The sequence below is a fragment of the Oncorhynchus keta genome, chromosome 1 (genome assembly GCF_023373465.1).
Source record: "Oncorhynchus keta strain PuntledgeMale-10-30-2019 chromosome 1, Oket_V2, whole genome shotgun sequence".
In the NCBI taxonomy this organism is placed as follows: domain Eukaryota; kingdom Metazoa; phylum Chordata; class Actinopteri; order Salmoniformes; family Salmonidae; genus Oncorhynchus; species Oncorhynchus keta.
Window position 1 is genome coordinate 24,126,122 of NC_068421.1, and position 72,089 is coordinate 24,198,210.

A 72,089-nucleotide genomic window follows, 5' to 3' on the forward strand; every position below is an offset into this window, starting at 1 on the left:
AAGGTTTCTGGTTATTTCACAGACGCTTCATATCAGTGACCCAAAGGATGATGAAGCGAATGACAAGAAGAGAGGCACAGCAACGTTTGATAGACTGTGCAAAATAAAACCTCTCTACTACAACATTGTTGAGGCCTGCAAAACCTACTTTCAGCCAGCCCAGAATGTGTCAATAGATGAGAGGATGGTAGCCTCAAAGGCCAGAATTGGCCTCAAACAGTACATGAGAAACAAACCAACCAAGTGGGGTTACAAGCTGTTTGTGTTGGCTGATTCTGTGTGTGCCTACACATGCAATTTTTTTGTCTATGAGGGGAAGAACAGTTTTGCTACCGGTAAGGCACTTAGCTATGACTCTGTAATGGAGTTATTGGATTTTCAACTGCTAGGGAAGGGCTACAAACTGTTTGTGGATAACTTCTACACAAGCCCTACCCTGTTTGGAGACCTTAGGAAGCTGGATGTGTGGGCGTGTGGCACCATTCGTACCAACAGGGTAGGCTTTCCGAAGACGAAGGTGAACGACATGCCTAAGCGGGCTGAGCGGGGGACCATGCGATGGATCCGTGAAGATGGCCTGCTTTTTGTAAAGTGGATGGATACCAGAGAGGTGGTGATGTGCACAACAATCCAGAAGTCCTTCAGTGGGGATCATGTTGTCAGACGTGTGAAGGACGGTGCCGGGGCATGGACCACCAAAAATGTCCCCATTCCAACTGCAGTAAAGGACTACAACAAGAGCATGGGAGATGTCAACCTATCAAATGTGCTAATAGGCTATTACAATGTTCTACATAAGACAATGAAATGGTACAAGATGTTCTTCTATCATTTCATCAACATTACTGTGGTGAATGCATTCATCCTACACAAGGAAATGGCTAAGAGCTATGGAAAGCCCTTCCTCTCATAGAAAGCCTTCAGAGAGCTGCTCATCAAGGAGCTTGCTGGCTGCAGCACCACTGCACCATGTTCTACCTACTCTACCTCTGTCCCTTCTGCTCCTGCCACAAGTGCTCATCTGCCCAAATTTATTTCTGCAGGTATGGATGTGCCTAAGGGCCAAAAGGGCACAGCATGGAGGTGTCGCTGTGTTGTTTGCAAGAGGAAGTCCCCGATCACTTGCACCACATTCTTGGTGACCCTCTGCTTTACAGCAGAAAGAGACTGCTATGGCACCTGGCATCAGCAGCACAATATTGTGTGGAGCTTTGGCAAAGTGGGTGGGGTTATATCCTTCCTGTTTGGCCCTGTCCGGGGGTCTCATCGGATGGGGCCACAGTGTCTCCTGACCCCTCCTGTCTCAGCCTCCAGTATTTATGCTGCAGTAGTTTATGTGTCGGGGGCTAGGGTCAGTTTGTTATATCTGGAGTACTTTTCCTGTCTTATCCGATGTGTTGTGTGAATTTAACAGGCTGGTAATAGGGGTTGCAACAATGGCGGTGGATAGTTTGAGAAAGAGAGGGTCCAGATTGTCTAGCCCAGCTGATTTGTACGTGTCCAGGTTTTGGGTGAAGGAGAAGCTGGGGAGGCTTGGGCGAGTAGCTGCGGAGGGGGCGGAGCTGTTGGCTGGGGTTGGAGTTGCCAGGAGGAAGGCATGGCCAGCCGTTGAGAAATGATTATTGAAATGTTAGATTATCATGGATTTATCAGTGGTGACCGTGTTACCTAGCCTCAATGCAGTGCGCTGCTGGGAGGAGGTGCTCTTGTTCTCCATGGACTTTACAGTGTCCCAAAACATTTTGGAGTTAGAGCTACAGGATGCGAATTTCTGCTTGAAAAAGCTAGCCTTTACTTTCCTGACTGACAGCGTGTATTGGTTCCTGACTTCCCTGAACAGTTGCATATCGTGGGGACTATTCGATGCCATTGCAGTCCACCACAGGATGTGTTTGCGCTGGTCAAGGGCAGTCAGGTCTGGATTGAACCAAGGGCTATATCTGTTCTTAGTTTGTTCTTTGACGACATGTTAAGCAGGGGTATGGCCTCTGAACTTGGTAGCGTAATCTACTACCACTAGGATGTACTCGTGTCCTCTGGCGGATTTTGGGAGGAGTCCCACGAGGTCCATAGCTATGCATTCAAGGGGGTCTCTATGATGGGGAGAGGAATCAAAGGGTTATGTAGGTGTGGCAGTGAGGCTGTACGCTGACATTGATCACACGTCCTACAATACCTGGCCACATCCCGGGTGACAGAAGGGGCCAATAGAATCACTGCATGATTCTGTCGATAGTCACGGGACAAGACTATCGACCCAGGTGTCCTCCTAGGATGTGGGAATGGGCTAACTGTAGGACTGTATCCCTGTATGGTCTAGGCACCATTAGTAATTCCTGGTTTTCCCCCTTCGTTGCACGGCCCAATATAAGAGACCCCGCCTGATTGCATAGTAAGGAAGAGAGGGCTCACCTGATCCGTCAACCTTCCTCCCGTCGATCACCTTCACCTTCCTCATGGCCTCCCTTAGGTCTGAGTCTCTATGCTGCGATGTGTTGAACTGTCCCTTTAATTCTTGAGGCAGGTCAACCTCGGTAGAGCGGTGTGGAGGTTGTTCCCATTCCCCTCCAGGGGTGACCGAGGACAATCCCTTCCAGGTACTCTCCTCGGATGGGGCTTCAAATATATCCATTAGCGCCTGGGTGCTCCTTCCTTCCTGCGTTGTGTATCACCCTTCGCAGGTGTCTTCATCTGTGGTTTCCTGGAATATCTGTCGTAAACGTTGGGTGGCTATTTCTTCCTCTGCTCCAGAGGACGAGGACGAGGCTACGTTTCCTTGTAGGACTACTACCTCGGGCTTGGATTTGTCCCCCTTCTTCCTGTGCACAACGTCATCTTCCGAAGCTCTTTGTATAGGGGACAGTCTCTGCCGATCAATAATGGCACCTTCAGCTGGGGTACTTTCCCTGCCCTGACTGTACCCCTTCCTTTCGGAGTGAAAATAGACAGGTTCACTGTGGGTAATAGTGGGTGTCTCCATGGATACAGGACACGGCTACTTTGTCTGAAAGAAGTCTTGCGGAGGTCACCATCCGCTCCTCTACTAACGTAACCATACTTCCCGAGTCGAGAATGGCTACCACATCTTGTCCTTCTACTCGAACCGGAATCTCTGCGGCTGGGGATATTTCTGCTAACCAACAGTGTTGATCCTGCCCTCTCGAACCGGGATGCGTGGGGATGGGTAGCGATGACTCCGTGACCATGGACTCGTCCTTGCTAGGACATTGTGGGGCATAATGGTCTGGAGACGGACATTTATAACACCGACCCTCCTGTGTGGGGATGACTTCTCCCACCTCCGGAGGGGGTTTGGACGTTTTGGTGGCGGACGCGCTGGGGTGAGTCATGGTACGGGATTTGAAGAATCCTTCCATTTCTCCTTGTCAACTTTAAACATCTCCCCTGTAGATCGGTATGTTTCCACAGCCTGGGCTATGTCGTCTGCTGACAACGGGTTGGCTTGCCCCATGACCCTTTTTAAGTCCCTGGGTAATTCCCTCAATATCTTGTCCACTACGAGGGTCTCTATTACATGTCCTACTCCCTTTCCGGGTTCCAGCCACTGTTTCGTCAGTCATATTAGTGCGAAGTTCTGGGCACGGACGAGTTGGTCAGCCGTATAGGTCCATTGATGGAACATCAAGTGTATCTCACTCTGCTCTGGCCGTCTGTGAACCCTGAGGATGTATAGAACCCTGCATGTCCCGATGCAGAGTCCAGGAAGTGTGGTTATGTAATTGGTGTGTTCAGTACATAGTGTTGTATCAGCATTATACATATTTTTCATGGTATGATTTCAATCCATGTGAAATATAAGAGCAGAGAGAAATGACATATTACACCCACCCTACCATCACAGAAGTCTCAATTTTTTTCTCCCAATAAGCCTGCATAACATTTCTCAATTGGTGTAGACATAAACTACATTTGTTAGTGAATTGTTGTACTTGTTGCCTAGGGTTGTGGATTTCATATACAAGCCTGGTTGATTTTTTTGTTTGTTGAATAATCAGTCCATTACAAGAACGTGTCTCTAAGGCATATTGTGTTTCCTCAAAACAAACATTTTTTCTCAAGGCAATAATTTTTCCATCCTGCTTTGACAAAAAGTAAATGTTTAAAACATATGGCAAACAATGGAAAGATCTAGCTACACAGTTGACAAAATCAGAGTAAAATGTGTTGTTTGAAAAAGGATTTGGTTTATAAACCTTCCTTTTACAGTGCATTTACTAACATCGCACTAATGTTTAATGCCACTCCCAAAGGTTGAAATAACAAACATTTAACAGACATGGATATGAACATTAACAGTAATGGCTCCAGAGTGGCGCAAGGCACTACATCTCAATGCCAACCAGAAGCCATGGATTACAGGCAACATTCTCACTGAGCTAAAGGGTAGAGCTGCCACTTTCAAGGTTCGGGACTCTAACCCGGAAGCTTACAAGAAAATCTGCTATGCCCTGCGACGAACCATCAAACAGGCAAAGCGTCAATACAGGGCTAAGATTGAATCATACTACACATGCTCCGACGCTCGCCTTATGTGGCAGGGCTTGAAGCCTCGCTACTGTATATAGCCTGTATTTTTACTGTTGTTACCTACCTATTGTTCACCTAATACCTTTTTTGCACTATTAGTTAGAGCCTGTAAGTAAGCATTTCACTGTAAGGTTGTCGAATTCGGCGCACATTTTAATTTTTTTTTTTTTTTACCTTTATTTAACCAGGCAAGTCAGTTAAGAACAAATTCTTATTTTCAATGGCGGCCTAGGAACAGTGGGTTAACTGCCTGTTCAGGGGCAGAACGACAGATTTGTACCTTGTCAGCTCGGGGGTTTGAACTTGCAACCTTCCGGCTACTAGTCCAACGCTCTAACCACTAGGCTACCCTGCCGCCCACATGACAAATAAACCTTGATTTGACAGACCTGGTTCGATTCCAGGCTGTATCACAACCGGCCGTGATTGGGAGTACCATAGGGCGGCTCACAATTGGCCTAGCATCGTTAGGGCTTAGCCGGGGTTCTTAACTGACTTGCCTATTTAAATAAAGGCTAAACGCTTACACATGACAAAATAATTCAGATTGTGTTAACAAGTTACTCTATTGATCAGTAGCTACGAACCGACTACTGTGTGCTCAATTAACATGCAGAGAGAGTGGTTTCCTCACACATTACTTAACTGTTGTTTCATCTTAACATATGTTTACCTATTTCCTTTATTAGAATCAGCATAAACATTGCACTAATAAATGCTCATGAATCCCTAGGGATGAGGGGGTTATATGCAGTGGAAATTGGATCGAACAATATACATTCTTTATATGCACCAGAGAAAGAGTATTTGTGTTTTATACCCAGAGCCCAAACAAGACATATATACCTGTAAATGATCCAAAAAATAAGGCAGTGCTCACAGGAACAGTAATGCATAGGTAAACTTCTGAAAAAACATGCTAAGCTACATGGTCATTTATTTTGTACTAGAGTGGGCATGTGTGCTATTTATTCTTTGAATTTTTATGTCTGGTGTGAAACACCTCATCTCTTTTAGGCATATTTTGTTTTGTTCCACGTTACGTGGTTTTCAAAGTTGTTTTGCGACACATTCGGTTTTAGAAGCGATGTCTGCAATATGACAATGTTTATTTCTGCCACCTCTCCAAATCAAGAAATAGTAAGCCCAGCACTCTGACATACTTTATATTTTTATGAGGTGGCTACTCTGATTCGTGACAAAGCTCTAAGATTAGAGGTTTATTGTATTAGTTGGTGACTCAGTATTTCGAGAATGCGCTGAGGATGTTTGGGTAAAATGTTAATTTTAGCCATGTTCATTGCTCTTTTTATGTTATTTTTTTATGCTCTTTTTAAGTCCACAGCTGACACACCAATATGACAACACATTTTAGTTTGTTAATCAAAACATGCATTTACAAACTGAATGCAGATGTCAATGTGAGTCAAGGCAAACAGGCATAAACGTCATACAATTTCATTCTAGAATTTATTTCCTTTCACACCATACGGGTGATGATGAATGAAAATCATGCACGCTCTTGATGGGAACTGCATTGTTCATGGACAATCAACTTCCACAGAAATGTGCAGTCAAAGTCTGGGGCAATGATGTGTTAACGCACCCTCCTGAGATGAGTCACACTGATGACTTATGACAGGTTTCATTTCAATGGTGAGTGAGGCAGAGGCTAACCAGGAGTGCAGCTCTGCCAAAACACATGCTGCGGGCCAGCCTCCATCTGGCTCCAATGAGATGAGAGTACGGGAGGTAAAAATAACGAGCTGGGTAGGTACTGTAACTGTACAGTATGGGAGATGTGACTGGCCGGGATTAAAAAAGTGGGCGCTAGGTGCTGGTAAATCAGGGATGAACTGTAGAAGACATTGGTGGTAAACATGCAGTCTCTTTTGTTGTGGTTTAGTTTAGTTTTATTCCTATGTTGTTTAATAAGTTTATAGCAGCACAATGCCATTTGTAAAGCTTATTTATAAAAAAAAATAGTTGCACACTCAGAGCTGTCTGCTTATCCATCAGTTAATCCCTGTTCAAAAAAATATGTAGTGGTAAATGTTATTTTCAGACTATGCGAGGGATATATTGTGTTGTACATATACATTGCCTTCGGAAACTATTCAGACCCGTTGACTTTTTATAAATTTTGTTAGGTTACAGCCTAATTCTAAAATGGATTAAATTGTTTTTCTCTTTCATCAATCTACACACAATATCCCATAGTAAGGAAGCAAAAACAGGTTTTTAGACATTTTTGATAATTAAATATATCAATAAAATGGAAATATTACATTTCATAAGTATTCAGACCCTTTACTCAGTACTTTGTTGAAGCACCTTTGGCAATGATTACAGCCTTGAGTCTTCTAGGGTGTGACGCTACAAGCTTGGTACACCTGTATTTGGAGATTGCACAGTCTGGCCGGGTTGCCAGCTCTAGGTGGTGGTTGCAAACGTCTTCCATTTAAGAATGATGGAGGGCACTGTGTTCTTGGGGACCTTCAATGCTGCAGAATTGTTTTTGGTACTCTTCCCCAGAAGGATCACAGTCAACCTCTTCATCATGTAAGTCTACATTACTAAAGAAATATGGCTTTTATTCATTTGGTAAACTGCCATATCAAATAGATAATAAACTAAATAGGTATGTTCAAATCTTGTTGGTATAAGGGGAAATACCTAGCAACAATGTACTGGACTCTCTTGCACAGTCGTAGTACACTCACTGGACTCTAACCACACACTCACACATACTACACTGACACACGAACACACACACACACACACACACACACACACACACACACACACACACACACACAAACATTCCTTCACACTCTTCACATACGCTGCTGCTACTCTGTTTATTATCTATGCATATTCACTTTACCCCCACCTACATGTACATTGCCTCAATTACCTCAACTAACCCGTACCTCTGCACATTGACTTGGTACTGGTAACCCTTGTATATAGCCTCGTTGTTGTTATGTTATTGTGTTACTATTTTTCCCTTAAATTAATTTAGCAAATTTTAAAACTCTGAGTTGTTGGTCAAGGGCTTGTAAGTAAGCATTTCCCAGTAAGGCCTACCTTTTGAGTAATACCTGTTGTATTCGGCGCATGTAGATTTTGATTGTGTTTATTCAGAGTATCATAGACAACCCCACAGTCAAAATAACATATCCAAATTGATTAAGGAATTTGATGTTGACATCATTGCATAACATCCCTCCAATAGCATTGTTGGTGTAGTTTCGAACGTGTAAAAACATCATTCTGTAAAAGTGAGGTATTTGCCTACAAACAGATTTAACAGAGAGTGTGGGAGAGATGGGATAGTCCCCCACACGGCTCTACTGTTTAAAGTCCTGCTTTTAGAGGAAGAGGTACAATTAAGATTCTGAACTCACAAAAAAAAACTTTATGAAGAGCAGAAATGTGTTAATCATTGCCCATACACGTTGAGGGATTTGGTGAACTATAAATACACTACTGTTGGTTTCCTAGTTTAAAGGGTTAGTGTGAGAAGCACCTTTTCTATCTCTTTCCACTTCCTTCAAACTGTACGCAAAGACATACAAATGGTATGCGTTGTGGAAAGAGATCTATCCATTCCCTGTAATATGTTCATGGTTCAGTTCAGTTCAGACTTAGCAGCATCGCCCAAGGCCCCACATTACCCCCTCGCTGCTCCCTCCCTCAGCCTCGACCTCCTCTGGCCATCTTGCCCAGATTGGGATCTTTGTCTGTGGATGGAAGTGAGACTTGGATTGGAGAGAGAGGAGGGGTAGAGGGGTGGCTGGGGATGAACTGACAGGTTATTACTGGCTTTGTGGGGGATTAGTCCATAAAAGCCCTCTCAGCCCCAAGGCCAGCGTGGCCAGAACCAGGCAAATAAGATAAAATAATCTCTGTAAAAATGGTCTGGAGAGAAAGAGTGAGAGAGAGATGAGGGAAAAAACACCATCCAAAATAAAATCAGTGCTTGGAAAAAATGCATCCTATCTTCACTCTTGTCCTAATTTCTGTTGTTTCGTTTTTATCTGAAAACCCCTGCCTGGGGATATGTCAATTGGAATGAGATTAAACTCCCACAATATAGAGATGAAAAAACGGACTGAAACACATCTAAAATGCTCAGAGCCTCCCTTTAGAAAGTTATGTTCTTCCCTCTGGTTCAATAGATGAGCATCTGAGTCATATGCGTTGTTGCATAAGCAGGAACAGACATCAGGCACTGCTTCGATTTGAGATCCCTTATGGCTGTAGCGAGAGTTAGATCTGTCAGTTCACCCATCATGTTCTGGAGAAATTACAACATTTTTTTGTGTAACACTTTATCATGTTCTCTTCAAAACCTACTATTTGTATGATCAACGGGTGCCTCGGCCTTTGTAGGCTCCCACAGCTGGAAACATATCCACACTCAGATGTGGATTAAATATACACTGAGCAAAAATATAAATGCAACAATTTCTAAAATCTTACAGTTACAGTTCCTATAAGGAGAACTTTACATGTTGCGTTGTATATTTTTTGCTCAGTATATTTTGTGTTGGCATTTCTCCTGGGTTGAGGAGAAAAGGTATGTCAGGTTGTTATTAAGTCATATCATGTAGCACTACAAACCGTTTCCTGTTTTAGAGGGTTTACATTTAGAGGTCAAGAAATGTAAGCTGAAAAACAAAATACTCCAAACTAGATAAATTGGTAATTTGCACTTCAAAGCAAATGCATGTGATGCATATTAGGGACTGTACAGCAGGGAAACTATAAAAACAGAAATTAAACAGCCAAAAAGAAGAAAGGATGACATATTTCCATTTGAAAGAGTGCAGGTGCCCCCCCACCCCTGAGGCAAAAACAATAGCATGAAGGTAAAGCAGATGTCATACACAACAGATTTCTATGAGGAGGGTCTGATTTGATGAAACCCCTCCAAAGTCAACATTCTGGAGGATTTTAATAGCATTGGAATTGACACAAATCCATGAACATTTGAAGATGACAAAAAAAACATTATGTTCTGTTTGTCTTGAACATTTTCAAATATAGAGAAAAATAGTTTGCTTCTCTACTGTACTTATTTCAAGATACATATGTTCCTTAAAGAAATCTGCACCATATTAGAATGCATTTGTTGTCATACAAACATCTGATATGGAAAATCCTGTCAAAACCCTAAAGTAGACCCCTCGACCCCTAGTTCAAAATACCATCCAGGTAAATTGTGTGAAAATATGCTTGATATTGGTTAAAATAGTCTCCACATGCTACACTAATAACAATAACAAACCCTAATCTCCAATTTACCTGGAGGAGAGGAAAATAATGTATATTGCACTTTTCTCTCCATCAGAGCATACAGTTCAGCTGAGTGGACAATTTTGATATAAGCTTTTGGAAAAAATGTGATATTCAAGAATCAACTTCATAAATTTGTAAACCAATTTCTCAAAGCATGGAAAACAGGATAATAAATTAAAGTTAAAGGCTTAAGTGACAATACATTGAAAACAGTGAAGCAATTTTCCCTTGAGCGAGCTATGAATGGGGGGAAAATGAACACATAATCTGATAGCGTGAAAGGTGGAATGTAAAGTTGCAGAGGTTACAGATGATATTATGAGACATAAAGTAATGCAACATTCACTTTTTCATGACTTATTATCTGATCCTTATGAAATGAAAGTAGATTCATTGTAACTCACAGAAAATGCATAGAATTGCTGAAATAAGCTCATTCTTATAGTCATTTTTTAGGCAGTGGAAAATACAATAGGTCATATTCATATTGACTCCTAGACCAGTGGAGGCTGGTGGGATGAGCTATAGGAGGACGAGCTCACTGTAATGGACGGTATGGAACTAATGGAACGTATCAAACAGATCAAAAATCTTTATATAGCTCCTCCCACCAGTCTCCACTACCCTAGACCTTATACACCCACACCAGTGTATGTATGATAAAACAATGTCCACATGGACTTTATCAACACTCTCTCAATGTACTACAGAACCATTGGGCCACTCTCCCTGAAACTGGCAATTATCCTTGAATGCCCATTACAAAAGTAACCACATCTATTATTGATGTTGCAATTACTACAGTATCTTCATCACAGCTGAAAATAATTTAGGAGCATTTTAGTTCCTGTTTTCCTAACTTTAAAGAAGGGATAAAATCTACTTTCTAAATGGCAAGAGAAAACCTCTTTCACCTTCCATCTAACACTGATTACTGCTAGCCTATTGTAATCTCCAGGTTTCTCCATCAAGTCAAGAGCTGTGTCTGAAATAGCACCCTAATCACTATGCAACATGCGTTACCATGAAAGCAAATAATGATCTCAAAACAATTGGCCTGGGGCCTAAACTTAAGATAACACCTGTGGTGTGGGTTAGACACGCCTCCAACCACACCTATACCTGCAGCCTTAAATGCCTACTGCAATAGAGTCAATTAACAAAACAATACAGTTTACGGTCCTTACTGAGTACATTTTTTTTTAAATTAATTAATTAAAGCTAGGTAATAATATTGACATGGACAACACTGATACAATCTGGTAACAAAGGCCCCATTGCCTCCCAATAGTATTTTCATTGAGCAAAGCATCTTAGGTCTCATTTGCATACCTGTCTTTCATTTTCATAAACTGATATCGCTACACCAATTGAATGCTAACTTGTTATTACAGCTTTCAATCAGGCAGCTCATTTTCAAACGGCCCCTAGTATATATTGCTACCTATACAGTTTGTAGCACAAAATTCCATTACACTTTCATTAGTCTAGTAATTGATCTCAATATAGTACAAGTAAAACCCTGTCCGTTCCTTGTAAATTGATAATTGAGATTTCAAAAGTTTGACAAAATATACAATAGGCTTATTTAGAACTATTAAGGTTAGAAAGTTATAACTTGCTTAACTGCTCAATTAAACTTGATCAAAGAAAGAAAATAAATGAAAAAGATGAGGTGAAAAGAAAAAGCATTGTAGCTCATGTTACATATTGTCTCAAATGCTGAAGACTCATGAATAATATTTATTTCATTAATATGCCAATGAAAGTTCATGTTAATCAAGTGGGTCATTCACATTAACTCAGTGTATAAAATGAAGATTAATGCTAATTCAATTAGTATTTACAACACGTGTATTACCATTCAAACATATTTTCCCAAGTCTGAATATATTATGTGACAAGTCCGTGATGAATAAGCCTTTGCATGTTTCCTAGCAATTAAAAAACGATGACAACTTTGTAAAAAAAGGTGAGACATGATTAAAGATCGTGGAAGTAAACGGAGCTTCACAGGTACCCATCATGAATACAACTCATTAATTTAGATCCATAAAGGTTGCGATAAGACCATTTTATTAATTAGTGAAAAAGTAATTATGTCGCCTAATTTCTGTGAGACTGTACTCAAACTGTCAGCACAGGGGCTTACTTGATGACCTGGTTACAACGCTGACTTATTCAGTCTACTGTAACCAAACATGATTGGCACCAGGGAAAGTGAGTGTAGACAAACGCACTTCAGCACAGCTAAAACAGAAATGGAATCACTTGACTGCGGGACTTGAAAAACAGGACACTTCAAAGGGCGACTAACCATTCAAATAAAGACAAAAAAAGTACTGTTTCTGCGTAGATTTGATCATTTATTGGTGGGACATACAAACAGGTTTACGATTGGCACCAGGCTCTGCATTCCAACACATCCTTTAGCCTGACTAATATTACTACATTATGCAAGCTCACCTCAGTAAGTAGTCTCTAACCTATGGACTTGCCTGTCAGTTGTTCAACATGTCATGCACTCATATTTCTCCTCATCACACTCCTGGACATAAAGTCATGATGGCTATAAATTGCACACACACTCCATAAGACATTAATGAAAGGTATACACAGGTTCATGCACCTGTAGAATAAAAATGAACATATCCATCTAAGATATTCAGTACAAAGATAAGTGTTTTCATTTGCATTATGTTTAAGCAATAAGGCCTGATGGGGTGTGGCGTATGGCCAATATAACACAGCTAAGGGCTGATCTTATGCACAACGCAACGCGAAGTGTCTGGATACAGCTCTTAGTTGTGGTATATTGACCATTCACCACAAACCCCCAAAGTGCTTTATAACTATTATAAACTGGTTACCAACATAATTAGAACAGTAAAAACACATGTTTTGTCATACCCCTGGTATAAGGTCTCATTTTCCATGGCATTCAGACAGTCCTCATTCTGGTCTCTAACCACCCAGTTTATAATTAGAGATAGATAACAAGTAATTGAAAATAAATTAAATGATAAAATGATCATAATGAAACATTAATTTGTTGTTTATATCCCATCCGTTTGTCAGTTGACTTAATGGGGCCTCTGTGGGAGTTAATGGCCTTGTCAGAATGTTCTAACAGCGCTGATGCAATACTGTTTTTTTTCTCAGCAAGACTGGGTTGCATATCCTGTTCTATGTTCTCTGGAGAATCTGGAGTATAATTTGCCAAGGTTATTATTTAATTCAGTGACCATTACCAATCCATCTGCCCTGTACTGCCATAAACCTAAAAGCTATTTCCAGCAATTTTAATAACGATAATCAAATTATAAATAGACACATGTTGACTAATCCAACCTGCCATATGACACACAGTACAGTTCCTCCCTTTAGATAAACAAAGCTAAATTCAGAATACCTTTAGTACAGATATTAACTCGAGGTCAGGTCAGTCTGTCTGCTGTCTCTTGAGATAATGAATACAATGTTAATTTCTCCTTTGAAACAAGACGTTGTTTCCACAGACCCTTTCTCCCGCAAACCCTTTGTCCCGTGTAACCCCAGAGGGAAAGGTGTATGAAATACAGTGCGTTCGGAAAGTATTCAGACCCCTTCCCTTTTTTCACATTTTGTTACGTTACAGCCTTATTCTAATATATATATATATTTAAATTGTTCCTCATCAATCTACACACAATAACCAATAATGACAAAGCAAAAACAGTTTTTTAGTAAAGTAAAAAACAGAAATACCTTATTTACACAAGTATTCAGACCATTTGCTATGAGACACGAAATTGAACTCCGTTGCATCCTGTTTCACTTTATCATCCTTGAGATGTTAGTGCAACTTGATTGGAGTCCAGCTGTGGTAAATTCCATTGATTGGACATGATTTGGAAAGGCACACACCTGCCTATATAAGGTCCCACAGTTGACACTGAATGTCAGGTCAAAAACCAAGACATGAGGTTAAAGGAATTGTCCATAGAGCTCCGAGACAGGATTGTGTTGAGGCAAGGATATGGGGAAGGGTGGCAAAACATTTCTGCAGCATTGAAGGAACCCAGTCGCGTCCATCGTTCTTAAATGGAAGAAGTTTGGAACAACCAAGATTCTTCCTAGAACTGACTGCCCGGCCAAACTGAGCAATTAGAGGAGAAGGGCCTTGGTCAGGGAGGTAACCAATAACCCGATGATCACTCTGACAGAGCTCCAGAGTTCCTCTGTGGAGATGGGAGAAACTTACAGAAAGACAACCATCTCTGCAGCACCCCACCAATCAGGCCTTTAAGGTAGAGTGTCCAGACAGAAGCCACTCCTCAGTAAAAGTCACATGACAGCCCGCTTGGAGTTTGCCAAAAGGCACCTAAAGGACACTCAGACCATGAGAAACAAGATTCTCTGGTCTGATGAAACCAAGATTGAACTCTTTGGCCCTAAAGGACTCTCAGATCATAAGAAACAAGATTCTCGCGTCTGATGAAACCAAGATTGAACTCTTTGGCCTGAATGCCACGTTTCACGTCTGCAGGAAACCTGGCACCATCCCTACGGTGAAGCATGGTGGTGGCAGCATCATTCTGTGGGGATGTTTTTCAGCGGCCGGGACTGGGAGACTAGTCAGGATCGAGGGAAAGATGAACGAAGTAAAGTACAGAGATATTTTGATGGAAACCTGCTCCATAGCTATCAGGACCTCAGACTGGGGCGAAGGTTCACCTTCCAACAAGACAACCACCCAAAGCACACAGCCAAGTCAACGCAGGAGAAAGTCTCTGAATATCCTTGAGTGACCCCGCGAGAGTCCGGAATTGAACCCGATCGAACATCTCTGGAGAGACCTGAAAATAGCTGTGCAGCAATGCTCCCCATCCAACTTGACAGAACTTGAGATTATCTTTGGAGAAGAATGAGAGAAACTCCCCAATTCAAATCAAGTTGTATTTGGCACGTGTGGCACCTTACAGTGCTTACTTACGATCCCTTAACAACCAATTACGTTTTTAAGAAAAATAAGTATTAAGGAAATGTTTACTTTAAATAAACTGAATTAAAAATAAATAAATAATAAAATAGAAAAATAGAACATTTTAAAATGAAACAATAAAATAACAGTAACCGGTACAGAGCCAATGTGGGGGCACAGGTTAGTCGACACCTCCTGGTATAGAGGTCCTGGACTACCCTTTGTAGTGCTTTGCGGTCGGAGGCCGAGCAGTTGCATACCACGCTCTCGATGGTGCAACTGTACAACTTTTTAAGGATCTTCGGACCCATGCCAAATATTTTCAGTCTCCCGAGGGGGATTAGGTGTTGTTGTGCCCACTTCACAACTGTCTTAGTGTGTTTGGACCATGATAGTTCGATGGTGATGTGGACACCAATGAACTTGATGCTCTCAACCTACTCCACAACAGCCCCATCGTAATCCAATCATCTCCTTTGTCTTGATCAAGGCTGCAGGCCCAGACGGCATCCCCAGCCGCGCCCTCAGAGCATGCGCAGACCAGCTGGCCGGTGTGTTTACGGACATATTCAATCAATCCCTATACCAGTCTGCTGTTCCCACATGCTTCAAGAGGGCCACCATTGTTCCTGTTCCCAAGAAAGTTAAGGTAACTGAGCTTAACGTCTACCGCCCCGTAGCACTCACTTCCGTCATCATGAAGTGCTTTGAGAGACTAGTCAAGGACCATATCACCTCCACCCTACCTGACACCCTAGACCCACTCCAATTTGCTTACTGCCCTAACTGCCCTAATAGGTCCACAGTCGATGCAATCTCAACCACACTGCACACTGCCCTAACCCATCTGGACAAGAGGAATACCTATGTGAGAATGCTGTTCATCGACTACAGCTCGGCATTCAACACCATAGTACCTTCCAAGCTCGTCATCAAGCTCGAGACCCTGGGTCTCGACCCCGCCCTGTGCAACTGGGTACTGGACTTCCTGACGGGCCGCCCCCAGGTGGTGAGGGTAGGCAACAACATCTCCACCCCGCTGATCCTCAACACTGGGGCCCTACAAGGGTGCGTTCTGAGCCCTCTCCTGTACTCCCTGTTCACACACGACTGCGTGGCCACGCACGCCTCCAAATCAATCATCAAGTTTGCAGACGACACAACAGTGGTAGGCTTGATTACCAACAACGACGAGACGGCCTACAGGGAGGAGGTGAGGGCCCTCGGAGTGTGGTGTCAGGAAAATAACCTCACACTCAACGTCAACAAAACTAAGGAGATGATTGTGGACTTCAGGAAACAGCAGAGGTAACACTCCCCTATCCACATCGATGGAACAGTAGTGGAGAGGGTAGTAAGTTTTAAGTTCCTCGGCATACACATCACAGACAAACTGAATTGGTCCACTCACACAGACAGCATTGTGAAGAAGGCGCAGCAGCGCCTCTTCAACATCACGGAGGCTGAAGAAATTCGGCTTGTCACCAAAAGCACTCACAAACTTCTACAGATGCACAATCGAGAGCATACTGGCGGGCTGTATCACCGCCTTGTACGGCAACTGCTCTGCCCACAACCGTAAGGCTCTCCAGAGGGTAGTGAGGTCTGCACAACGCATCACCGGGGGCAAACTACCTGCCCTCCAGGACACCTACACCACCCGATGTTACAGGAAGGCCATAAAGATCATCAAGGACAACAACCACCCGAGCCACTGCCTGTTCACTCCGCTATCATCCAGAAGGCGAGGTCAGTACAGGTGCATCAAAGCTGGGACCGAGAGACTGAAAAACAGCTTCTATCTCAAGGCCATCAGACTGTTAAACAGCCAACACTAACATTGAGTGGCTGCTGCCAACACACTGACACTGACTCAACTCCAGCCACTTTAATAATGGGAATTGATGGGAAATTATGTAAAATATACCACTAGCCACTTTAAACAATGCTACCTAATATAATGTTTACATACCCTACATTATTCATCTCATATGCATACGTATATACTGTACTCTATATCATCTACTGCATCCTTGTGTAATACATGTATCACTAGCCACTTTGTTTACATACTCATCTCATATGTATATACTGTACCCGATACCATCTACTGTAGAGCCTATGCTGCTCTGTACCATCACTCATTCATATATCTTTATGTACATATTCTTTATCCCTTTACACTGTGTATAAGACAGTCATTTTGGAATTGTTAGTTAGATTACTTGTTGGTTATTACTGCATTGTCGGAACTAGAAGCACAAGCATTTCGCTACACTATTAACATTAACATCTGCTAACCATGTGTATGTGACAAATAACATTTGATTTGATTTGATGTTGATGGAGAGGTTGTTGTCCTGGCACCACACTGCCAGGTCTCTGGCCAGGTCTCCTCCCTATAGTCTGTCTCGTTGTTGTTGTTGTGTCATTGGCAAACTTAATGATGGTGTTGGAGTCATGCCTGGCCATGCAGTCATGAGTGAACAGGGAGTACGGGGGGGCTGAGCATGCACCCCTGAGGGACCCCTGTGTTGAGGATCAGTGTGGCAGAGGTGTTGTTACATTTACATTTACATTTACCTACCCTTACCAGCTGGGTACAGCTTGTCAGGAAGTCCAGGTTCCAGTTGCAGAGGGAGGTGTTTAGTCCCAGGGTCCTTAGCTTAGTGATGAGCTTTGAGGGCACTATGGTGTTTGTCCAGGTGGGAAAGGGCAGTGTGGAGTGCAATAGAGACTGCGTCATCTGTGGATCTGTTGGGGTGGTATTCAAATTAGAGTGGGTATAGGGTTCCTGGGATAATGGTGTTGATTTGAACCATGACCAGCCTTTCAAAGCACTTATGCTGGTGGTTCAACAAAGTACTGAGTAAAGGGTCTGAATACTTATGTTAGTGATATTTCAGTTTATTTATTTTTTTACAATTTCAAAAATGTCTATGGGGTATTGTGTGGAGATTGATGAGGGAAAAACGATTTAATCTATTTTCGAATAAGGCTGTAAAATAACAAAATGTGAAAAAAGTACTGGAGTGTCGTGTCTGACTATGGTTAAATTATATGACATGCTATTTTATCATATCGATTACCTAGCGTTTAATTGATTACGTGATTGAATTAAACCGTGCAACATTTAAACCATTAGTTACCTGGGGCACAATGGAAACATACATTTTTATAGAGCGGTTATCTGCTAACCCGATATGACAGCTGGTTACACAAAGGAAGGGGTTTGGGTTTGAATGAAAGAGCGGGAAGACTGAAGGATAAAGGAGTTGAATCTCTATCGGACCTTGAGAAGCTATGCTACACCAAATACAGAATCTTATGCATTCTAATAACAGCCAATTTGGAAGAGGAAAATGCAAGACATATATATTTACTCTGCGCTGTGCTTCGATGGATGGGTCGAAGATGGAAGACTGGTTTAACCAGCAGAGATCACCATTGACCTTTGAAGAATCTTTCTGGTCGTAGTGTTGTCAGCAGATACGTTAAAGTACCCTGTCGTTTTCCTGAGATTGTCTGTCCTTTCCTAAGCCACGTACATTTACAGCTGCAGCTGATAGCTCGACGTCTAGGAGGTATCAATTCTTCCTTCCGTGAATAGTCGTTCAAAGTTCATACCAAGTTTCCACAATCAGCTTGCGCGGTTTTATGGCTGGTCTAGTCGAAATTCACCATTCCAGCGTGGTGATTGTCACCTCCACGTTGAAATTCGCCATTTAAAATGTTAGTACAGCAGTCCTAACATTTCTGGAAGTAAATGTTAATTTGGTTAGGTTGTAATTGAAATGATCCCTTTTAAACATGTGGACACCAGTCCTCACATCATCGGGAACTAAAGTTGACTTTCGTCAACGGTCTTTTGTACTGGGAGAGAGAAGGCGTGTTTCATAGTTCTCAACCAATGTCTGTTCACTTGGGCATGGACACTGAGTGAGCATTAGCTTACTTATTAAAACATTTCTCTCATTTAGAAGTGAAAATTACATTTCTTCTTTTCACAAATAGTTTAATATTTAAATATTTAAATTGCAATTCCATGTGAATCTGATAACTAGAATGTGTAGACTTTCCAAGATTCAATTTATGCCATCCTATCGTCAGATACAGTGCGACCTTTTGCCACATTTCAGGCTTCAAACATAAAGATATAAAACTGTATTTTTTTGTGAAGAATCAACAACAAGTGGGACACAATCATGAAGTGGAACGACATTTATTGGATATTTCAAACTTTTTTAACAAATCAAAAACTGAAAAATTGGCCGTGCAAAATTATTCAGCCCCTTTAATTTCAGTGCAGCAAACTCTCTCCAGAAGTTCAGTGAGGATCTCTGAATGATCCAATGTTGACCTAAATGACTAATGATGATAAATACAATCCACCTGTGTGTAATCAAGTCTCCGTATAAATGCACCTGCACTTTGATAGACTCAGAGGTCCGTTAAAAGCGCTGAGAGCATCATGAAGAACAAGGAACACACCAGGCAGGTCCGAGATACTATTGTGAAGAAGTTTAAAGCCGGATTTGGATACAAAAAGATTTCCCAAGCTTTAAACATCCCAAGGAGGACTGTGCAAGCGATAATATTGAAATGGAAGGAGTATCAGACCACTGCAATCTACCAAGACCTGGCCGTCCCTCTAAACTTTCAGCTCATACAAGGAGAAGACTGATCAGAGATGCAGCCAAGAGGCCCATGATCACTCTGGATGAACTGCAGAGATCTACAGCTGAGGTGGGAGACTCTGTCCATAGGACAACAAACCTGGCCTTTATGGAAGAGTGGCAAGAAGAAAGCCATTTCTTAAAGATATCCATAAAAAGTGTCGTTTAAAGTTTGCCACAAGCCACCTGGGAGACACACCAAACATGTGGAAGAAGGTGCTCTGGTCAGATGAAACCAAAATTGAACTTTTTGGCAACAATGCAAAACGTTATGTTTGACATAAAAGCAACACAGCTCATCACCCTGAACACACCATCCCCACTGTCAAACATGGTGGTGGCTGCATCATGGTTTGGGCCTGCTTTTCTTCAGCAGGGACAGGGAAGATGGTTAAAATTGATGGGAAGATGGATGGAGCCAAATACAGGACCATTCTGGAAGAAAACCTGATAGAGTCTGCAAAAGACCTGAGACTGGGACAGAGATTTGTCTTCCAACAAGACAATGATCCAAAACATAAAGCAAAATCTACAATGAAATGGTTAAAAAATAAACATATCCAGGTGTTAGAATGGCCAAGTCAAAGTCCAGACCTGAATCCAATCGAGAATCTGTGGAAAGAACTGAAAACTGCTGTTCACAAATGCTCTCCATCCAACCTCACTGAGCTCGAGCTGTTTTGCAAGGAGGAATGGGAAAAAATGTCAGTCTCTCGATGTGCAAAACTGATAGAGACATACCCCAAGCGACTTACAGCTGTAATCGCAGCAAAAGGTGGCGCGACAAAGTATTAACTTAAGGGGGCTGAATAATTTTGCACGCCCAATTTTTCAGTTTTTGATTTGTTAAAAAAGTTTGAAATATCCAATAAATGTTGTTCCACTTCATGATTGTGTCCCACTTGTTGTTGATTCTTCACAAAAAATACAGTTTTATATCTTTGTTTGAAGCCTGAAATGTGGCAAAAGGTCGCAAAGTTCAAGGGGGCCGAATACTTTCGCAAGGCACTGTATAATGTCCCAGACATCAACTGATCTGACATCATATTCTTTAAGTACCAAGGGACACTTTCGACTGGTTGAGAAAGGGAAATATTGTTCCATTCCCCAACCTTTTTTTATTGTTCCATACTTTTTTAACAAAGGGCATTCCAAGAGTCCATACTGTAGAGTGGAGAGAAAAGGGGGAATGGTATTTATGGGGGGGGATCATGAACCTCACCCAACAAGGCAACTTCATGACAGGGGTCTGAATACTTCCCGAACGCACTGTACGTCTTACTGTCTGACTGAGTTATCAAAGAAACAGAAAATAGCAAAGCAGCCGCTGGGAGAAATGGTGTGATGGCTTATTGAATGCTTTGGCGAGCCTTGATGTCCGTGACGGGTTGGAAATAGCGCCAGGCCAATGTCCACGTTTTTGATTCGAGACACAAACCTGAAAAACAGGTGACATTTTCAAGCAATTTCCTATTCACCGGCAAAGTTCAAGTGACAATGTAAAAAACGGAAAGGCAGCCTTCGGATAATGGCCTCCCCTCCTGGCCATGGAAATAATGTCTTCTACCAACATTTAAGAGAAAAGTAGCTCAGTCCTCAGCTGAAACATTCCCCCCTTCTACTGTAGGAAGTGGGTTGCAGTAAAGCCCCACTGGGCACAGACATCAATTCAATGTCTATTCCACATTGGTTCAACATAATTTTATTGAAATTGGAATAACGTTGATTCAACCAGTGTGTGTCCAGTGGGGCATTGTATTAAATACAATTGTTTCCTATTTCCCGGAGGGCGGGTTGTTTATTGATTTGCACATTTTATTGAAATGGAGGTTGAAAATTGAAAAGTAACAGGTGTATATTTAACCTAATTGAAATTGGTTGGGGACTGAAGTCCACCAGACAGTGCTGCTGGTATGAACTGGTGAACAGGTTACTATGACTGGCAGCTGAGTGAATCTGGACAAGCATGTGGGTGTAGGCCTGCTGCACAGTCATTTGGAAAGCACTTTCAAAGCAAACAAATACAGCTCAAACTTTTGCACACTGGGATAGCAGAACGAACAGCTCCTGAAATAAAAAAATGAATGCTGCACATATGAAGGGAGCATTTGGTTCGATGTACGAGCTTTTTGTCTGTTCACCTATTTGAATTCAGAAGAAATATAAAACAGTGCAACTGTGGTATATGAAAAAGCAAGAGTGTAGATGTTAGTGATTTGTATTTCGCTATATTTGTGTGTTGTTGTGAGTTTACATGCAGATGCATATGAGACTTCAGAACAAGCACATGTTTAGCTCACGAATGGACAGTTAGCTCCCAGTATAGAGAGAGTGGGCTATAAGTAGCTCTGTTAATGTCTCCCAGTGAATCACAGTCATTATCTCCTGATTAAGGTGTGCACTTGCATGCGCTCATTGACACCACTGGATGCTAACCATTATCTTTTAATTAGAGCAGAGAATTAACACCCAGAATCACACTGTCTGCTGGTTACTGAGGTGTGGATTAGTCAGTGCGATGGATGCCAGACAGGATTGCAATGCAAACTAAAGACTCTCGTTAACTTAATTTACTTGACAGTAAAACGGAGGGATAATGTGACGAATGTGCATTAAAACAAGTCTGAATTAGCCGTCTATTTTATCTTGGCTCGCCCTGCTGCAATTCAGAGAATATTTTAAATGTGCCTCTCTCCCCTGTACCACATTACACAGCTTTGAATGTCAGGGTGAATGTCTATTGGATGTAATTATTGTTAACAATCTTATTTTCTCCTATTTTTCATTGTTATCCCCTCTCATCCTGAACCTTTTAGTTTTACTATCTTTCTGTCTTTCTATTCCTGTTCTATAAGTAGAGATGTAACATAACCAAGTTGTGGATGGAGCTCTCTTTGCGGCAATTGGTCTTCAGGATCGGTGTCCCTTCAACAAGACAGTTGAGCTAACGTAGGCTAATGCGATTAGCATGAGGTTGTAAGTAATAAGAACATTTCCCAGGACATAGACATATCTGATATTGGCAGAAAGCTTAAATTCTTGTTATTCTAACTGCACTGTCCAATTTACAGTAGCTATTGCAGTGAAATAATACCATGCTAATGTTTGAGGAGAGTGCACAATTTTGAACATAAAATGTTATTAATAAAAAAAATATATGCATATCTGGGCAGTCTTGATACAAAATTCTGAACAGAAATGCAATGGTTCATTGCATTTCACTTTGCACATACACTGCTGCCATATAGTGGCCAAAATGTATTTTGCACCTGGGCTGGAATAATACATTATGGCCTTTCTCCTGTGTTTCAAAGATGATGGTACAAAAAAAAGAATATTTTACCAGATATATTGTGTTATATTGTCCTACATTCCTTTCACATTTTGACAAATTTATTTCCATTCAAATGGTGCCAAGAATATGCATATCCTTGCTTCAGGACCTGAGCTACAGGCAGTTAGATTTGAGTATGTCATTTCAGGTGAAAATTTTAAAGAAATGGGTGGATCCTTAAGTTAGTATTTTGAGTAATTGAGATTAATTTATTTTAGCTTGCACTCTTACCAATTACTCCAGCGTGGGCTACCATGTGAATACAATTGGCTGGTTGTCCCATGGCTAGGGGTCCCAGTGGGGTGCAGATTGATCACATTGGGCCCATACACAGTTTTTTAGCAAAAATTGAGAGGAAGAAAATAATTACTTTTATCAACAACAATTGCAGTAATGTTTTGTGAGAAATTACTAACTTTTTGTAGATGCACAGATGTGTTTTCTCCCAAGCATGTCAGACTAAAGGGTCAGTACATTAGTTTATTGTGAGAATCAAAGGGGTCACGGTGTCATCATACAGTCAGTGAGGCAATATCACACTGTAAATGTGTGTTGTTTGGTAAGATCAACCTGAGGCATGAAGATGTTTGCATATTATGAAATATCGGGACATTTTAGTCATTTAGCAGAGCAAGTTACAAGAGCAATTAGGGTTAAGTGCCTTGTTCAAGGGCATATACTTTTCACATAGTCTACACAGGTGTTCAAACCAGCAACGTTTCAGTTACTGGCCAAACGCTTTTAACCGCTAGGCTACCTGCCACCATCTTCCAAGCATCTTAGAAAGCTATGGTACAGGTTTTATGTAAACATACAAGGTACATTCTCGAGTAATGTCAAAGTGAAAATTTTAAAATGACAATTTATAGGGGTAAAGTCAAGACCTTTAAAATGTGAAATTGGAAATGTCTGATGAAACTAGGAAAAGGTTACTGGTAAATGGACTCTAGAATCCTAGTCCATTCCATTTAAACCCTTCAGGATATTCTTCAGGTTAAATGATTATCTACATTTGGACATGTACAGTAGCTCATGACCTGAGGCGTCTAGCACAGCTAATGCTCTCTGGACTGACCCAGCTCCATTTCTTCCAATCATCAAATCATCACCAATCTGAATGGTTCTCCTCAGCCTCCCTTGCACCTGGGTTTAGAGAGCAACCTTGAGCCCCTGAGCCCCCAAGCGTCCCACAGAGAAACACAGCACTTGACTCAACATGGATTCTGATGGGGAGAGATGTATAATTCAGGGGCTGGAATCAACCTTTCCATTTTCTGATAAAACTCTACCAAGCTCTCCATTCCTGGCTGACCCCACTTCAACTCCCCCTGCATCTCAATCACCACCAGGAGGGACAGCTCTGGGGAGCTTATCTGAGTCCCCACAGTGCCTGTAATTCCCTCCTATTTAAAATGGACACCCCCTGATTCATGAAATGTGTAAAAAACAGTAACTCGATATGTCCACAGACTAAATATAGTACGATACAGAAAAGGCTGTACTTCACAAATGACAGTGAGTTTAATCATACATTTGGCATATTTGGGCTTGGAACCATTCAAATAACACTAAATATATAGCTAATGTTACGTGTCTTATATGTGTGGTAATATTATTTGTATCTCAGAGCCATTTGCAATGCTAGTTATAGCCTAATGTTAGCTAGCTAGCTAACATTGGACCTAGTTGGTTAGTTTTAGCTACCAGCAGATTCATGCATGCATTATGAGTTGAGATTGTGGTTGAATGATTAGCTAGCCAGCTACATGTTGAAACAAAAGACCACTATGCAAGTAACCATTGCACTGTACCGTTTATACCTTCTGGACCCTGTGCATGTGACAAATAAACGTTGATTTAATTTTATGTAGTGTGTGTTTAAAAGATACGGTAATGTGAAGAACAATTTGAACTGCAGCCAAAATGAAATTAGGATACAATGTTAGGCCAATGAGACAGTGTCCAATTCTAAAATCCTCCGGTAGAATGCCCTGCTTTTATTTCGTAACACAAGCTACTTTCTGTAATTAGCTCACCAATTAACTTGTAAATAAGATTATGTTGTGAGTTTGTTTTCCAGTAATAGTCAATACACATTAGCTGAAGTTAAGATGATACAGATACAGTGCATTCAGAAAGTATTCAGACCCCTTGAATTTTTGTTACATTACAGCCTTATTCTAAAATGTGTTAAATAGTATTTTCACCTGAAATGACATACTCAATCTATGCACAATACCCCACAGGTTTTTGGAAATGTTGGCAAATTTATTACAAATAAAAAACGGAAATAGTTTCTCCCATTCTTCTCTGCAGATCGGCTCAAGCTCTGTTAGGTTGAATTGGGAGAGTCACTGCACAGCTATTTTCAGGTCTTTCCAGAGATGTTCAATAAGGTTGAAGTCCGGGCTCTGGCTGGGCCACTCATGGACATTCAAAGACTTGTCCCGAAGCAACTTCTGCATGGTCTTGGCTGTGTGCATAGGGTTGCTGTCCTGTTAGAAGATTAACCTTTGCCCGATCTGAGGTCCTGAGTGCTCTGGAGAAGGTTTAATTCTAGGATCTCTCTGTACTTTGCTCCGTTCATCTTTCCCTCAATTCTGACTAGTCTTCCAATCCCTGATGCTGAAAAACATCCCACAGCATGATGCTGCCATCACTATGCTTCACCATAGGGATGGTACCAGGTTTCCTCCAGACATGACACTTGGCATTAAGGCCAAAGAGTTCAATCTTGGTTTCATCAGAACATAAAATATTGTTTCTCATGGTCTGAGAGTCTTTAGGTGCCTCCAAGCGGGCTGTCATGTGCCTTCTACAAAGGAGTGTCTTCCATCTAGCCACTCTACCATAAAGGCCTGATTGGTGTAGTGCTGCAGAGATGGTTGTCCTTCTGGAAGGTACCCTTCCTCAGATCTGTGCCTCAACACAATCCTGTCTCTGAGCTCTACAGACAATTCCCTCGACCTCATGGCTTAGTTTATGCTCTGACATGCAATGTGTGCCTTTCCAAATCATGTCCAATCAATTTAAATTTACCACATTTAGACTCCAATCAAGTTGTAGATACATCTCAAGGATGATCAATGGAAACAGGATGCACCTGAGCTCAAGTTCTGGTCTCATTCTGGTCTCTTTGTACTCATTGTTCTTCACATTACCGTCTCTTTTAAACACACACTATATCAAATTAAATCTAAGTTTATTTGTCACATGCACAGGGTACAGAAGGTGTAAATGGTAAATGTAAAATTATTTTTAATACATTTGCCAAATTTTCAAAAATCCTAAAAACAAAATGTGGAAAAAGTCAAGGGGTCTGAATACTTTCCGAATGTACTGTATACAACATGGTCATTATTTTAATAGGCTAGCCAGATAACTTAACGTTAGCTAGCTAGGGGGCTAAGGCTAAGAGGGTGTGAACGATGCTAAAAACCCATTCACCCATTTAGACAAAGAAGGGCTCTCCAGTAGGTGTACCAAAACATTGAAGGGCCATTTTCCCAAAAGTTACAAGTTTATCAACTTTCAAGCATAATTACTTTCCCATTATTCCTCAGTTATAGTGTATGATATTCCATTGTCTAGCTCGGAGTCTCTACTTTAATCCAATGTAAAAAACACACATTTTGCTACATTAGTCCGAATTGAGTCGGTCGGTCACATTTTATGTGGTTTTGCACTGTTACCATAAATGTGAAAAAGAGATTATCTTCATCACCCTGATTAAACTTTCCATGAGGCAATATCTCTAGGAAACACTTAAACAGAATATACTGCATTGCCTAAGATCTAGTGCAAAAAGTTTGTTCAAGAACACTAAACAAAAACTAAATCCAGTTGAAAGCTGGGGTTTAACCGTACAAATGAGTCACTAAAATAGCACAATCATCAATTTTAAGCAACCCTGAGCATGTGCTTCCCATACGTTTGTATTTCAAATCCTTTACCTGTGAGAGAGAGAAGCAAAGTCCAATCTGCTTTTTACCTTCACCCCATGAACTTGGATATAAAGCAATAGTCAACCTTTTCTCACACCTCCTGCTAAACTTATCCTTCCAAGAGATCTAACGATATCTGACTCTGCAAATTAGTTGTCGTTAATTTAAGTCACCAGTCAGCGATTTTGACTGACCTTGCGCTGCGTAGCCTACTTGGTAGACATGTTTATTTTTATTAGAGAGGAGAAAGAAAACAGAATACAGTTTGGCGCCAAGGCTATTCACGTCAACTTCAACATAGTAATACACATTATATATACAGCATTTCATACATAACCCAATTCCAATTAATCATAGGAGACAAAGAAGGCAGAGAAGGTAGACATGAATAATCAATTTGTGTTTGGAGATTTGTGAAAAGATATAGACTTAACCTTGATGCCTCCACATGTGATTTTTGCACATGGGATTGATAGAATCTAGTCCACTGAGGGCAGAAAGAGGGAAGAAGCTAAATAAATAAATAAATCTGCCTGTTTAATTAAAGTGGCGATTTAGAATAATTGTGGAATTCCAAAGACAGGGATGGATTAAATGAGGGTGCAGAGCCAAGAGGAGGGAAGGGGAGAGCCATGCCCAGTCAGATGTGTCTCTTTGTTAATCCTCTGCTCAGACTTTTCCCACATTGGGGCTGCGTTCTATTAATTAAAGAATACTCTACATAGTAGAAAAGGGGTTCTAATCTCTAGATCTGTTTTCTGAAATTGTTCCTTTAATTTCACTTTAGTGTTTTATATGCAGAGTCAGAGGTTGATAAGCCTCCCTTTGCCAGCATATTCCTCTCCTGCTTTCTCTCTATAGATCTCTATACTTCCTCCCCATCACTCACTCACTCACTCACTCACTCACTCACTCACTCACTCACTCACTCACTCACTCACTCACTCACTCACTCACTCACTCACTCACTCTATGTTACAATGTTGCTCTCTTTGACTTTTTTGCTTCTATTTGCTGCCTGGCTTTCTCAATGACAGTTTAATGAGCATTTTCCTATTTCGGGGACCCTTATCATGTCCTTAGAAAAAGCCTAATGAATAAGACATCTGAAGGTGAGACATCCAAGGCAACATCACACAAGGGTTCTGCTGGAGAGACAACGGGAAGAGACAAGGTGCTTTTGTTTTACAGGACTGCTTTTCCAACTAATTAACGGATCCTGGCTGCTCTTACATATATTTCAGAGGACAACCAACAGAAAGTGAGGAAAATGGAGTAAAAGGCACGTATAAAGCACATTTACACTTAGCTATTGTTTTCCGTCCTCAAAAGGGGGCCTTTTCTGGAGCTGCGTGGTGTCACTTCACACCCGAGTGTCGTTGGTGAGTGGGCTAAAGCGAGCGTGAGCCTCGCTTTGCTCCCTGTGGCTCCTGCGGCTCCCACACCCTGCCAGCTTCCCTCCCTGCCCAGGAGTTTCAGCTCCATCAGCTCAATTGGCCCGCTTCCCATCGTCGAGATGCCCCATCCTAATTGGCTCCCTTTTAGCCACCCAGCCAATCCCATTGTATGGGTACACAGTGTGTCACCATGGACACACCGATCACACCCACATGAATTTCAGGATAAAGGCGGATGGGCCGTTTCTCAAACAGCATCCTGAGTTGGAGATATATTCCTGCCAATGTGCCGACGACACCCACCAACACCCAACCAATACCCATTTCAAACCAGGACCGCATGCCAACAGCTGTGAAATCCCCACTATGTGGTGTGTTTAAGCTCATCCTGTGTGATGTTTACAATGGAAGATCACATAGAGTGACACTGAATGCCAGTCAGAGTACAGAGAGCTGTTCTGGTCCCACCACATAGACGCTAGCTCCACCTGGTTCTTTCTGAGTATTGGCAGTAATGTAACCCTGGCAGACTCCATGGCTTGGCCCGGTCCTCTCCCCTGCCAGTCTGTAATGAGGCCTGGTGACTGTGTGCTCCCTGCTCCCCTGTGCCCCGGTCTGTCTCTCCTAATGAGACTCTGAATACATCACCAACAACCACCTCCCCCACCCCACACCTCCTCCCCAATCCCCTCACCCCCCTCCTGACTGTCCAGCGTTGTCACCCTATCCTGTAATGAGCCCCGAGAACACCTCACATCTCCTCCCAGAGATCTACCGTTCCCTGTTCCCCATCCGTGCCATCCACACCATCCGCTGTCTCCTAATTGTGTATGTTTGTTTGCCACGGCGTCTGCCTTTCTTATGGCTGTAGCATACAAATCTCCTGATGTGTCGCTGGCGCCTGGAGCAGTTCCTGAGTCTCTGTGTCGATAGAAGACTGACGGGAAGCTGCTCGACCGTTTTCTTCTCTCACAAGGTGCACTCAGTGCTTGAAGGAGAACAAATAAAATGAGTGTTGCTCCCACACAGCCTATTAGTCCTGTCTTCATTTGGTTTTCATTTAGTATGTGGGGGTGGGAATCTGTATTTGAGAAGATAGGCAGCTTGCAAGAGAGATGAGAAGAACAGGAGAGAACGGATGTCTGACTGTACTACCCAGCTCCCCTCTGGCCATGCCCTTAACAAAAACTTCTCTAACAGAAGGCTTTTGAGTGGTCAACCATTTTAGCATGGTTGTTTCCCCAGGTGTTAAGTAAGACACCACCAGGGGCAGCTAACTCTGGCCACTAAATGCATTACATGTATGTGATGTCAGATGTCAAAGGTCTACACAGAAAACTATTCAAGGGGAATATTTAGTAATCATGATTTCTCAACACATGGTCTTACCATGACATGGTAAGTTGTGTTCATGACAATTGTACATTTGGAGAATTTAAATGTAGTAGAAATGTAATACATCGTAGATATAACATTCACATGTTACCATGTGATTCTATGTCCTGACAAATCATATCTGTGCCCGCTGCTTTCCTCTCCAATGGCACTGCCCCAGAACCAGTGTTGCTGTGATGCAAAGTCCCAACATTATTTTGCCTTCACCTCAACATGTTATTTTCTCTGCAGAATGCCTACCACAGCAAACCTATCAGTCAGGCTGGGAGAATCAATCAGGGGTGACACCATTCCGACCTGAGCATTGTTTGTGAATCTGTTGTCTGCAGCGCCTGAAAATCTCTGCCTTTGATTGGAAGAACCTTGAGGTGTTGGTTTTGGAGTTATTTTTCCTTTTGTGCTGATCTCTCTGTCTCTCTCACTTTGGTTCTCCCCCGGTTTCTTGCTCTGGCCTCCCTCTCCCTATAAACTGTGCAGCATTGATGTGGCGAGTGCCAGCTTTGTTTTGGGGGATGGTAACAAATAAGCCTGCTGCTGGAATACAAAGGAGCTATAGGAAAGATGAGGGTGGAAAAACGCTGGGAATCAAAGCTTGGTCTAAGCAAAGAGAAACACCATCCAATCCAACAGCTTTCTCCCTCCTTCATCTGATTCATGTGGTGTCATTTTTTCCTTTTAAAGTTCTCTCTTTGCAGTTTGGCAAGATGATTCACCACTCTACGCCGCTCCCTGCTATCTTTCCCTCCTGGGGAGGAACCAGAGCCATTTTACATCTGCCTTTGATTAGAGGCACCTCTCCCAAGTCATTGCTCATTTACAGAAGGACAACAATAGAAATCATGGACTTTGACTTGAAACGTCAGTAATAAACAAGTCTAGAGTCTTTTTTCCCTAGAATCGGTTGGCGTTTGTTTTTGTTAGTGAATGGTTTACTGTTGCTCATGGACTCCCATCAGCCTTGCTGCTGGAATGATATAAAGATATAAACTGCATTCAATTGTCACAATCGTTTAGAGATGGATTGGACCAAGGTGCAGCATGGTAGGCGTATATTTTACTTTTATTAAATGACACCGAAAAAACAGCAAAATACAAAAAACGAGCGTAAAGCTACATGCAGTGCAGAAAGCAACTACACACATTGTAACAGCGTTCGTTTGTCGAAAGAGAGTCGGATCAAAATGTAGCGTGGTGGTTACTCATGTACTTTAATGAAAAAATAGTGATACATGAAATAACTAAATAAATACAAAACAACAAACGGAACGTGATAACCAATATAGCCTATCTTGTGAATACAAACACAGAGACAGGAACAATCACCCACGAAATACACAGTGAAACCCCGGCTACCTAAATATGGTTCCCAATCAGAGACAACGAGAATCACCTGACTCTGATTGAGAACCGCCTCAGGCAGCCAAACCTATGCTACACCCCTACTCAGCCGCAATCCCAATGCCTACAAAACCCCAAAACGAAATACAACAAAATAAACCCATGTCACACCCTGGCCTGACCAAATATATAACGAAAACACAAAATACTATGACCAAGGCGTGACAGAATCCCCCCCCCTAAGGTGCGGACTCCCGGACGCACCTCAAAACCATAGGGAGGGTCCGGGTGGGCGTCTGTCCATGGTGGCGGCTCCGGCTCGGGACATGGACCCCACTCCATTAATGTCATAGTTCCTCCCCTTCGCGTCCTGGGATAATCCACCCTCGCCGCCGACCATGGCCTAATAGTCCTCACCCAGAACCCCACAGAACTGAGGGGCAGCTCGTGACTGAGGGGCAGCTCGGGACTGAGGCAGCTCGGGACTGAGGGGAAGCTCGGGACTGAGGGGAAGCTCGAGACTGAGGGGAAGCTCGAGACTGAGGGGAAGCTCGGGACTGAGGGGAAGCCCGGGACTGAGGGGAAGCCCAGTACTGAGAGGAAGCCCAGTACTGAGATGAAGCTCAGGCAGGTAGTTGGCTCCGGTAGATCCTGGCTGGCTGGCGGATCTGGAAGATTCTGGTTGACTGGCAGATCTGGAAGAGTCTGGTTGACTGGCAGATCTGGAAGATCATGGCTGACTGTCCGATCTAGCTGCTCTGGCTGCTCCATGCAGACTGACAGCTCTGGCTGCTCCATGCAGACTGACAGATATATAAAATATATAACGAAATATATAACGAAAACACAAAATACTATGACCAAGGCGTGACACACATACAAGGTCCCACAAACTAAAGATGGAAAAAAGGCTGCCTAAGTATGATCCCCAATCAGAGACAACGATAGACACCTGCCTCTGATTGGAAATCATGCCCGGCCAACAAAGAAATAGAAAAACTAGAATGCCCTCCCAAATCACACCCCGACCTAACCAAATAGAGAAATAAAAAGGCTCTCTAAGGTCAGGGCATGATAGTATCCCCCCAAAGGTTTGGACTCTGGCCGCAAAACCTGACTCCATGGGGGATGGGGTCCGGGTGGGCATCTAGCCTCGGTGGCGGCTCCGGTTTGGGACGTAGACACCGCTCCGCTCGCTGATCCCTCCGCTTCCGTGGAACCGGACCGTGGATCGTCGCCGGAGGATCCGGTCCATGGATCGTCGCCGGATGCTCCGGACTGTGAATCATCGCTGGGGACTCCGGACCGTAGATCGTCGTCGGGGAATCCAGACCGTAGATCGTCGCCGGAGGCTCCAGACTGGGAACCCTTGCAGTAGCCTCCGGACTGGGAACCCTAGCAGGAGGCTCCGGACTGGGAACCCCCGCTGGAGGCTCTAGGCTGCAGACTGTCGCTGAAGGCTCTGGACCGCAGAGGCTCCTGGCCATGGATCGTCACTGGAGGCTCCGGGCCATGGATCATCACTGGAGACACACACTGGAGGCCGGGTGCATGGAGCTGGCACAGGATATACTGGACCGTGGAGGCGCACTGGAAGTCTGGAGTGTAGAGCTGATACAACGCATCCTGACTGGATGCTCACTTTAGCCCGGCAAGTGCGGGGCGCTGGCACAGGACACACTGGCCTGTTAAGGCACACTCGCGACACAGTGCATAGAGGCGGCGTAGGATATCCTGGACGGAGGAGGCACACTGGAAGTCTGGAGCGTAGAGCTGGCACAGCGCGTCCTGGCTGGATGCTCACTTTAGCCCGGCAAGTGCGGGGCGCTGGCACTGGAAGCACTGGGCTGTGAAGGCGCACTGGCGACACAGTGCGTAGAGCCAGCTCAGCATATCCTGGACCGAGGAGGCGTACTGGAGACCAGGAGCACTGAGCCGGCACAACCCGTCCTGGCTGTATGCTCACTTTCGCAAGGCAAGTGAGAGGAGCTGGCACCGGGCTGTGAATGCGCACTGGAGACACAGTGCGTATCACCTCATAACATGGTGCCTGAGCGGTCACACGCTCCTTAAAGCGGGTCACACGCTCCTTAAAGCGAGTGACCGCTTTAGAGGTTAGACAGCTGCCTCTGATTGGGAACCACACCCGACCAACAAAGAAATAGAAAAACTAGAATGCCCACCCAAATCACACCCCAACCTAACCAAATAGAGAAATAAAAAGGCTCTCTAAGGTCAGGGCATGACATCAATGTTCTAAATCCCAACTCCATTTTTTTCTATATTGAGTGTGTGGGGCATAATTTCTAGAGGACATTGAGGACAGAGGTAGTGTCTCAGTGTTGATTTGGATCCTTATCACCAGACTATATGCAGACTACCATCTGATGCACACCCTGTGACTGCCCTACGCTGGAAACTGGATGGAAAGAGAAAGCCAGGACGCCCAAAAGTAACAGGGAGAAGAACGTTAGAAAAGGAGTTGAAGGAGTGTGGCCTGACCTGAGGAACCCTCACCAAGATGGCAGCAGACTGGGAGTTCTCCTATGGATGCCTTATGTGCCTCAAGACATGAAGAGGATTAAGTAAGTAATCAGCAGACTTCACAATGACACACACCTAGACACCCACAACATGTAAAACAAGTTAGCTATGGCATTACAAACAACTCCCCTCGAGCAGACAGTTGCAAAATTATTTTCTAGTCATAATCTCTATCAATGTTTGAATAAATCATTTAAAGAGTGTCACTGTAATTTTCTTCTGATAGTAATTTTGTTATTAATTGACAAGATCTCATTACCTCTTTGACATAACCTCAGACTTTGAAAGAGCAACACATCATCTCTAATTCCTAGATTAGTTATGCATGGCAAACCTTAGCGCTCCTGGAATCAATCACTCGCTAGAGGTCATTTCAGATCAACGGAAATTAAGAAACTACTACCAGAATTTCCCAAAGCCATATCAAACATATCAGTGTTCAGGTTTTAGGAGTTAAGATGTGTTCTCCCCATGTTCTCTGTGTCACTTTCAATATCAATGTCTTTGTGTAACACAATGTCTTAGTAGAGTGATAACAAGCAAATTCATTAGTGGCATAGGGAAAGGAGAGGAGTTGTGTAGAGCCAAGCATATTGAAATATTTGACAAGGAGATCAGCCTTTATAATCTACATAATTTGAGAGCGGAGGATAGAGGACCCGTGTGTCGTGTGTAATATGTGTGTCTTGGTTGTGTAGTTCCCTTTGTTCCTCACTTGCAATCCAGTGAACAATAACTATTACATGTACAGTTACAGTAATTAAGTAGCACCAATTAGAGTTACTCTGGAGTGGCAAATCTGAAATAGTTAGATTCAAATCTCCTATGTTCAAAACATGTAAAGGTGTGTGTATGCTGCAACACGGGTAAAACATTTTCAGACGTCATCCCATGGTGGGTGCAGCTGCAGAGAGTCAAGGAGGTTATATAGCTACGTTAATATTCCCACCCACATTAGCATTCTCATACATGATAACCTGCTGAAGGAACACCTGGGATGGGTCTGTGTATTCGCATGTGTTGGTCATGCATGCAGACGGACTCTCACCCACACACACAGATACGGCTCCAGCTCCTGTGACATTGCCCCTGGCTGTGTTCCCAGTAATGAGTATCTACCCAGCCAGACGACCCAATCACAGTGTGGCGTTAGCTGTGTACTTAGAGCCCACTGATCTCTGATCAGAAAAGTGCTAGAATGATTCTCTTCTCAGCAGCCAGTAAATAATTATGTCCAGGATTTCAATTAAGAGGGAATGTTTCCTTCTCTGTGGGAAATGTCGGTGCTTTTAGAATCACTATTAACCAACCACTCTGATCTGCTGTAATTACCTACATCAAATCTTCCCTGTAGACAAATTGGGTTGAGAGAATTCATTTGAGCGTTCAATTATTCCAGATTTCCTTCCGGTGTTTAAACGCTAGCTATTTTTCTTTAAATACAATTTTAGGTAGTACAGGATGTGTTTTATCTTGCAAGTCATACTATGTTAAAACATTCCTTTGAGCAATATCCGGGATTGGGATTGTTGAGCTAAAAATAGCGGTGGCAGGAACAATCGTAACATGACTGTGAAACACACCCCCATAGTTTACTTTCCCTCAAAAGTGGTTACAATCCTGTTCTATTTGGAGGAAATGTAAATCCCTTCTCACCATAGCTAAAGGGCATAAAGGTTGGATGTGCTACAACAATGTGTTTCAAGCTAATTTAACATTTCTTTCAGTCAAGTGATTTTAATTTACTTTCACTCCACTTCAGCCTTTGATTCATGTCCCTGGAATATTTCAAACCAATTAATTTGATGTTTATCAGATAAATCATTATGCCCAAAATAGCTAGACGGCTATAATCAGTGTGTTCATTTCCCACTGTGTCTGATGGATTTTGAGGAATATCAGAAGGATCTATGGAAATATGGATTGAAGTAATAAAGTGAAATCCGTGGCGGGGATGGCTAGAAACATTAAGGACAAGAACATGAAGGATGGCATCTAACTTTCTGCCCACATACAGCAATACATCTATGATTTAACTGGGTAGATCAGAACTGAAAATGACAGTGTGTTGAAATAAATTGCAATGGGTAACAAAACTGAGTGAATTCATAGTCTCTTGCAAGACTCACATAAACCTTCTCGAAAATCCATGTTTTCAGCGGTATTTGGAAGGTAATATTGTCAACATTTGGACAGTAAAGAAAGAGATGGAGAACTAGCGAGTCAAGTCAAAAATATTCACTTGTTTAATTACCTGGGTTTGTCAACAGAGACAGAGTCAGGGGGAGAGGAGAGGCCCCTGTTCTCAGTAACAAAGTTATTCTGGCTCCGAGAGGCAGTGTTGAAGGGTGTTGCAGAAAAGAAACTCATTTGTTCAACCGAGACCAGTGTTTCGACATAGTATTTTAACTACCAACCACTGTAAGTGAAAAGTAAATGACCCCTGAGTCTACATTGACTGTTTTGAACAAATAGTGGTTGTATATCAGGATTCAGCATTCTTTACTGTCAACTAATTTGACTGTTGATAACATACAGTATATTAGCACAGAAGCTACTGTCCACTTGTTCTGTAGATAACATATACATCACTTACTGACTAGGTAATGGATACCACTCCATGTAACCATTGTTTGGTGTTTGTTATTTCACCTTTATTTAACTAGGCAAGTCAGTTTAGAACAAATTCTTATTTACAATGACGGCCTACACCGGCCAAACCCAAACGTCTCTGCGCCAATTGTGCGCCGCCCTATGGGACTCCCAATCACGGCCGGTTGTGATACAGCCTGATGTTCAGGAAATACCAAGCCTATTTCTTCTCTGAATCCACCTCCTAATAATACCATGAATCTTTTTAATTTATTTTGACAAAATTGGGGTCATGTCATTCTATTCTTCTCCAATGGCGGGACAGCACACCCTTATGACCTCAAATAAGACTTCACTCAACACAAAATGTCCTATTTAGCCAAAGGTCTGTGGAGAAATGTAGCCCCAATTGAACAAAAATAGTATTTTCACACCAAAGGCATGATGTCTGCTGTAGTTGTGAGGCTTTATTCTCCTGCTGTCTTCTGGGAAAACAGGGACACCCCTCTAGTCACACAGAGCTTACATTTTCACCTGTATGAAATGGATAACCCAGGGTAGGTGTGAATGGGTGTTCAAATGGTTCCTTTATATGGTCTTCCCCATACCGCTGGTGAGACAAGCATGGCTGAAAAAGTAATTTTGCTGGTCTACTGTTTGTTGCTGTACAGTACAGCATTGAGATTTATCCTATGTGAAGTGTTTCCGTGTAGTGTGCAACTCAACTATCTGACCAGATGGAGAGTCTTTGCCAAGAGGGTGACTCACTCTTCCACGATACTCCTACCACCACCGACCGCATCATATCTCCTCCACCCACCAATACTGCTGCCCCCACCTTTCTCATTGCTATATTTGTGACTGTGCCCACTGATGTGGAAAAACCCATCATATGGGCCAGTAGATCTGGAAATAGAGTACTCTGTGGGGTCGGCCTGAGACAAGGCCTGCTCCCTGAGAGCTCACCTTCGAGGGTGTTGGGGGCAATGAGTTCCAACTTGTGGGAATCGGAGGTCTCCGATGGTTATTTTCTCTGTGCTCGCTCCTGGGACCCGGTGCTAAGACAACACTTCCCACCAGCTGAAGGTACTTCAAACCTCCAGGCTCCTGTGCCTGCAGCGCCAGGAGACGTGCTCAGAAACGCAGCGCCCTCTTAAGATGCTGCCTTCTGCCTCAAATTTGAATTGCTAAATGATTAGCTCGAGTGGAAGCTCCAGGCATGAATCGATAAGTCATCGAGATGCAGGGCAGCAAAGCCAATTAAAGCAACTGGAGCTTTTGACAAATAATATGAGAGCTTAAAGGGAACTAAAATAAGCAAGATAGCGCTGAAAGTAAAGAGAGGTATTATTGTGATGCATTTGATTAGATTGGGTTCAAATGTATTTGCATTATGTTCATGGACATACACGTTTCAGTCTGATGAAAATAGTATACTACAGGGTCCTTGGGAGATGGATAATTGCAATAACATAGTATTTGCTGTTATCAAATTCAGAGGGAGTTCGACGTACCTTACAGCACCTTTGTTGTAGCTTATTATTCTAATGAATGAGTTGAGACATTCTTTTGGTGAAAAAGGTATGCTTTCATTTAACTGTCCATTTCTACCATCAAGTAAATTGATTGGAGTTTTGAAATAACATATACTGTACATGAGTCAGTGAATTGCAATTCATAACAGGAGAGTTTTGAATACAGATGTGATATAGAAGGCGGTAGCTGAAGCAATCACTAGTTTTTTGAAAAAGTTCTAACATAATTTTTTAAATTAAGGGCAGTTCATATAATTAAGTAAATTACTTTTATTGGCAGGTTCAGTTGTCAAGGTGGTTCGTATCACAGTGCAGACCGAGAGAATGTGTTAATGTTGTGCTCTTGGATTTGGTTCTACTGAAAACTCCCTCTGACAAACAGACTCAAACCAGCTGCTTGCAGCAAGCTATGTGAACACTTGAGAGTGAGGTAAGCATCATGCCAGTGGTCGGGTGTTACGTCAATGCCATTAGTCAAGCTTGTGAAACAAAGGGATGTATGATCGTAACAGTGAGGTATGCGGTCAGCTGTAGGGCTGGCTCAGGGAAGAGGACACCCCTGCCTTGCATAGTCCCATGGGAAATCTTAATTGGGCATGGGACACAAGCTAAGGCTTGATCACCCTTTAACTGGCCACCTTTGATGAGGGTGTTTAGTGATTAACCTCTTGGGCTAGGGGGCAGAATTTTCACTTTTGGATAAATATTGTGCCCAATTTAAACTTCCTGCTACTCATGCCAAGAATATAAGATATGCATATCATTCATAGATTTGGATAGAAAACACTCTGACATTTCTAAAACTGTTTGAATCATGTCTGTGAGTATAACAGAACTTATGTAGCAGGCAAAATCCCGAGGATTCAGATTTTTTTTTTGCCTCTCTCTGTTCCCTGGCTTGTTATTACCAAGGGATATTTCTTAGAAACCTGTTTTCAGTTCCTACCGCTTCCACTGGATGTCACCAGTCTTTGGAATTTGGTTGAGGTTATTCCTTTGTGCAATGAAGAAGTAGGCCAACTAGGAACTGGGTAACACTTTTGTGAGTTGTGCAAGACGTTAAAAGTGGCGGTGGTTTGTTTTCATTCCTGTATTGAACACAGATTGCCCCGTCAACAATTTGATCGATTATTAACATTTAAAAATACCTAAAGTTGTATTACAAAAGTAGTTGGAAATATTTTGGCAAAGTTTATAGGCAACTTTTGAAATATTTTGGTAGTGACATTGTGTTTTTTTGTAAGCTGTTTTTTCTGGATCAACGCGCTTTACAAATGGACATTTTGGATATATATGGACGGAATTAATCAAACGAAAGGACCAATTGTGATGTTTATTGGACATATTGAAGTGCTAACAAAAGAAGCTCATCAAAGGTAATGCATGTTTTATATTTTATTTCAGCGTTTTGTGTACCGCCTGCAGGGTTGAAATATGCTAACACCTTTGTTTACTGTTGGTGCTATCGTCAGATGGTAGCTTCTTATGCTTTCGCCGAAAAGCATTTTTAAAATCTGACATGTTGGCTGGATTCACAATGAGTATAGCTTTAATTGAGTATCTTACATGTGTGATTTAATGAAAGTTTGAATTTTATAGTATTTTATTTGAATCTGGCGCTCTGCATTTTCCCTGGCAATTGGCCAGTTGAGACATTTGCGTCCCGCCTATCCCAAAGAGGTTTTAAAGACCGAAACACCTACTCATTTGAAGGCACACTACAGAGGATGTGTCTCAAAATTGACATCTTAACCCAGTCTAAAAAATAAACCTCCCATGCCACTCTGTCAACGTCACGGCAAATCTCATATGAGTGCTTACCATCTATTGGCACAATGGACAGTTTTTAACATCTCGTCCCGTGTTTTATGATTCTGATTATCTGGACCAGTCCAGTGACTGCTGTGAAAGGACAGCTGACAACATAGGAAGGTCTGTGTGACAGCTTGGAGAGACAGCTGACCGGAGGGAATAGACCCCACTGGGGCTGTCATGGGCTAGCTACCCATGTTGGCAGTCTCCGACGCTGCTTCAGTATGTTGCAGACACCCGGTAAGTGCTACTGAAAGTCAACAAAGGAACATACCCCTAGAGCCTGTGAGAGCTGGGGTGCAAGATGGCTCAACGACTGATCACACGGCTACAGACCCAGGAACGGAAACGACTACGAGTAGGAACACAGCACATGAGACAACCATAACAGCAGCAGGACTTACACTTCAGCTGTGCAGCTGTGGTTGGGAGAGAGTAACATCGGCAAGGGTGTCAAGGATCCATCAAGGGAGTAAAAGGTGCTTGGGAGAGCAGAGACAGGGACCTCGCAATGACCAGTACTTCTTACGAAGCAGCCAGTCAAATCAGTCGAATGAAGCACAGCGACGGGACGCAAACCAAACTTCGCAGAGCATCAGCACCCCTGTAACCGAGGAGGATAACACAAGCACAGAAATGCCGGTGGATGAACTAACCCAACCACAGAGACCTCTAAAAGAGGAAAAGATCAAAGGGCACAGACCGAGTGTGAAGTGGCCCAAAGCTGTTGAAAAGAGAGAGTGGGAAACAATCAACAACGACTTGACAAAAATCTTGGAACAGCAGAGAAAAAGCTTGAAAGAATGGGAGACATTATCTACCACTACGGAGAAGAGTGCTTTGGAGTAAACGAAAGGAGAAGTGGCAAGAAACCACCCGCGCCAGCCAAATCTAGGAGGCAGCAAGAGATCGAGCTACTTGTCAGAGAGAGAAGGCAGCTAAGAAAGCAGTGGAAGAAGGCCTCTGATGCAGAGAGAGAAGGTCTCATGCTACTCCAAGCAGACATCAAATGTCGGCTGGCAACCTTGCGAAGAGCGGAAAACTTAAGGAAACTTCGTAGGAAGAAGGAACTCTCAAGAACACAGTTTTATAATTAAAAAAACGTTAAGTTTGTCAAAGACCTCTTCGTAAAGGAAAAGTGCGGAATCCTAAAAACTCCAAAGCCAGAACTGGAAGAACGTCTGGAAAAGGTTCACCAGGACACAAAAAGGCATGAGCAGATAATCATCCCACATGACATCCCACCTATTCAACCACCAGAATTCAATCTGGACACTGACCCTCCAAAATAGACAGAAGTAGAGAGCATTGTCCGACGAGCAAGAGCGGCCTCAGCTCCTAATGGAGTACCTTACAAGCTCTACAAGAATGCCCTGGATGTTCTACGCTTTCTTTGGAGGCTCACGAGGATAGTGTGGCAAAAGGAAATAATACCAAACGCATGGCGAAGGGCTGGTGCTGTGCTAATCCCGAAAGAGAAGGATGCGACAGACATCAGTCAATTCCGACCAATCTCCCTTCTCAACGTCGAAGGGAAGATCTTTTTCAGTATAATAGCACAGAGGCTGTCCACTTACCTGGAAAGTAAAATGTACATTGATACATCTGTATAGAAAGCAGGAATCCCTGGTTTCTCTGGTTGCCTGGAACATACTAGTATGATTTGGCACCAGATCCAAACAGCTAAGAAGGACAAGAGAGACCTCTATGTCATCTTCCTCAACCTGGCCAATGCCTTTGGCTCAGTTCCCCATGAACTCCTCTGGGAATCCTTCAACATTTTCCACGTACCAGAACCCATCACTACACTGGTAAAGGCCTATTTCCAAGACCTGCAATTATGTTTCACAACACCTCACTTCACAACAACATGGCAACGCTTGGAAGTAGCCATAATGGCAGGCTGTACAATTTCACCTCTGGCCTTCACTATGGCCATGGAAGTCATCATCAGGGCATTGAGATGGGTGGTCGGCGGTGAGAGAAATAAGGAAGGGCTCTGTCTCCCACCTATCCGAGCATACATGGATGACATGACTGCACTGACCACCACTGCAGTATGCACCATGAGGCTACTTGCAAAACTGCTGGATACTATCAAGTGGGCCCGGATGAATATCAAGACAAGCAAATCTCCAAGCATCTCCATAGTCAAGGGACAGCTTAAAGATGTGAGGTTCAGCATTGGAGATGACCCGATACCAACGGTGTCTGAGCAACCCGTCAAGAGCCTGGGTAGATGGTACAACGAAAGCCTCAGAGATAAAGATCAAGTGCAGCAAGTAAGGCAGGATATCACAGATGGTCTTGAGAACATCAACAAGGCCCTACTGTCTGGGAAGCTCAAGCTTTGATGCCTACAGTTTGGACTTCTCCCCCGGGTAATGTGGCCAATCACAGTCTATGAGGTCCCAATAACAACAGTGGAGAAGATGGAGCGAACCAATACCTCATACGTGAAGAAATGGCTGAACTACCTCTTGAACTACCTCTTACAAGTCTAACGGAGGAGTACAAGTGCTCTAAAGTAAGACTTCAGATGACATTAAAGGACTCCAAAGACCAGACCATTAGCAAGGCTGCACCTCCCCTACAAACTGTACGAAAATGGACATCATCCAAGGCTGTGCAGCAAGCAACATCAGCCCTGAGACACCAAGACATTGTGGGGAATATCCAGCATCGAAGAGGAGGCTTTGGCCTGGCAGCAAGCAAACCAACGTTCCATAAGGCAACAACATCTGAACGCAGGTGGTCGAGGAGGTGCACAGACAGGAGGAGACTGCAAGAAGTGCAAAGGCTGTCTCTCTTGCTAAACAAGGGCAATTGGTGCGGTGGGAAGGCCTGGAGAGGAGAAAGATCAACTGGAGTGAGCGTTGGCCAATGGAGGCAAGCAACATCAGCTTCATCATAAGAGCTGTTTATGATGTGCTTCCATCACCAAAAAACCTACATCAGTAGTATGTAGGACCCAACCTGCCCCCTCTGCTCAGCTCCATCGACTCTCAGGCATATAATGACAGGTTGCAAGACCAGCCTCTCACAAGGCCTCTACACCTGGAGGCACAATCAGGTCCTCAAGAGCCTGGCTGCAGCATTTGAGAACAAGAGGAGTGCAACCAATTCATTACCTCCAAAAACAAGCAATCCCGTCAAAACAACAACATTCATCCGGGAGGGACAGAAAAGGCCCAAGCATCCTCCTACGAAGCCAGAAAATGGACACCTATCCATGGCCCTGGACTGGAAGATGCTTGTCGATATTGGCCAGCAACTAATTTTTCCACCTGAGATTGCTTCTACCACGAAAGGCTGTGTACATCATAGAGCTCACAGTCATGTGGGAAAACTCTGTTGAAGAGGCCTACGAGCGTACGAAACTGCGCTACACAGAGTTGGCAGCAGACGCAACTCAGCGTGGCTGGAATGCAAAAGTCTGGCCAGTTGAAGTGGGATGCAGAGGATTCGTGGCTTCTTCCACCATCAGGTTGTCAGAGCAGTTTCTCAAGCAGCTGAAAGAGGCAGCCAGTGGATCTGGATCAAACGGAAGGACCCTTGCTGGGCTATAACTTCATGAACCCCCACCCACACCTGAGAACCCAATTAAGATCCCTCCATCTTCAGGAGGGCATATGAGGTATGTGGTCAGCTGTAGGGCTGGCTCTGGGAAGAGTATGCCCCTGCCTTGCATAGTCCCATGGGAAATCTTAATTGGGCATGGGACACAAGCTAAGGCTTGATCACCCTTTAGCTGGCCACCTTTGATGAGGGTGTTTAGTGATTAAAGGCCGAAACACCCACTGATTCGAAGGCACACTACTGAGGATGTGCCCCAAAATTGACATCTTAACCCAGTCTAAGAAATAAACCTCCCATGCCACTCTGTCAACATCACGGAAAATCTCATGTGATGCATTCCATCTATTGGCACAATGGACAGTTTTTAACATCTCGTCCCGTGTTTTATGATTCTGATTCTGATTTAGGATGCCTCATCTCGGAATGTAGTGTGCTCTAACCTCTTATGTACTGTACTATAGCAGGCCTGCACCAGGGCATATTTGACAGAGTGCACCAGCATTAATTATTAACTGTGCTTACATTCCCTCTAAACTTGCCATCACATCAATCTTTAACCCATTACTGGCTCAGGGGGACTTGATGAGTTTGACCTAAACGGAATGGATTTTGCATCAGACACTGGTAACCAGAGACATATCATCAACCAAGGAAGAGCTTGCTGTTACGAAAACATCTGACTCAATAAAAATGGAATCTTATTTTCTACCTGTACAATCAACACATCAACAGTTAAGTGCCAGTTGAGACAGATTGTAACAGTGAGTTGTGATGCTCCCCCTAAGTCCTTTACGTTGACACTGTAGGGACACCTTGAGCCAAACACTTAAAGTACCAAGGGATTTATAACATAATCTTCAACCGGAAGGAATCCAAGATCTGAAATCAATGGCCAAAAGAGTGCATCTATATGACATAAAAACCTGAAAGACCTTGCAAACCGCTATCATTGCTAGACTCTAAGGCATTTAAATAGTGCAGCGTCGACACAGAATGCTGAGAGGGTAATAGCTTCCTAGAATCTAATGGGAGCCATTGCATTTACCCCCCCCAGATGGTTTCAGAGTGAATCTGAGTCTTTCCTAGGGTTCATATTTTAGGCAGTGAGCTTGACCCAAGCAGCCACCAGCCCATCTGTTACAGGCAAATGAGTCAGAAAGCCTTTAAGCGATTTCATCTATGCAGGACTATACACATCAGTAGTGAATTAAGGCCCCTCCAGAGCAGCCATAGATAACACACACCATTCAGATGATGGGTTGTTGACTGAATATAGGAGAATGACGATTCCACACTGGAATTGTAGCTTCCAGATGTCTGTGCCTTGTTAAAAGGGAGGGGGGAAAGAGTGGTGAAATAGGCTTGTTAAAAGGGAGAGGGAGAGTGGTGAAATAGGCTTGTTAAAAGGGAGGGGGGGAAGAGTGGTGAAATAGGCTTGTTAAAAGGGAGAGGGAGAGTGGTGAAATAGGCTTGTTTCATGCTGAGAAGCAAAGAAAAAGCATAACAAACAAAAACAGTGAGGCATGAAAACCAATCCCATGCCTGTGATTGAACATGAAACCAATCACAATTGTGATTGTATATGAAAATCAACTCCAACATAGACAACAGAAGGTGATAAAGTATGTTAAACAATATCGTTGTTTAATATCAGATTGGATATGAATAATGTGTTAGGAGTTTGATTTATATTATTATTAACACATGAAATGCACACCATTCTCCTTTCTCTCTCTCTCTTTCTCATTTTCTCTACCTGCTTCTTTCCCTGACTGACTCAATCTCCTCATCTCCCTGGGCTCTCTGACAGTGTCACATAGGTCCTCCGCCATCTCATCCTTCCCTCTCTGACTATATCAAGCAGTTGGTTCCGCTCTCATATACTGTATCTCTCACATCATGAGATTGACTGCCTGAACGGTGTCTCCACACTACTCATCTCCTCCAGAGCCACCCCCCTCTTCATAATCCTCATCAGCTCTAATGCCCCTGAATCAGAGGCACACAGGTAATTACCAACCCATCGTCTCCTGGCACTCCTCCACCCATCTATCAATAAGCCTTCTGTGGTGCTCCCCATCCCATCTACCTCCCCGCACACTCCTTTGGGCCCTATCTCATAGTCAGCAGCACTAGCCCTGCAATGGCAGCAGACAGCTTTCCACATTACCTTCCATATCCAATAGCATTCCACCGAGTAGAAGAGTAGAACTCTTTCAAGAGATCAGCACTGATTAACTAGTTTGCAGTTTGAAATGGAGCTGTACGACTTGCACAGTATGTGTTGTATGATGCGGGGTTGGATGGTTAGGGATAGATGGTTGTGATAGGGTTGATTACTGTCTGTTGAACAGACAAGACAATGGAGGACATGGCTGTCCCACCTAGGCCATGAAGAGACTCTGGACATATGGCACTCACAGCTTAATTACACTCATATTGCATAAATGTCCTTTTACTCCGCGCTACTACATTCTTCATGGGGGCTTCAATTTCATTACAATCAGTTAAGGCTGCCCCACATTCATGTACAGTGTATTGCAGTTCTTTGACATTTGAATAACTGGACAGAGTGGAACGTTAGTGATCCGTGGTAGAGCACTGAACTGACTTTTTAAAATAAAAAGCAGTATTGAAAAGGCACAAAATGAAGTGTGTCTCTAAATAACAAAAATGTGTTGTGATTACCATTTAACTTTCAGTGTATGCACGCATATGTTCCATTGAAATTGTTCATCCGTATTCCTTCTCTTCATATGTGAGCACTGTGTAAGAATCTCCTTTTCGCAAAGATTGAGATTTTGCCCCAAACTATTCTTGACTCGTAGTGCAGGGGGGTATATTATCCCAATTTCTGTTCTGATGCTAATTTCTCCATAATTGTTAAAGCTTTAGACTACCATAGTAATTCAACTGTCCATATTAATGTGCACTTAACTATTTATATTTTGAGTATGTCAGCACCTATCAGCAAAGACGGTATCTTCAAAAAGACACCCGAACAATCGTTACAGCTCAGAGCGCCATGGAAATAGAACAATCTCTTTTTTAGGCCACTTTGTCCTTTCCACACTGTGGAATGCCCACACAGTGACTTGGTTTTATGTCACTTCCTTTTGGTTGAGGGTCAATTAATAATGGGTACTATTTAATGAAGGCCAAATATAAATTGTAGTAAAAATGTATCGAAACATGTTGGCTTATTAAATAATTATGGAACGCAAATCGATAGTTTGAAGTTAGACTCTGCACTTGTCATCGCACAGTTCCATGATCAGTGCAGGCAATAAGAGTATATTTATTATATTATAGTGTTGTATACTATTCTCCATATTATAATGTATAGTATACACTACTTCCAACATTACCATTAATGAACAGAATTAATCAAACCACCTTTTCTTTTTTGTTTGTAAACACTCTCCAACCCTATTTTTCCATGAATTAGGATTCATGATTATTCCATGAAAAATTAAGTGTAAAATGGAAGTGTTTTTAAATCCATCCATGGGTTCTGAAATGTAGACAAATACAAATACAGTTGAAGTCGGAAGTTTACATACACCTTAGCCAAGTACATTTAAACTCAGTTTTTCACAAATCCTGACATTTAATCAGAGTAAAAATTCTCTGTCTTAGGTCAGTTAGGATCACCACTTTCTTTTAAGAATGTGAAATGTCAGAATAATAGTAGAGAGAATGATTTATTTGAGCTTTTATTTCTTTCATCACATTCCCAGTGGGTCAGAAGTTGACATACACTCAATTAGTATTTGATAGCATTGCCTTTAAATTGTTTAACTTGGGTTAAACGTTTCGGGTAGCCTTCCACAAGCTTCCTCCTGACAGAGCTGGTGTAACTGAGTCTGTAGTTTGTAGGCCTCCTTGCTCGCACACGCTTTGTCAGTTCTGCACACATATTTTCTATAGGATTGAGGTCAGGGATTTGTGATGGCCACTCCAATACCTTGACTTTGTTATCCTTAAGCCATTTTGCCACAACTTTGGAAGTATGCTTGGGGTCATTGTCCATTTGGAAGACCCATCTGCAAACAAGCTTTAACTTCCTGACTGATGTCTTGAGATGTTGCATCAGTAAATACACATTATTTTCCTTCTCATGGTGCCATCTATTTTGTGAAGCGCACCAGTCCCTCCTGAAGCAAAGCACCCCCACAACCTGATGCTGCCACCCCCGTGCTTCAAGGTTGGGATGTGTTCTTTGGCTTGCAAGCCTCCCCCTTTTTCCTCCAAGCAGTTCTATTTTTGTTTCATCAGACCAGAGGACATTTCTACAAAAAGTACAATCTTTGTACCCATGTGCAGTTGCAAACCGTAGTCTGGCTTTTTTATGGCGGTTTTGGAGTAGTGGCTTCTCCTTGCTTAGCGGCCTTTCAGGTTATGTCAATATAGGACTCGTTTTACTGTGGATATAGATACTTTTGTACATATTTCCTCCAGCATCTTCACAAGGTCCTTTGCTGTTGTTCTGGGATTGATTTTCACTTTTACCACCAAGGTACATTCATCTCTAGGCTTTTTCCTGAGCGGTATGACGGCTGTGTGGTCCCAAGGTGTTAATACTTGCATACTATTGTTTGTACAGATGAACGGGGTACCTTCAGGCGTTTGGAAATTTCTCCCAAGGATGAACCAGACTTTTTTTTTCTGAGGTCTTGGCTGATTTCTTTTGATTTTCCCATGATGTCAAGCAAAGATGCACTGATTCTGAAGGTAGGCCTTGAAAAACATCCAAAGGTACACCTCCAAATGATTTAAATGATGTCAGTTAGCCTTTCAGAAGCTGCTAAAGGCATGACATCATTTTCTGGAATTTTCCAAGCTGTTTAAAGGCACAGACAACTTAATGTATGTAAACTTCTGATCCACTAGAATTGTGATACAGTGAATTATAAGTGAAATAACTGTCTGTAAACAATTGTTGGAAAAATTACTTGTGTCATGCACAAAGTAGATTACTGACTTGCCAAAACTATAGTTTGTTAACAAGAAATGTGTGGAGTAGTTGAAAAACAAGTTTTCATGACTCCAACCTGAGTTTATGTAAACTTCCCACTGTACATATGTTTTTATGGCTATCTTTTGAAACTGAATAAACATATACATGCAACATACCACAATGTAAAGATTATACTGAGTTAAAGTTCATATAATGAAATCAGTCAAATGAAATAAATTCATTAGGCTCTTCCCTACGGATTTCACATGACTGTGCAGGGGCGCAGCCATTGGACCACCCACTTGGGAGCCAGTCCCATTCACCGGGGTGACAGGCCGAGCCAATAGGTAGCCTAGTGGTTAGAGCGTTGGACTAGTAACCGCAAGGTTGCAAGTTCAAACCCCGAGCTGACAAGGTACAAATCTGTTGTTCTGCCCCTGAACAGGCAGTTAACCCACTGTTCCTAGGCCGTCATTGAAAATAAGAATTTGTTCTTAACTGACTTGCCTGGTTAAATAAAGGTAAAATAAAAAAATAAGAATATTCAACCAATCCCTATCCCAATCTGTTGCCCCCACATGCAACATTCAAGATGGCCACCATTGTTCTTGTTCCCGAGGAAGGTAACTTAACTAAATTACTTTCGCCCCATTGCACTCACTTCTGTCATCATGAAGTGGTTAGAGCGTTGGACTAATAACCGAAAGGTTGCAATGTCGAGTCCCTGAGCTGACAAGGTAAACATCTGTCATTGTGCCCTTGAACAAGGCAGTTAACCCACTGTTCCTAGGCCGTCATTGAAAATAAGAATTTGTTTGCCTAATTGACTTGCCTAGTTAAATGAAGGTCAAATAAAATTAAGCTCTGTGCAACTGGGTCGTGGAAGTTCTGATAGGGCACCCCCATGTGGTGAAGGTAGGAAACAACATCTCCACCCCGCTGATCCTCAACACTTGAGCCCCACAAGGGTGTGTTCTCAGTCCTCTCCTGTACTTCCTATTCACCAATGACCATCCACATCGATGGGACAGTAGTGGAACATTTTAAGTTCCTCAGTGTACACATCACGGACAAACTGAAATGGTCCACCCACACAGACAGCGTGTTGAAGAAGGTGCAACAGCGCCTCCAGAGGGCAGTGCGGTCTGCACAACACATCACCGGACGCAAACTACCTGCTCTCCAGGACACCTACGGCACCCAATGTCACAGGAAGGCCAAAATGATCATCAAGGACAACAACCACCCGAGCCACTGCCTGTTCACCCCGCTATCGTCCAGAAGGCGAGGTCAGTACAGGTGCATCAAACCTGGGACCGAGAAACTGAAAAGCAGCTTCTATCTCAAGACCATCAGACTGTTAAACAGCCATCACTTACATAGAGAGTCTGCTGCCACCATACAGACTCAAATCTCTGACCACTTAAATAAAGTAAAGTTATCACTAGTCACTTTAAATAACGTCACTTTAATAATGTTTACATATCCTACATTACTCATCTCATATGTACATACTGTATTCTACACCATCTACTGCATCTTGCCTATGCTGCACGCATTCGCACATCCATATATTTATATGTACATATTCTTATTCATCCCTTTACGTTTGTGGGTATTTGTGTGTATAATGAAGTTCTTGTGAATTTGTTAGATTACTTGTTAGATATTACTGCATAGTTGGAACTAGAAGCATAAGCACTTGCTACACTCGCATTAACATCTGCTAACCATGTGTATGTGTGTGACCAATAAAATTGGATTTGATTTCTGACCTTGAATGAAACAATGAATAAAGTTGTGCAAGCTGTCGTTTCCAAGTGGAATAACATGTCATTAATTTTTCCCGAAAGAGTCTCCATGCGCTGTAATTAATAAACTGATAAGAGCTATTGATAAGAGCTAGGCAAATGAGTAAGCCATTTGGATAAGGTGATTGTAAATATAAATTACAATTGTGTTTGATCTATTTTACCTTATGATCGCTGGAGACAAATGTGAAACCAGTCATATAGCAGCAAACTGAAGCATGTAAACATATCCCCTTTTCCACAGTGACATTTATGAAATGCTGGACTTACAACCTTGCAGGGATGAAATTTGGAGACCCAAGCTATACACTTTAGCCATGACAGTATAATGCCAAACCTACCGAGTTGATTTATGAATTGTAGAATGTTTTAATTTTACTGTATGCCCAGACTTTTCATTGTATTTAAAAAAATGTGTATTGTGTAAAATATTAGCCATTACTGGTAGCAACTGTCAGTTATACCCACATACATTTATAATTGTCACTAGTGTTAGTTTTGTTACATTTTGCACGTTCCATTACATCGTTAGCTGACCTTTCTTTCCTCTGTTTTTGACCCTGAGGATTGCTAGCAATGGTGGATCATATTAGGCTAATGTATTGCAAGTTGTGCAATAATTTGGGACGTGTAGCCTATTTTAATCATTATGGAACGCAGGCCATACATAGCAGTTTAAACCTGGAGCCTGGCACACGGTTCACGACGACTGCACCGTTGTCATCACAGTTCCAAGATTAGTGAGGCTTATTAGGGTAGATTTATAAAAGTACTGTTCAACCCCTATTGTACTTTTCTCACCTTCCAATATTTAATGGATTGAACAATTGAATATGGCTTCTTTATACCCCTGTATTTTTTATTCACCAATATATTTAGTGTGCAAAGGCTTTGACTATCCATTTCAGACAGACACATCAGACTGCACGGTCACTTCTGACATCATAGGCCTTGAGCATTGTCACATGGCCATTGTTAAGCTGTTGACAGTGTCCAGAGATAGCTTCACTTTTAGAATCAAATAATATTTGGTATTGGAATATCTACACTGAACAAAAAATATAAGCGCAATGGCTAATGGCAACTGTACCAGGCAGATGGCGTCATGTGGACGAGTGGTTTGCTGACGTCAACAATGTGAAAAGAGTGCCCCATGGCGGCAGAGGGGTTATGATATGGGCAGGCATAACCTACGGACAATGAACACAATTGTATTTTATCGATGGCAATTTGAATGAACAGAGATAAATTCCTGAGGCCCATTGTCGTGCCATTCATCTGCATGTTTCAGCGTGATAATGCACGGCCCCATGTTGCAAGGATCTGTACACAATTCCTGGAAGCTGAAAATGTGCCAGTTCTTCCATGGCTTGCCGAAACACCAGACATGTCAGACATTGAGCATGTTTGGGAGGCTCTGGATCGATGTGTACGACAGCGTGTTTCAGTTCCTGCCAGTTCCTATCCTATCCAGCTATTGAGGAGGAGTGGGAGAGCATTCCACAGGCCACAACCAACAGACTGATCAATTCTTTATGAAGGAGATAATCTGCTTGAGGCAAATGGTGGTCACAAAAGATACCCCACTGATTTTCTGATCCACATCTGTCACGTTCTGACCTTCGTTTTTTGTTATGTCTTTGTTTTAGTATGGAGCTGCCAGAGCCGTCTGTCAGTCAGGAGCTGTCGGAGTCGCCCTTAATGCCGGCGCTGCCGGAGTCTCCCGCCTGTCCGGTGCTGCCGGAATCTCCCGTCCATTTGGGAACCGCTGCTAGGGTCCTCGGTCCTCGGCGAGTGTCGCCGCTCTAAAGCCGCCACTGAGGCGGGGAAAGAAGCGGGCAAAGACTACGGTGGAGTGGGGTCCACGTCCCGTTTTTCTATGTTGTGGTTTCGTGTTTGGCCTGGTATGGTTCACAATCAGAGGCAGGTGTCGTTCGTTGTCTCTGATTGAGAATCATACTTAGGTAGCCTTTTCCCTCCGGTGTGGTGTGGGTGATTGTTTTCTGTTTTGTGTCTTCACCAGACAGGACTGTTTCATTTAGTGTAATTCTCTTAGTTTTTTTTGTTTTAGTGTTCTGAGTTTAATAAATATCATCATGAACACGTACCACGTGGCGCATTAGTCCTCCCATCCTTCATACTCCTCAGACGAGGACGACACACGTTACAACATCTCAATGTTTTTTTTAAGGTATCTATGACCAAATCTGTATGCCCAATCATGTGAAGTCCATAGATTAGGACCTAATGAATTGAATTCAATTGGCTAATTTATTTATATAAACTGGAACTCAGTAAAATATATTTTTGATCAGTCTAGGTTTTATTTCGTATGATGTAGTACATGTACTACTGCAACAGCAGTAGTCAAACAGTAGGTACATTTCAGTACACTCATACTAATTCACTGCCCTCTTTCTAAAACTCTCTTTTTACCTACATCGCCGCATATCCACTCATGTCAACAAGGGCGGGTTTGGAGGTTCAGTCATTTATTTGCATGAATAATATTATCATTTCAATGAAGCACCTCACCTTAATTTCCCTGCTCTGACTTTGTCTCTGGGTGAGTGTTTGCCCACGGCATTACTTTTGAGAAAAGCTCTCACTTCTATTATGCTAACTTGAATATAAGGGTGAGAAAAATAATACTTCATAATCAGATTCTTGGAATGCTCGATATGACCTTGAAAAGCCCAAGAGTTGGTCCATGTGTCAATGGATAACTTCCATAAAATAACATATATCCATAAAGTTTCAATTTCAGCAAGTAAACTATAAATCTATGAGTGTTTGGAAAATAGACCAACATATTGTATTAAACCATCAAAGACTTATACATGCACTTATTTATTTAGCCTCTCTCTGATACACTGAGGACTCTATAACAAATACAACATAATAACAACATTCTACCTAATCTGTAAACTCTGGGGACCATCCTGAAATTGTTCTTCTTTGAGGTTTCTGATGGTTCAGCCGTTTGAATAAACTGCTTGTGTTCCAAGAGCTGCAGTAATTGAGGGAAGTGTGTGAGCAGGCTGCTTGTTTGTGGTTTTATGCAGATCACAGCATTTTCTCCCTCTCTTTCCCCCAACTGATGTTTCTAAGCTAATGCAGTAGCCTGGATCAGAGGAGGAATGCTGATGATGCCGGCCCCATCCTCTGGTCCTGAGAAGTTAATATGGACAAACAGAGCACTCCCTCCTCACTGCAGCCATGGCCAGCATATCTGGGATAGATCCCACTGGACTAGGAGGCGTGCATATCATTACGGATGCCTGTCATTTCCAATGGATGACCTAACTTCAGAATGTTTGTGGAAATATGTTGTGTGGGGAAGCAAGAAAAGGGGGAAAAAAGTGTGTGGAAAATAAATGTTAGTTTGTCTGAACTGAACTGCTTACAATTTGTGTCTCCATCCGGTGAAATATGAAACTTTCTTTAACGTTTGTTTGTTTCTAATCCCATGGACATTTTGTGCTTAATCTAGACCATTTTTGTGCATGTTGAAAAAAGATGATTAGTTGTGTTCCCTGTACATAGTCTGTCTGTGTCCTGTGTTACCACAGTGGGGCCAGGGGAAGAAGTCTTGTTGTGTTACTTTTACATAATGTGTTGGAAAATGAACTCAAATCATCTTTTAAATGAGCCAACAGGGTGATGGTGTTAAAAGTAACACAACATGTGTCTAACTAGACACATGAATGTGCAACACAACGTGTTGTTTGTAACACATCTGTTCTAAGAGTGCAGGTTTGTATGTTGACGTGTGTTGCTACTTCCAAAATGGCATGGAAATAAAAATAGAGGCAACTGAATCGAGACAATATCCTCCACATCGAACAAAAGTATCAAATCTACATTTGTGTCATGCCTCCGGTGACAGCACAAGAACCTTCCAAATAGAAGGAGAAATAGGGCGACCTATGCCTTTCGAGGTGCACCTCTACAGAAATAGAGCTGACTGGCCTAAGACTGGGCTATAACCCAGGCGTCAAAATCACACAAAGAAAACTTTTCCACCCAGTGAGTGCCTGGTCTACCCTGCCTGGTCCACCCTGCCTGGTCCACCCTGCCTGGTCCACCCTGCCTGGTCCACCCTGCCTGGTCTACCCTGCCTGGTCCACCCTGCCTGGTCTACCCTGCCTGGTCCACCCTGCCTGGTCCACCCTGCCTGGTCTACCCTGCCTGGTCCACCCTGCCTGGTCTACCCTGCCTGGTCTACCCTGCCTGGTCCACCCTGCCTGGTCCACCCTGCCTGGTCCACCCTGCCTGGTCCACCCTGCCTGGTCTACCCTGCCTGGTCCACCCTGCCTGGTCCACCCTGCCTGGTCTACCCTGCCTGGTCCACCCTGCCTGGTCCACCCTGCCTGGTCCACCCTGCCTGGTCCACCCTGCCTGGTCTACCCTGCCTGGTCCACCCTGCCTGGTCCACCCTGCCTGGTCCACCCTGCCTGGTCTACCCTGCCTGGTCCACCCTGCCTGGTCCACCCTGCCTGGTCTACCCTGCCTGGTCCACCCTGCCTGGTCTACCCTGCCTGGTCCACCCTGCCTGGTCCACCCTGCCTGGTCTACCCTGCCTGGTCCACCCTGCCTGGTCCACCCTGTCTGGTCCACCCTGTCTGGTCCACCCTGCCTGGTCTACCCTGCCTGGTCTACCCTGCCTGGTCCACCCTGCCTGGTCCACCCTGCCTGGTCCACCCTGCCTGGTCCACCCTGTCTGGTCCACCCTGCCTGGTCTACCCTGCCTGGTCCACCCTGCCTGGTCCACCCTGCCTGGTCCACCCTGCCTGGTCCACCCTGCCTGGTCCACCCTGCCTGGTCTACCCTGCCTGGTCTACCCTGCCTGGTCCACCCTGCCTGGTCCACCCTGCCTGGTCTACCCTGCCTGGTCTACCCTGCCTGGTCCACCCTGCCTGGTCCACCCTGCCTGGTCTACCCTGCCTGGTCCACCCTGCCTGGTCCACCCTGCCTGGTCTACCCTGCCTGGTCTACCCTGCCTGGTCTACCCTGCCTGGTCCACCCTGCCTGGTCTACCCTGCCTGGTCTACCCTGCCTGGTCCACCCTGCCTGGTCCACCTGTCACAGAGAGGATCAAACACCTCAGAAAAGACAAAACAAAATCCTACAGATAAAGCAACGGACTGATACATCTTTTTTGATGCCTAATAGAAAAACAGTGGATGAAAGAGAGGTCAGAACGAACACTAATGAAAATTCCCACATCCACTACAAAGGTAGGGTTGGCGCAAATGTGTGTTGGGCAAGGGGGAGGAGGGAGAGGTCAGGGTAAAAATATAATGGATTTACAGGGCCATGCAGGGAGTGCTCTGCAGAGTGAATGGTCTGCCAAATTACTGCATGGCCCTAATAATTCATAAAGAATGTGCTCATAAAATGAATAGGGAGAGTAGCCGTTTAATATTCATTATTGTCCCCCTGGACTACAAACCTGCAGGAATACCATTAACTTTATTTTTCAGCCATTATTCTTGTATCACCTCTATGCACACACCGACCATAGAAAGGCTCAATTCCTTCCATATTTTCACCTTCCCATTGAAAGTCGCTGCTATTTGTGGAGGGTTTTGTGGGCCCTCTAAATAGAGGGTTCCTGAGAGTGCTGTCACCGTCTCCCGTTGGAGCTTGGCAGACATGTTTGATATGTTCATTATGTTACTGGCTCTGCGAAGCACTGATGTTGGTGGGGCTTTGTGACGACCATGTCACCCAGGTCCCAGAATCCCATTAAAAACATTTAACCGGAGAAAGTGATGGTGTAAGCAGAGCCACCGCTGTCAGATGGCGCCCGGGAGAAGGGGAGGTATACGCTGGGTAATAAAAGACCTGGTCCTGATCAAGCAGACTTGTGTATCAAGTGCCACAACAAGTCCATGAGTGGGCACACTGACAGGCTGGAGTGGATATTATACCTTAGATGACCTGCAGTCAGGTTTTAATTCAAAAGTTGTGGGTAATTCATACCTTTAAGGAACTCACTACAGATAGTTGCCAGCTCAATTGGAGCTCTCCAAGTGGAACAACGCCAACAGAATAGAGCCCATGCGGCAAGGCTGCAGCAGGTCAAGTACACTCAGTCACCTGCTCAGCTCCCGCTGATACATTTCTATCATCCCTGTGAAATGAGGAGCGTATTCCTGGCAGATGAAAGACATGACGGCAGTGAGAGGAGAGATTAGGAAACAAAGACAGAGTGTTTATTTTTGAAAGGACATTATGTAGGTCCAGCTCAGGCCTGTGTTCTGCTTTTAACTGAGGAGAGAGAGCGATCTGAAAAGGGAAAACAGATATTTAACTTTAAGGGAAGGGGAAATCTGCCCTGTGGGAGCGTTACAGGTATGTTAATTAATACAGAAATCATAAATTGCCACCATCCTCAGCACTGGGAACCCAGAATGGCTGACTGTATGGATGAGTGTGTGTGGGTGTGTGTGTATGTGTGTTGGGGGTGCGTGACTGTGTGTGTGGGTGTGAGTGTGTTTGCGCATGTGCGTGTGTATGTGCCTTTGTGTAATCCTGCACGTGTTTGTGTGTGCGCGCGCCTTCCTGCATTTTTCTGCGTTCATGTTTGTGTGTGTGTGCAGTTTTTTTTGTTGTTGTCCGATTCTTGATTTGTAATAGAAGAGAACCTGCTGGCCCCCTCCTGGTTTACACCCTCCCTCTGTTCCCACAAAAGCCCACTGAGGAGGCGATGGGACGCTGCTGTTTCTTGGAAATTAATGGTTGCTCACCGCGTCCCCAGAGCTGGCCCAATTGACACAGAGCACACTGGTAGTCTGCTCAAGTAACAAGGCATGTCACTGAAACTGGGAGAGGGAGAAATGAGTAGGAGGAGTAATGGGTATGAGAGAGAGATGGTAGGAGAGAGTGATGGGTAGGAGAGAAGGATGGTAGGAGAGAGAGAAGGATGGTAGGAGAGAAGGATGGTCGGAGAGAGGGATGGGTAGGAGAGAGTGATGGGTAGGGAGAAGGATGATAGGAGAGAGATGTGTAAGAGAGAAGGATGGTAGGAGAGCGGGATGGGGAGGAGAGAAGGATGGTAGGAGAGATGTAGGAGAGAGGGATGGGTATGAGAGAGGGATGGTAGGAGAGAGGGACGGTGGGAGGGAGAGATGGGTAGGAGAGAGGGACGGTAGGAGAGAAGGATGGTAGGAGAGAGATGGGTAGGAGAATGGGATGGTAGGAGAGAGGAATGGTAGGAGAGAGGAATGGTAGGAGAGAGGGATGGAGAGAGAGATGTTAAGAGGGCACAATACATCTTGCTCACTAACTTTCAGAAGAAAAGGAGCAGCAAAGACAGAAATCCAGTAGAGCCTATATCCTATTATATTTGCCAGAGATACTGTAGCTAACTAACAAATTATTAGCACTTGGTGCAAACTCCTTGACGAGAAATACATGTGGATTCTGTGAAATACATTTGGATTCTGTGAAATACATGTGGATTCTGTGAAATACATGTGGATCCTGTGAAATACATTTGGATTCTGTGAAATACATTTGGATTCTGTGAAATACATTTGGATTCTGTGAAATACATGTGGATTCTGTGAAATACATTTGGATTCTGTGAAATACATTTGGATTCTGTGAAATACATTTGGATTCTGTGAAATACATGTGGATTCTGTGAAATACATTTGGATTCTGTGCAAATTTCTTTCAGACACAAGTGCGCCATCTGAGGCCAGCATACTGTAACATGCGTTACCATAAAGCATAAAAGTACAAATGAAATGAAACTATTATGCAGTAGGTCTGCAGGTACTGTACAGTAGGTGTCTGCAGTATGTACAGTATGTGGTTGGAGGGGTGTCCATTCCAACTTATAGGTGCCTAGCATTGTCTGCTAAAAAGATTTCAGGCCTCTTTACTCCGATCCATATTACACAAATAATAGTTAAAATAGTTATTTTGTGTCTAATCAATGGATCATATTGATTTCGTTGGATTTTTGCTTGGACTTCCTACGCAAATACTCATCCAGACGTTCTTGTAAGAATAATGTCTTCAATTACTTTCTAGATTTGCTCTTTGGACGGTTCATATGTTGAGTATTGAATCATTATTTTGTTGAACCTATGATTTTTCTATCAATACACTATTGTTGCACTGAACAAGTTCCCCAAATAATGCCCTTATGACCCCTGCAATGCATGCATTCTATTATCAATATCCCACGCCACAAGAAATATGCCGAACAGCATGGAATACTAGAATGGATGGAATATCCATAGTGGATGGAGGGAGATTCTAGTATTATTTTGAGTATGACCAGGTTACCCAGAATACCCAGACTGATAAAACAGAGAGTGATGTTCAATTAAATTTAACACAGCCTCTCACATTTGTCTTTGAAAGTTTGTTGTTTGTACCCCCGTTACTCAACACAAACTGCCGAGCCAGGCACCCGTCTATTGTTTTCACAGCTTCACAGGTGAATGTTCTGGCTGATTTCACACCGCCACCTCTGGGAGAATGTGCTAATGGCACACCTTCACTGGACGAGCTGCTGAGACAGATTGGTAACTAACAAGGGCACGAGAAATTAGAGGGTCAACTTGGACCTAAATTGCTGTGCACACTAAATCTGACCAATGGTAACAACAAAAAATAGATAATGAAATAAAGTCTGAGTAGTTACCTCAGCCTCCTGTATTTGTTCATAAACACTTTTCTTCATTATTGAGGATCCATCTTCAATCACAGGCTCCTAACTAATACCAATAATCCATTAATCTCTCAAGCCTCTTCACACATGAATGCATGCGTATGGAGGGGCAAACACACACACACCCACAGCTTTGTTTTCACACACACACACACACACACACACACACACACACACACACACACACACACACACACACACACACACACACACACACACACACACACACACACACACACACACACACACACACACACACACACACACACACACACACACACAGACACACACACACACACACACACGGTCATAACCCTCAGAGACCAAACTCAATACTACAGTGTTCAGGTTTCCACTCAGGCCGATATGCCTTCACTTTACCAAATGCAGGGTGTCCTATATGTTCCACCGGTGGGAATATCAATAGCCAACTATAGTATTAGCAAAAATCAATAGTGTAGAATTCATGAGTACAAATCTTTCTCCCCAGACTATTGAGTCCTGTTTGATAAAGAGTCACAGTGACACGCATCCTAGCTGCTCTTATTCTGCACTCCCCTAAATCATATGCTTTGTGACCAATGGAACGTGTGACCTAAATAACAACTAAATGGTCCCGTCCATTGGTGCCCAAGTTATAAGACATTTGCAGCGAAATGAAAAGGCAGTATATATGATGTCATAAATGGAACATGAATGTATGGTTTATTACATATATTCTGAGGCATGGCCCCCAGTTGGTTACAGTATGGAGCATACCTTGACTAACCTGTACCCCCGCACATTGACTCGATACCAGTACCCCCTGTACATAGCCTCAATATTGTTATTTTATTGTGTTATTTATTTTTCCATTTCCATTTTTACTTTTGCTTATTTAGTAAATATTTTCTTAACTCTATTTTCTTAACTGCTTTGTTGGTTAAGGGCTTGTAAGTAAGCATTTCATAGTAAGGTCTATCTATACCTGTTGAATTCGGCAAATAACATTTGTGACAAATCAAATTTGATTTGATTTGATTTGTCTTCTTGTTACTCATTTATTGAGGCACCACAAGGCATGCACTCATCCCCAAATGCTCTGCTGGATACACACTGCACCAAAACAAAGACAATTAATCCCCAATAAATAATTGTATTCAGAAGAGAAACATTTCCATTGGTCATATTTTTAAACACGCAAGAAAAAAAGCAAGAAATATCCCACTTGGCACAGACGTCAATTTAATGTCTATTCAACGTTGGTTCAACGTAATTTCTTTGAAATGACATGGAATCAATGTTGATTCAACCAGTGTGTTCCCAGTGGGATGATAGAAAGACACCTATGAAAATGCAAGAGCAGGCAACTAGTGTACTGGTTCCCTTGCCTTATGTGTATCAAAGTCATTAGTAGGTGTCACGCCTTGGTCATTGTATTTTGTGTTTTCGTTATATATTTGGTCAGGCCAGGGTGTGACATGGGTTTATGTTGTTGTATTTCGTATTGGGGTTTTTGTATTATTGGGATTGCGGCTGAGTAGGGGTGTTGTATGGGCTTGGCTGCCTGAGGCGGTTCTCAATCAGAGTCAGGTGATTCTCGTTGTCTCTGATTGGGAACCGTATTTAGGTAGCCTGGTTTCGCTTTGTATTTTGTGGGTGATTGTTCCTGTCTCTGTGTAGTTTCACCAGATAGGCTGTAATAGGTTTCACGTTCCGTTTGTTGTTTTTGTATATGTATAAGTTATTTCATGTATCACGATCTTTGTTCATTTAAGACATGAGTAACCACTACGCTGCATTTCGGTCCGACTCTTTTTCGACAAACGAAGAACGACGTTACAGTAGTCCTATAAAGTTAGCCTTTTAGTCCATTGTTTTGCTTCTCAGTAATCATCTTTTTCAAAATACAGAAATCATCATATGATGCTGCTGTCTTGAAAACCTGATTGCTGACAAGCAAAACATTTTGGAACTAAGTCAACAATGGACTAATGAAACAAATACCAAAGATAGTTTTTGGGTGAACTGTTCCTTTAATTATTAATGACCATTTTATGCATTTTAGCTAACATTTCCCACTGTTTTGTTTCAGAGTGCCTGAAGACAAAACAATCCTTAAATAACTAAATGTGTTTTCCCTCTTAACTTTCAGCTTTATTCAGCACTTGGATCATTGGCTCTTTCTTAGAGGTTGTTGCCTGGGACAGATTTTACTCGGTTCGGAATGCACTTGCTCCTCAGTGACCCGGAGTGTTTAATTCGCCATGATTCATAAGTGTTTTCAGTATCAACTGTATAAATGCACAAGCAGCCTCAGAAAATATGCATAATTATCTCCATTTAATTTCATTCCTTCGTCCTCTTTCTCCTCAGTGGCATTTCTGTGTGCATACGATTTTCTGAACGTAATCACTCAATACACAGCAGTTCAAAGTAATACAGTGAGGGAAAAAAGTATTTGATCCCCTGTTGATTTTGTACATTTGCCCACTGACAAAGAAATGATCCATCTATAATTTTAATGGTAGGTTTATTTGAACAGTGAGTGACAGAATAACAACAAAAATATCCAGATAAACGCATGTCAAAAATTTTATAAATTGATTTGCATTTTAATGAGAGAAATAAGTATTTGACCCCCTCTCAATCAGAAACATTTCTGGCTCCCAGGTCTCTTTTATACAGGTAACGAGCTGAGATTCGGAGCACACACTTAAAGGGAGTGCTCCTAATCTCAGTTTGTTACCTGTATAAAAGACACCTGTCCACAGAAGCAATCAATCAATCAGATTCCTAACTCTCCACCATGGCCAAGACCAAAGAGCTCTCCAAGGAAGTCCGGGACAAGATTTTAGACCTACACAAGGCTGGAATGGGCTACAAGACCATTGCCAAGCAGCTTGGTGAGAAGGTGACAACAGTTGGTGCAATTATTCGCAAATGGAAGAAACACAAAAGAACTGTCAATCTCCCTCGGCCTGGGGCTCCATGCAAGATCTCACCAAGTGGAGTTGCAATGATCATGAGAACGGAGAGGAATCAGTCCAGAACTACACGGGAGGATCTTGTCAATGATCTCAAGGCAGCGGGGACCATAGTCACCAAGAAAACAATTGGTAACACACTACGCCGTGAAGGACTGAAATCCTGCAGTGCAAACAACATCCCCCTGCTCAAGAAAGCACATATACATGCCCGTCTGAAGTTTGCCAATGAACATCTGAATGATTCAGTGGACAACTGGGTGAAAGTGTTGTGGTCAGATGAGATCAAAATGGAGCTCTTTGGCATCAACTCAACTTGCCGTGTTTGGAAAAGGAGGAATGCTGCCTATGACCCCAAGAACACCATCCCACCGTCAAACATGGAGGTGGAAACATTATGCTTTGGGGGTGTTTTTCTGCTAAGGGTACAGGACAACTTCACCGCATCAAAGGGATGATAGACGGGGCCATGTACCACCAAATCTTGGGTGAGAACCTCCTTCCCTAAGCCAGGGCATTGAAAATGTGTCGTGGAATGGGTATTCCAGCATGACAATGACCCAAAACACACGACCAAGGCAACAAAGGAGTGGCTCATGAAGAATCACATTAAGGTCCTGGAGTGGCCTAGCCAGTCTCCAGACCTTAATCCCATAGAAAATCTGTGGAGGGAGCTGCAGGTTCGAGTTGCCAAACGTCAGCCTCGAAAGAAGATCTGCAAAGAGGAGTGGGACAAAATCCCTCCTGAGATGTGTGCAAACCTGGTGGCCAACTACAAGAAACGTCTGACCTCTGTGATTACCAACAAGGGTTTTGCCACCAAGTACTAAGTCATGTTTTGCAGAAGGGTCAAATACTTATTTCCCTCATTAAAATGCAAATCAATTTATAACTTATTTGACATGCGTTTTTCTGGATTTTTGTTGTTGTTATTCTGTCTCTCACTGTTCAAATAAACCTACCATTACAATTATAGACTGATCATTTCTTTGTCAGTGGCAAACATACAAAATCAGCAGGGGATCAAATACTTTTTTCCCTCACTGTATCTATAGGGCCTCTGATACAAGAGATACATTCCTCCCAGCTAATTATTGTTCGGTTGAAACTGGAAATATGCTGATAAAGACATACCCCAAGCGACTTACAGCTGTAATCGCAGCAAAAGGTGGCGCTACAAAGTATTAACTTAAGGGGGCTGAATAATTTTGCACGCCCAATTTTTCAGTTTTTGATTTGTTAAAAAAGTTTGAAATATCCAATAAATGTCGTTCCACTTCATGATTGTGTCCCACTTGTTGTTGATTCTTCACAAAAAAATACAGTTTTATATCTTTATGTTTGAAGCCTGAAATGTGGCAAAAGGTTGCAAAGTTCAAGGGGGCCGAATACTTTCGCAAGGCACTGTACATGCTGACCAGACAGGCCACGTCGCGTGCGCGAGTGTCGCAAAATAAATGTAGAAATCCATGTTATTCAATTATTGCACCCACACTGCTCGCGCGCGCCAATGAGTGTCTGCGAGGGCTAAAATAGAACTCCTTTCTATTTCTGACGCAGATCGTGCTGCAAGTCCTGCCTCTCCCATCTCCTCATTGGTTTATAGAAGCAGGTACCCACCCACGTGCCATCTCCTCATTGGTTATACCCACGTGGGTGATTGAAAGACAAAATGTTTTGCCCGTTGTCGTGGTAAAAATGTAGATGCCAATCACCATATAAGTTCAAAGATGAAAAGGCCTGGAAGGAGGAGAGATGACAAGAAATTATTCGGTTGACCGTTTTATGTGTGGATTAGTTGTCGGAGTAGAGGACATTGTGCATTTCAGGTAAAATAACAACTCAATGTTTATATCCCAGGACAAATTAGCTAGTAACAGAAAGATAGCTAAATAGGACAAATTAGCTAGCAACTGCAAGCTAACTAGCTAAATTGCCATGCATGTTAAATACTTTTCAACCTGTCCCCAAATTAATGTAATTGGTTCAGAGTTTGTTTTGATATTTTAACCTGCGTGTCGTTATTGCGTATGGTGTAGGGGGACAAAATAAATGTATGCATGATGCCGCACGCGCGCAGCCAGTTTGGGTTCCGTGTTAGGACCTACATAAAGCTGTCCCAACAGCAGAGTCCCAACAGCAGTCCCAACACCTTACCAATGCTACACCTGGCTATCAGCGGTGCCTTGTCTGGCAGTGAAACAGTTCATTCAGCCTCATTCACTGCCTTTTAAAAAAGCTGATAGCATAGCTAATATGGCTCACTTGCTTAAATAAATGTGGTTTCTACTGAAAATTGCGATGTACAAACTATAGCACAAGTGGATAAGAGGCAATCCGTAATTTCAAGTAACACATTAATGAGCGAGCTCGGACAGAGGTAGTCAATTTAACTATTTGTTTATTACTTTTGAAATGTACAGCAACAGAATTCAGAACATGGGCCGTTCTTACAATGTTTTCCCTGTACAGCAAGTCAGAACCGTAGGATATATTAAGGGGGCATTTAAGCAGACATGATAGCTCTTACAAAATTTGATGAATGGTATGACTTTCTTAGCTACACTATTCATATCTCCCTGGCGTATTACATCATTTATACAGCAGCATACAAGACATTTTTGGACTCACCTTGTTGTGCTGTGCACACTTGAACAGGAAGGTGGTGCCACGGTCCTACGTGGGCATTCTCTGGATTTATGGTGCTTTTAAGACAACTGGGAACTCAAAGAAAGAAAAAAGGTTGAATCATGTTGACGTCAGTAATCTTCAGGTCATAGCTCTAGAAAGAGTCCCAAGCTCCAAATTTACGAGTTGGATGAAAGTTCAAAACGTACTTTCCCAGTCGTAGCTAATTTTTCCGGTGTTCCCTTGTTGTCTTGAACTCACTATTGTCAGATTTTGCAGGTCCGAGTTAACAGTTGGTTTGAGCGTGGCAAAAATCATTCTTCATTGACAGCATGACCCATGTAAAGGGTTTATCATTTTAAACTAGGAAAATAGACACTTAATCTTAGACTTGGGACCACATAGCCACTCCAGTGAATAGCAGGCTAATGATTGCTTGGCAATGCTTGCAGTTAGCGACATTGATTCCTTCCAAACCATTCATTGTTGAATCTGCGATTTCCAACTGGTTGTGTAATGTTTATGTCCAATGTCCGATGACCACCAATATGCTTATTCTATCATTTATCTTCATATGACAAGGATTAAAAAGGATTTGCCAGTAGATTGTTGACTTGATTCATGATGAATAATGCTAGCTATGATGTTGACATGATCAGTCCAAACAAAGCCACTGTATATATAATGTGATTTGATGTCAATTTTTCTGTGGCCAATTATGTAACTCTATGGCAGCATTCAAAGGGCTTGAATTTTCTTGCTCTGCCCCACCACCACAGAAAGCACTGAGCTAGGCTGAAACACATGCATTTTGGAGCCGTCTTACTCAAGAAAACAACTTACTAGATCTAAGATGGCGTAGCAGTCAGGCGTCTATGTCTTCGTCTTGTCGTGTCCCGTGTATATATATTTTTTTCTGCATAAATTTTGTATATATTTTTTAAATATCTTTTAAACCTTAACTCCAACATCCTCTCCTGAAACCCGTCTCACCCAATGTGGTATGGATCTGTTATTTTCTTATTTTAGAACTGAATCCTGGCTTAGGAAGGCCACCAAAACCCTTGAAATTTCCATCCCTAACTATAACATTTTCCAACATGATAGAACTGCTAAAGGGGGTGGAGTTGCAATCTACTGCAGAGTTCTGTCATTCTGACCAGGTATGTGCACAAACAATTTGAGTTTCTACTTTTTTTTAAATTCACCTTTCCAGAAACAAGTCTCTCACCGTTGCCGCTTGCTATAGGACACCTTCTGCCCCCGGCTGTGCCCTGGACACCATATGCAAATTGATTTCCCCCCATCTATCGTCAGAGCTCGTACTATTAGGTGACTAAACTAACTACCTAAACTACCTAAACTGGGACATGCTTAACACCACAGCCATCCTATAATCCAAGCTAGATGCCCTCAATTTCACACAAATTACCAATGAACCTACCAGGTACAACCCCAAATCCGTAACCATGGGCACCCTCATAGATATTATCCTAACCAACGTGTCCTCCAAGTACACCACTGTTGTCTTCAACCAGGATCTCAGCGATCATTGCCTCATTGCCTGTGTCCCTAATGGGTCTGCGGTCAAACGACCAGCCCTCATCACTGTCAAACTCTCCCTAAAACACTTCAGCGAGCGGTTATCCTGGAAGGATACTGACCTTATTCCGTCAGTAGAGGATGGCTGGTTATTCTTTAATAGTGCTTTCCTCACCATCTTAAATAAGCCTGCCCCATTCAAAAAATGTAGAACCAGGAACAGATATGGCCCTTGGTTCACCCCAGAACTGACTGCCCTTGGCCAGCACAGAAACATCTTGTGGCATACTGCATTAGCATCGAATTGCCCCCACGATATGCAACTTTTCAGTGAAGTTAGGAACCAATATACACAAACAGAAATTTGCATCATTTAGCACAAACTGCAAAAAGTGCTGGGACACTGTAAAGTCCATGGAGAATAAGAGCCTCTCCTCCCAGCTGCCCACTGCACTGAACCTTGGAAACACTGTCACCATCAATATATCCCCGATAATTGAGAATTTCAACAAGCATTTTTCTACGGCTGGCCATGCATTCCACCCGGCCAACCCTACCCGGGTCAACAGGCCTGCACTCCCCTCAGCTACTTGCCCAAACCTCCCCCATTTCTCCTTCACCCAAATCCAGATAGCCAATGTTCTGAAAGAGCTGCAAAATCTGGACCCCTACAAATCAGCCGGGCTAGACAATCTGGACCCTCTCTTTCTATAATTATCCACTGCAATTGTATCAACGCCTATTACTAGAATGTTCAACCTCAATTTCGTATCGCCTGAGATCCCCAAAGATTGGAAAGCTGCCACAGTCATCAACCTCTTCAAAGGGGGAGACACTCTAGACCCAAACTGTTACAGACCGATATCTATCCTACCCTGCCTTTCTAAGGTCTTCGAAAGCAAAGTAAACAAACAGATCACCGACCATTTCGAATCCCACCATACATTCTCCACTATGCAATCTGGTTTCCGAGCTGGTCATGAGTGCACCTCAGCCACGTTCAAGGTCCTAAATGATATCACCATCGATAAGAGACAATACTGTGCAGCTGTATTCATCGACCTGGCCAAGGCTTTCGACTCTGTCAATCACTACAATCTTATCAGCAGATTCAACAGCCTTGGTTTCTCAAATGACTGCCTCGCCTGGTTCACCAACTACTTCTCAGACAGTGTTCATTGTGTCAAATCGGCTGGCCTGTTGTCCGGACCTCTGGCAGTCTCTATGGGGGTGCCACAGGGTTCAATTCTCTGGCCGACTTTTTTCTCCGTGTACATCCATGATGTCGCTCTTGCTGCTGGTGATTCTCTGATCCATCTCTATGCAGACGACACCATTCTGTATTCTTCTGGCCCGTCTTTGGACACTGTGTTAAACTAACCTCCAGATGAGCTTCAATGCCATTACAACTCTCCTTCCTTGGCCTCCAACTGCTCTTAAATGCAAGTAAAACTAAATACATGCTCTTCAACCGATTGTTGCCCGCACCTGCCAGCCCTTCCAGCATCACTACTTTGGACGGTTCTGAAGGTGTGGACAACTACAAATACCTAGGTGTCTGGTTAGATTGTAAACTCTCCTTCCAGACTCAGATTAAGCATCTCCAATCCAAAATTAAATCTAGATTTGGCTTCCTATTTTGCAACAAAGCATCCTTCACTCATTCTGCCAAACATACCCTTGTAAATCTGACTATCCTACCGATCCTTGACTTTGGCGATGTCATTTACAAAATTGCCTCCAACAGTCGACTCAGCAAATCGGATGCAGTCTATCACAGTGCCATCTGTTTTGTCACCAAAGCCCCATATGCTACCCACCACTGCAACCTGCATGCTCTCGTTGGCTGGCCCTTGCTTCATATTCATCACCAAGCACCAGCTGTCAGAGCAGCTCACAGATCATTGCACCAGTACATAGCCCATCTGTAAATAGCCCATTCAACTACCTCATCCCCATACTGTTATGTATTTTTTTGTTCCTTTGCACCCCAGTATCTCTACTTACACATTCATCTTCTGCACATCTGTCACACAATGTTTAATTGCTAAATTGCAAATTATTTTTTCCACTATGGCCTATATGTTGCCTTACCTCCCTTATCTTACCTCATTTGCACACACTGTATATAGACTTTATATTGTGTTATTGACTGTATGTTTGTTTATTCCATGTGTAACTCTTTGTTGTTGTTTGTGTCGCACTGCTTTGCTTTATCTTGGCCAGGTCGCAGTTGTAAATTTGTTCTCAAATGACCTACCTGGTTAAATAAAGGTGAAATCATTTTTTTTAAATATAAAATGTTTGTATGCGGCTGAGTGACATGCGGCTCAGTTTTTTTTACATTGTTTGCAAACTGATATGTGGCATGTATTAATGCCAAAATAACATGCAAAACAGGAAATCCCCCTCTCCCCCCAAAACTGTGGGGCTCAAAACCGGTAGGGCTCTGCCCCACCTGCCCTGAATGACGGGTCGCCACTGACTGTAGGATGTGGATTCGATTATTGGTTTTGTTTTCTTCCTCTGATACCTATGATAAGACAGATGCATGCAGGGAGGCAGGCGATGGTCCAGTAACCGAAAGATTGCTGGTTCGAATCCCTGAGCTGTCTAGGTGAAAAGTCTGCCGATGTGCCATTGAGCAAGGTGCTTAACCCTAATTGCTCCTGTAAGTCGATCTAAATTACTAAAATCTAAAATACTTAAAATGAGATGCCCCACGCAACCAACCACATGATTCACCGAGTTCATTATCAGGGGATGTGTACTGTCTGTGGTCTAATGACTTTGGAGAAATTCCCCACAGTGCAGTTCAATTTAACTCCTTTACACTAAAATAATTCTCAATTAAATACATGCACCTGATAGTCGAGTATATTTGATCTGGACAGCTGGTTTTCCTTCTCTGACCAGAGCAAAACTGTGGACTCAAAAAAAAGTTGATAAAATACCATTAGGGGTATTCTGACCTAAAACAGGGATGTTTTACTAGGATTAAATTTGTTTGGTTTAGGTGTAAGTAAACTTCATGTATGCATGCATGCATGTATGTATGTATGTATGTATGTATGTATGTATGTATGTATGTATGTATGTATGTATGTATGTATATTTACCCCCAAAATTATATGGGGGCTTGGAAAGTATGCAAATAATTACATTGATGGAAGCTTCAATGTATCCCCAATATTAAAGCTAATCTACCCCCAAAAAAAAAAAAAAAAAAAAATATATATATATATATATATATATATATATATATATATATATATATATTAAGATCAAGTCAGGAAGGCCATTGTTGCACTTCCAGTACTTAAGCTAGGGTATGTCTTTCATTGAAAAGTATAAATGGTAACTTGCACTATCCACTCTGTGACCCAGGAACTGAATTGGAGGTTGTGATGCTGTAAATTTATCCAAGCACCTTTACTAATCACTCATATCAGTACAGTTATTTGATAAGGTTATTAATATACTTTCAAAATCTACGATAAAGAAAATGTGGTGTATTAAGTTGATCTGAATTACTGACTGCATATCCTTATACACCCCCTTCCCTTTCCATTTTAATTAACCATCGCCTAGAGAGAGCTAGGAAGTCACTCCTTAAATAACTGGCAGCTGCTTTAAATGAGAGTTAGATTAATTTTCTGCTGAGTGCAATCATAGTGATTAGAACTGATTAGTTCCAGGAAGAATTTTGAGGAAGCATCATTTCCTAAGGATTTAATGCAGTACAATATCAGGTGCCACAATTTATTTGGCTGAATTGAAATGGACTGGATTGAAATAGTGTTGTCATTTTCAGATTTAGCACCTAATACTCCACGGTCAGTTAGGATCACCACTTTATTTTAAGAATGTGAAATGTCAGAATAATAGTAGAGAGAATAGATTTATTTCAGCTTTAATTTCTTTCATCACATTCCCAGTGGGTCAGAAGTTAACATACACTCAATTAGTATTTGGTAGCATTGCCTTTAAATTGTTTAACTTGGGTCAAAAGTTTCAGATAGCCTTCCACAAGCTTCCCACAATAAGTTGGGTGAATTTTGGCCCATTCTTCCTGACAGAGCTGGTGTAGTTTGTAGTTTGTAGGCCTCCTTGCTCACACACTTTTTCAGTTCTGCACACACATCGTCTATAGGATTGAGGTTGGGGCTTTGTGATGGCCACTCCAATACCTTGACTTTGTTGTCCTTAAGCTATTTTGCCACAACTTTGGAAGTACGCTTGGGGTCTTTGCCCATTTGGAAGGCCCATTTGCGACCAAGCTTTAACTTCCTGACTGATGTTGCTTCAATATATCCACATAATTTTCCTGCCTCATGATGCCATCTATTTTGTGAAGTGCACCAGTCCCTCCTGCAGCAAAGCATCCCCACAACATGATACTGCCACCCCTGTGCTTCATGGTTGGGATGGTGATCTTCAGCTTGCAAGCCTCCCCCTTTTTCCTCCAAACATAACGATGGTCATTATGGCCAAACAGTTCTATTTTTGTTTCATCAGACCAGAGGACACTTCACCAAAAAGTACAATCTTTGTCCCCATGTGCAGTGGCAAACCGTAGTCTGGCTTTTTTATGGCGGTTTTGGAGCAGTGGCTTCTCCTTGCTGAGCGGCCTTTCAGGTTACGTCGATATAGGACTCATTTGACTGTTTTACTGTGGATTTAGATACTTTTGTACTTGTTTCCTCAAGCATCTTCACAAGCTCCTTTTACTGTTGATCTGGAATTGTTTTGCACTTTTCACACCAAATGACATTCATCTCTAGGAGACAGAACGCGTGTCCTTCCTGAGAGGTATAATGGCTGTGTGGTCCCATGGTGTTTATGCTTACGTACTATTGTTTGTAGAGATGAACATGGTACCTTCAGGCTTTTGGAAAATGCTCCCAAGGATTAACCAGACTTGTGGAGGTCTACATTTTTTTTCTGAAGGCTGATTTCATTTGAATTTCCCATGATGTCAAGCAACGAGGCACTGAGTTTGAAGGTAGGCCTTGAAATACATCCACAGGTACACCTCCAATTGACTCAAATTATGTCAATTAACCTATCAGACGATTCTGAAGCCATGACATAATTTTCTGGAATTTTCCAAGCTGTTTGAAGGCACAGTCAATTTATTGTATGTAAACTTCTGACCAACTGGGAAATATCTTCACAACTATTTTGCAATCTCTATGTCATAGCTGTCAATTTTTTTGTCCATATATTAAAATTGTATATATTTTTCTTTATCACAATTTTGTTTAACCAATTTTGGTCTTTAATGCAGGGCTGACAAGTTCCTTACTTTTTCCTCCTTCTACTTGCCTCCTCCGAAATCATATTCTGTCACGACTTCTACCGAAGGTAACTCCTCTTCCTGTTCGGACGGCGCTCGGCGCTCGGCGTCGCCGGTCTACTAGTCGCTACCGATCCCTTTTTCTTTTTCTGGTTGTTTTGTCTGTGTTCCTTTTCACACCTGGTTTTCAATTGATTTGATTTCTGTGGGTATATAGGGCACCTGTTACCTGCCGTAATTCGTGCAGGATAAGACTTGTGTGTATTGCGCTCGTTAGTATTTTATGTTTGTTGTTTTTTTCGCTATTACTCACGTGTATGTAAAGTGTCGGAACTGTGTTTTTTCCTCCGTGTGTATGTAAAGTGTCGGAACTGTGTTTGTTCCTCCGTGTGTTTGCACGAGTTTCGGAGTATTCGAGAGCGTAATTTTGGGATTTTTGTCTGTGCCGTTTCGTATTGGTGGTCTATATTATTAAACACGCTTCTCAGACATCCCTGCGCCTGACTCCTACACCTCTCACCAAGACGCATGTTATCACATATTCATGATATAAATAGGTCCTTTAAATTTTGTCTGGCTTGCCATTCCAAATCAAATTAAATAGTTTTTGCTGAAATAATAGACAGGTTGCTAGGTAATACAGGTTGCTAGGTGTAGGCAAGACCAATATCAAGTAGGTAAACTGTGATATGACTAAAGAGTTCATCAGGGTGATTTTTTCCACAAATTGACTGGTATTTTCCTTTCCATGGTTGCAAGATCTTATCTATTTTTGCTAACTTTTAATTAAAATGTATGGGAGTGAGATCATTTCTTTCTTTAGGGATATGTATACCAAGTATGTCCACATCCCCATCAGACCATTTTATTGGTAAACTACACAGTAATGTAAAAGTAAAACATTACTGATCCAATACGTGATATAGTACACATCATAATTTGGTTTTAATCCAGAGAGGTTAAAAACAAGTACCTAGATCCTCTATGAGGCTGTGGAGGGGTTCTAATTGTGGATTTAATAGAAAACATGAATCATCAGCATACAATGATACCTTTGTTTTTAAGCCCTGGATTTTGAATGCATTAATATTATTATTGAATCAGATTCTAACAGCTAATATTTCAATTACAATAATACATAGATATGCCAATAGCGGACAACCTCGTTTTACTCTTTCTGAGAAGTAGCCATTATTTACTATTTACTCCTAGGTTTACATTTTT